Below are 72,089 nucleotides of genomic sequence, written 5' to 3'. Positions count from 1 at the left end.
CTGAACTTGTTTATGGCTAGACACTTAGAATACCTGGTGAATTAATTATTTCAAATAGTAATAAAGATAATGATTTGTCTAATGACGCTCTTCATAAATTAAGAGAATATTTTTCGCTTGTTCGTTCTAAAGTTTTTCATCATAACAAAGAAAATTTTTTCGTTCCTAAACAATTAGAAAATTGTGAGTATGTTTTTGTTAAAGTTCTTTGTAAATCTAATTTAGAATCACCTTATGAAGGACCTTTTAAAGTTATCTCTAAGAAACATAAAACTTTTACAATTCAATGCAAAAATACTATTAAAAATATTTCAATTGATTTACTTAAACCAGCAAACATACTTATTAACACTAATTTAAATACAAATACATTAAACAACAAAAAACAAAAAAGGTTACATTTAATATTAATTAATAATTCGTTTGTTTCAAATTTTTTTGGAGGGGGAGTAAATATAGTGTTAACTACTTTGTACTCTTTACTTTAATTTTTAAAATAATTTTTATTGAGTTTTCGTGTTAACTTAAAATTTTTGAATAACTTCAAAAAAAGAAAATTCTAATTAGTTGGAAAATACGTAAACTCAAAAGTAAATAAAATAATATTTCTAAAAAATAAATATTTAAATATTTGGTTAACCACCAAAGCCGCCAAAAGGTTCCAAAATATTATTCTTTAATTGTTGTAAAACTCCTCCAGTTGCAACATTTGAAGCATCAACAGATAAAGATAATTTTGAATGCCCATCAAAATGATTTAAGTAATAACGTATTTTGAGCGAAAAGATTTTTCATCTTCTTAGAAAAATAAGCCAAAGGCTCCAAAATATTATTCTTTAATTGTTGTAAAACTCCTCCAGTTGCAACATTTGAAGCATCAACAGATAAAGATAATTTTGAATGTCCATCAAAATGATTTATTAACGTATTTTGAGCGAAAAGATTTTTCACATTATTAAATGCTTTAATTGACTCATTAGTCCAGTTAAGAGTTTTACTTTTATTTTTATTTGCTATAGTTAAAACAGACCTGTTAAATAATGATTACTAATGGTAATGTTTAGCCGTTCCATTCATTATTTTCTTTAAACGACATTTAAAGATTACCTGCCATTATTTTCTATTTTTAATGATTACTTTTCAATTAATTAAAAAATAATAATAAAAAAATCATGATTTTTTCCTATTATTGAAAAAAATCAAAAATAATCAAAAGTAATCAAAAAAGGAATAATTTCTACATACAAGTACATTTTAGGATGCAATATTAAATCGTAACCGCTTATCGAGGCAAATATATACGTGCAACATATAGGGCGAATGGTATATGAGCGTTGATCGAAACATATTATCCGGTAAGTATATATACATGTGCATTATTACACTCATTATATAAAATAATAATGGTTTCATACTTAAGTCAAGCCAATTTTGTTTTGTATCCAAAATTAAGATATCCGCTATTTATTAAGTTATGACTATGCACTGATTGTTTTGTAATCAAAGTTTATCATATTGTTCACTTTATTTTAGTAATTTTGGTTTCATATCATCGCCAGTGTGGGGCAATGTTCTCCAACAAAAGGTGGGCTGAAAAGTTTGGCACAAAATTAGCTGAATAGCTATCTGAGTGATTCATATACTAGCATGGACATTTGGAAAACACGAAGTGCGTTGCAAGAAACTGCAAAACTCTTCAATACGCCTTTAACTTCTTCTGCTTCTGTTGAGCGACTATTTTCCTTTGCAGGACTTATAAATCCTCCAAAGGCGTCAGTCTTTGTCGGACGTTTCATTCGAAAACTTAACTTTATTGAAAGCAAATGCAAATTTGTTATAATGACTAAAACAACTTTTAGATAATGAATATACATAAATACCTCTTATTTTGCTTTCTTTTAAGTTTTGATTTCTATCGAAATATCATTATTCTTGGCAATGTTAATTTAATGAAACAATTTTTAAGCTATTGCATAGATTTTATCGCGGGCTTGGCGACTAAATCAAAAAACAACTAAATCAAAACCGTAACGGATATTTGTCAAAAAAGTTCGAAAAGGCTCGAAAAGGTTCCAAAAGGTTCGGTGTTAGCAACAGGCCAAATATATAAAATTGGATCTCTATCATAAACAGCGGTGGGCACCACTACATTTACACGGTTACCAAATTGAGAATGTGTTAGTAAACACGAACGCGTAGCGAGCACGAAAGCAAAATTAATTATTTATTTAGTTTGATTTCAATGCTTGAGCGGTGAACGCGTGTCACACGCACTCTTTGGTACTCTGTTTTAAGCGCGCGTGCGACACTTCCTCACCGTACGACCATCGAAATCAAACTAAAAGAGCTGTCGTTGATTTTCACGAAGTAGGCATTGTGCTATCGCTTATCGTATACATGTATGGTCGCTTACAAGCCAGCCTAATAAAAACGCACTGCGTTTTTTTAGCGCACGCAAACAACCGGCGTTTTTTGCCCTAACCCAAATAAGCATGCGTTGCGACAATGTAAAGCATGTGTGCAAACGTCAAATCTAAATGTCACGCAGAACAAAAATTGGAAATCGAGTTAGGTTTTCACGCAGCAAATTCAATTTGAGTTGCTTTCATACAAGTTATATGTGCATGAGACATTTTTGACAGAAAATGACTTGCGTGCGTTTATATTAGGTTGGCTTGTTAGCAGGTGCTAAGCTCACGCCCACCACGGATCATAACGTTAAAGTTAAAGTTGAAGTGAATGTTAAAGTTAAAGCGAAAGTTAAAGTTAAAAATAAAGTTAAAGTTAAAGTTAAGGTTAAGGTTAAAGTTAAAGTTAACGTTAAAGTTAAAGTTAAAGTTAAAGTTAAAGTTAAAGTTAAAGTTAAAGTTAAAGCTAAAGTTAAAATTAAAATTAAAGTTAAAGTTGAATTTAAAGTTAAAGTTAAAGTTAAAGTTAAAGTTAAAGTGAATGTTAGAGTTAAAGCGAAAGTTAAAATTAAAGTTAAAAATAAAGTTAAACTTAAAGTTAAAGTTAAAATTAAAGTTAAAGTTGAAGTTAAAGTTAAAGTTAAACTTAAAGTTAAGGTTAAAGGTAAAGTTAAAGTTAAAGTCAAAGTTAAAGTTAAGGTTAAGGTTAAAGTTAAAGTCAAAGTGAATGTTAAAGTTAAAGCGAAAGTTAAAGTTAAAGTAAAAGTTAAAGTTAAAGTTAAGGTTAAAGTCAAAGTTAAAGTTAAATTTAAAGTTAAAGTAAAGTTAAAGTTGAAGTTAAAGTTAAAGTTAAAGTTAGTTAAAGTTAAAGTTAAAGTGAATGTTAGAGTTAAAGCGAAAGTTAAAATTAAAGTTAAAAATAAAGTTAAAGTTAAAGTGAAAGTTAAACATTCGATAACAAAGAAAACTTTAAAAATTAATTAAAAAGTTCCTATGGCTGACCAATTAACGAAACCTGGTGACCAGTTATGACCAATTAGTGACCAATTAATTGGCATAACTTTGTTTGGAAAATTTTTGTATACAGGGTGTCTAGACAGGAAAATTGATTTTCCTAGGAAAATTTTAAATGGTCATAAAAAATTGTCTATGGCTGACCAATTAGTGGGACCCACTGACCAATTATGATCAATTAGTGACCAATTATTTGGCATGCTTTTCGATTTCAAAATCTACCGATGGGGACATGAAAATTGATTTTCCTTGGAAAACGATTTTTACCGGGTTTACGGACTACTGTTATTCGATTGCTCCATGGGCTTTCACTCCCTTCAATAACGCCTAATGCCAACATCTTGTCGATTTCATCGTATACAATGTTTTGCATGGCTGGTGATAATGGATAATGCCGGTCTTTAATAGGAACTGTATTTTCCACTAATTTTATCGAGTGCTTTTCCAGATGAGTTCGTCCTAGCCCGTGCTGCTCGAAGGTTCTGAATTTGCTCGTAACTTCATCCAGACGTTGTCATTGCTCAGCAGCTAGGTCATGTAATACGCGTCGCTCTCTTCTGTCCTCATCCGAGACCATGTCTTTTTCCAATTTGACCAGGTCAATCTCACTCACGGATATGATTTCGGGCGCTAATTTGAATGCGCGCCAGAAGTCCACCCCTAGATACACCTCCTGCTCTAAATAAGGACAGATAAAGAAAGTTATATTTTGCTTCAAATCTCTAAATTTTACGGGCAATGAAACTTTCCCAACACATTGTGTGCGCGGCCTCTTGCTGTTCGCACAGTCGATACATAACGCTCGGTTTTAATATTGTTTTCTTCTAGGAACTCACGGCAACCTCGTCCGAGAATGCTCACTGATGCGCCCGTATCTAATAAACCACGTTTTGGAACATCATTTATTTCGACTTCAGCGAAAACTCGCGGATCCGACCGGCCCACATTCTTCACAGAAGCTGTGACCTGTTGTCTCAAGGATTTGCGCTTAAGAAATCTATCCCGAGCTTTTTGCACTTTCCGAGATATAGTTCGACGTCCCATAAGTGCACTTTCAGCGAAGATACGCCGTCGAGCTTCTAGGTACCTCCTCAAGCGTTCGTCATACGTTGGACTCTTCTCTTTCGTAACTTTATTATGTTTATTGCTCATTACTGTGTAACAATTATTAATATTCTCTATATTTTCAGGTTCATCAGTTTCTAGGGTAGTTTCACCGGCAACAGGGGTGTTTGTTCCTACGTCTACTCGTCCGGGGTTTTCGTGGAGCGCGATTCCCCCGAAAACATCGCGCCCCTCCTTGCGTTTCCCGCTGGGTTGCAAATAGGGCATCTTGGCGTTATAACGTCGGGTTTACCGCACTTGAAACAAAATATTTTTTGTTGAAGCGACATACAATCGGTGAAGAAATGTCCTTCAGCTCCACAGTTCCAACATATAACTGTTTTTTGTTTGCCTCTTCGTTGATGTATTTCCTCCACGGTAACTTGACCATCATCACCGGGAGGCAATACTTCATCATCGTCGATCGCGACCACTTCGTTCACATGATGGCCCTTTGTCGCAAAGCCACTAGCCATTGTGCGCTCTCGTCGCGGAAAGCACCGTTCAACCTCATTGCATTCCAGCCTCAGTTGCTCTAATGAGTACGTTATGATACTATTTTAGCTACCGACTCACGCAGATTTCCTTTTACCAAGCGCATTATTTCGTACTCCGGAATGGGGTTCCTAAGACGGGAGCGCAATGTACCCACTAAGTGAAAATATTCATCTATAGTTTCGCCCGGTCTTTGTTTTCTTTCGGTTAACTCTCTTAAAATTTCAAAATCGGTACGATGAGATTCAAATTGGCGACGAAGTGCAAATTGCAAAGTCGGCCAATCGACATTGCCATTGGTACGGATATATAACCAGTACCATTCACGCGCTTCGCCACTTAGCAATCGATGGAAATCACGTAGTATGTCGGCCCACGAACAACGGTACTGACCCTGTAAATACTCCAACCGGAATAAAAAGTCCTCGATTGCCATGGAGTCGCGATGACCTTGGAAGTTTATCCGTCACTTTTCAATATTTAAGTCCGATCTAATATTATCATTATAAGGCCTTGCAATTTCTGGATGTGAATTCCCTATCCCAGCAGAGGGTCTCTGAAAACTAGCAGTTGGGTTGTGTCGAGTAGCCGGCGGCTCGTGATATGCTAAAGTATAGGAGGTAGCTTGAGCCGTTGGCAATGGGTTGTTAGTAACGGTGGTTCGGTTAATATTACCTACGAGCTGACCTCTTTCATTAGCCCTAGCTTCTATAGAATCTGTACTCGAATCATGCTTTCGTTTTTTATTATTTCTATCTCGCGCCCCATACCCGGGTCCTGAAGCTCCCTGTTCCATAGCTAAATACTGTGTTGCATTCCTAATTTCTGTCAACCCTTCGCGCATCTCTGCCAACAGGGTCTGCTGTGTTTCAGCTACCATCTCCTTTAATATTGGCATAACTTCATTTCGTAGTTGCCATGAATTGACCTGATCAAGCCTTGCGTTCCAATTAGGGTTATTGTTATTGTTAGGTGGTGGGTGTGGAAAGCTCAGTGTAGGTGGCTGTACTAGTACCGACTGTGTGATTTGGGCTCCATTCGTTTGTTTGGGCATCGTACCCGTGTTCTTTGCCGTGTTTTCCGATGTGGCGCTAGCAACATTTTGGTTTGGTTTCCCATGCGACTCCCTATTGGGGTTGTTATTGTTGCCATTGGTTTTAATCCTATCAGATAGGTCGATGAATGTTGTATCCTTGGCACTTTGGTCATCTTGGTTCGGGATGTTAGCGTTCTGCATATTCGCACATTTTAATTGGTAACGCGTGTTGTAATATACTACAGGTAACTCCTTCATGTAGGATTTTCAAAAACAAAATTAAAGATTTCGGATTTCACACAAAAATTTCTTTACGATATCGTGATGTTGGGGGGGTTCAGATGATTTGAGTTGGGACCAGGTAAAACAAATGATCGGAGCACAGCATATCGCTCCTGTGAGAAAACTCATGCAACTTTGTCTTCAAAAATAAAAAGGTTTGTGGTTTTATAGATCATGTTTCATGCTTCGCAGTTCAAACAAAGAATATTTCCTATCGGTCATGATTGATCCTTACGATCGAAGCTACTTAATTAAATTTCAAAAATAAGGTCTTCGAATTCTAAAACAGAAACTACTTAAAAAAAAATTATTCAAAAGCACATAGTTTGTTGGGTTTACGGCGATGCATATAGCCAACTTAAAAAAATATCGTGCTATGCCATCGATGGGTTATTGTAGCCGTCAGGTGATACGGTTACTCTGCTGTACTGGTGCAATTAGATCTTGTGAAGATCACCTCTCCAAGCCACCTAGCCAGCGAGGGGATCGCATCCTCCATGACTTCTTAGGAACGAACCAAAAAAAACATATTTTTAAGACTGAAATTTATTTTTAGTTTCAAAATAAGAGGAGCTGTTATAAAATGAAGTAATTTTCACCGTCATGGTATGAGTCATGGAAACTTCTCATTCGCGGGCGCCATTTTCAATCTTCGGCGCAACACAAAAAGAATTTTGATCAATCGCCATTTTCAAACATGGCGCTTATTTCGTTTTTATAAAACTTAAAATTTCGCGCCATTTTGTCATAAGGCACTATTATCTTGTCGATATATCTATTTGTATATGTAAAGAATAAAAAAAAATTTTTTTTTTTTTTGGTTTCAGTTTGGGCGCCATTTAAATATGTCACGTACACATACGCGAATGCATATGTGTACCCACCCTTGGTTGGTTCTCAAGACGGTTACCCTGGCTAGGTCAGAACTTCGGGTCGCGATTCTTAACCCTGCCGCCTTGAGAAGGGTGCATATTCTGGGTCGTTCTTAACGGTTGTTGGCATGAGTTTCTCCCACAGGATGCCCCGTCTTCCTTGAACCGCTCCTTTTCCGGTTATACTTACATGCAGTTCCCTTCAGCTTCTGCTCCAACTATCCGAATACCTACGTCCCTTTGATCATCTTCCCCTCCCCCGTATTAAAAACTTAGTTCATAATGTGCATTTCGGATTTTCATATTATAAAATAATATAAAAGTTTATTTAGAAACATAAGTTTTGGGTTACACTCATACAAACATATATGTCGTTAAAACGATTTCAATTGCGATGTACCACCGCTAAAAGGGGTAAATAATGGGGTTTTTCTGAGGAAATTCGCCCGAAAAGAATCTGACTCCCTACCTAAAAGAGCTCTCTTAAGAAGGCCTACAGTTTCTGTAAGCTGATAATGTATATATGTATTTTTCAGCTCACCTGTCTTTACTAACCCTCGCTACTAACAAATTTTGGAGGAGTTACACCTCTGTGCAATAATACAAAATGTTTACAATTTCAAAAATTAACTAAAAATTGACACCAGAAATGCTACATTACATGGAATCCAAAACGTTCAATATTTTAAATAATTCGGTCTATATCAGCGCCTGACTGCCAATTATTCCCAATGCGGCCCTTATAAATTTTCCTTTACACATTCGGAGTGTGATAGCCGTGATTGTCGGCATTATAGTGTTCGACTAGGCTGTGGTGAATTGGAAACTCCTAATACGGTGAGCTTTTATAGACGGTACAGGTATACCCCGTTCTCGTGGACGCAAAAAAAAACTGGTATATCACTGACATTAGACGAACATACTTACTTACTTACTTAATTGGCGCTTAACCGTCTAAACGGTTATGGCCGTCCAACAAGGCGCGCCAGTCGCTCCTTCGCTCCGCCAACCGGCGCCAATTGGTCACACCAAGGGAGTTTAAATCGTTTTCCACCTGGTCCTTCCAACGGAGTGGGGGCCGCCCTCTACCTCTGCTTCCATAGGCGGGTTCCGACAGAAACACTTTCTTGGCCGGAGCATCATCTTTCATTCGCATAACATGGCCTAGCCAGCGCAGCCGCTGCGTTTTAATTCGCTGGACTATGTTGATGTCTGCGTATAGCTCGTACAGCTCATCATTAAATCTTCTTCGGTACTCGCCATCGCCAACGCGTAGAGGTCCATAAATCTTTCGAAGAACTTTTCTCTCGAACACTCCCAAAGCCGCTTCATCTGCTGTTGTCATGGTCCATGCTTCTGCCCCATATAGCAGGACGGGTACGATAAGTGACTTGTAGAGTATGATTTTCGTTCGCCGAGAGAGGACTTTACTTTTCAATTGCCTATCTAGTCCAAAGTAGCATTTATTGGCAAGATTGATTCTTCGCTGGATTTCAGTGCTGATGTTGTTGCTAGTGTTGATGCTGGTTCCCAAATAAACGAAGTCTTTTACTATTTCGAAATTATGGCTGCCAACAGTAGCGTGGTTGCCAAGGCGCATATGCGCTGACTCTTTGCTCGATGACAGCAGGTACTTCGTTTTGTCCTCATTCACCATCAAACCCATCTTTACCGCTTCTTTTTCCAGCTTGGAGTAAGCCGAACTAACAGCGCGGGTGTTTAGGCCGATGATATCAATGTCATCAGCATATGCCAGTAATTGCACGCTTTTATAGTATATTGTTCCAGTGCGGTTAAGTTCTGCAGCTAGTATAATTTTCTCCAGCATCAAATTAAAGAAATCGCACGATAGGGGGTCACCCTGTCTGAAACCTCGTTTAGTTTCGAACGGCTCGGAGAGGTCCTTCCCAATTCTGACTGAGCTGATCGTGTTGCTCAACGTCATTTTGCACAGCCGTATAAGTCTTGCGGGGAAACCAAATTCAGACATAGCGGCATATAGGCAGCTCCTTTTCGTGCTTTCGAAGGCGGCTTTAAAGTCGACGAAGAGGTGATGTGTGTCGATTCTCTTTTCACGGGTTTTTTCCAAGATTTGGCGCATTGTGAAAATCTGGTCGATGGTAGATTTACCAGGTCTGAAGTCGCACTGATAAGGTCCAATCAGCCGGTTCACGGTGGGCTTCAATCTTTCGCACAATACACTTGAAAGGACCTTATATGCGATATTAAGAAGGCTGATTCCACGATAGTTGGTGCATTTTGCAGTATCCCCCTTCTTGTGGACTGGGCAAAGAACACTTAGATTCCAACCGTCGGGCATGCTTTCGTCCGCCCATATTTTGCTAAGAAGCTGCTGCATGCGCCTTACCAACTCCTCGCCGCCGAACTTGAATAGCTCCGCAGGCAATCCATCAGCGCCCACGGCCTTGTTGTTATTCAATCTGGTTATTGCTATTCTAACTTCGTCATAATCGGGCGGGGGGGCATATATTCCATCATCATCGATTGAGGGATCGGGTTCTTCATCTCTGCGCGGTGAATTGCTGCCTCCATTTAGGAGAGCAGAGAAGTGTTCCCTCCATAATCTAAGCACTCTCTGGACATCATTGCCCCGGTCTTAAAACCTTCCGTCTGTCGCCGTATTTTTTGGTAGAATTTTCGGGCGTTATTCCTGGTGGCTAGCAGCTCAAGCTCCTCGCACTCACGCCTTTCTGCTTCTGCTTTTTTCTTCCTGAAAAGGCGTCTCGCTTCCCTTTTAAACTCACGATAGCGTTCACACACTCCTCTTGTCGCGCTCGCTTTTAACGTAGCCCTGTAGGCAGCGTCGGCATTCTTCATCATACCAGTTGTTTTTTCGTGGCCGCCGGTAACCAATTTTTTCCTCGGCGGCAGTATGAAGTGCTTTGGAGATATGCTCCCACTGCTCCTGTATTCCTTCAGGATGAGATGTGCCCTCAGAGAGCAGGTGTGAGAGTCGAGTTGCGAAATCATTGGCAGTCTGTTGTGATTGAAGCTTTTCGACGTCTAGCTTTCCTTGTGTTTTTTATTCCTTGTTTTTAGCCGCGTTGAGGCGGGTGCGTATTTTGGCTGCAACGAGATAATGGTCCGAATCGATGTTAGGTCCTCGGATCGTTCGCACATCTAAAACACTGGAGGCATACCGTCCGTCTATCACAACGTGATCGATCTTATTGCGAGTATTTCGATCAGGAGACAGCCATGTAGCTTGATGTATCTTTTTATGCATGAACCTCGTGCTGGATATGACCATGTTTCGAGCACCGGCAAAGTCAATCAGCCTCAGTCCGTTAGGAGAAGTTTCATTGTGTAGGCTGAACTTTCCGACTGTAGGGCCAAAAACACCTTCTTTGCCCAACCTGGCGTTAAAGTCGCCAAGCACGACTTTTATATCATGACGGGGGCAGCGCTCGTATGTGCGTTCTAATTGTTCATAAAAAGTGTCTTTCACCTCATCGTCTTTCTCCTCTGTCGGCGCATGGGCGCAGATGAATGATATATTAAAAAATTTTGCTTTTATTCGAATAGCGGCGAGACGCTCGTCCACACGCGTGAACGCCAGCACTTGGCGACAAAGTCTATCTCCCACCACGAATCCGACGCCGAAACTGCGCTTATTCGCATGGCCACTCTAATATATGTCACAATTTTTGATCTTCTTTCTTCCTTGCTTCGTCCAACGCATTTCTTGGATGGCGGTGATGTCAGATTTTGCTTTGACGAGGACATCAACCAGCCGGGCATCTGCACCAATCCCATTCAGGGAGACGAACTTACGTATACGATTTTTAGGGTGTCCGTGCGGATCCGCTTATGCCAAATACTTTTGGTTGTACTTGCCAGCAATCCTTTGAAATAAACTTTGTTACCGTATATTTTGCACCTTCAGGGTATTCCACTTCCCTTACGCTCGCCTCCTCACTTGTTTGTTGCTGCACCTTTGTTAATACCAGATTCTTACCGGATGATTTAGGATATTCCACTTCCATTACGCGCGCCTCCTCACTTGTTTATTGTTGCTCCTCCGACAGGAGTGATTGCTGATCATTAAGTTACTGTCTTCCACTTTTTTTTTATGGTGGTCGTTTAGCGTGATCGCGTTTCTTTATTACGCGTATTCTTGGTGTTTGAGCATATTTTAATTACATTGATCACTTAAGCGGAAGTTGCAAAATAAAATGATTTTTGTCCGCTTAAGATATAATTAGCGCGCGCACTTTTGGCTATTTCTTAGCCACACACCGTTCGGACTTTCGTCACCATTCACGTCCACCTCTACTGAATCTTAATTCCAATCTCCCGCTATTTTTCTTGTCTGCTCCTTTTGTAGATTTTTTTTTGTCATAGCCGAACGTTTCACCTAACGTTTCCTATTATATTCCTTCCGACCACTCAAATAAGCGCGCATAGCGTGATACATCTGTCACCTTTCTCCCATCGAACTCTCCAAACCCAACCTTTCCATATGGTAACACCCTTTTGGATCGAAAGCTCTATTTGTCATTTTGTTTTATTTGACATTTTAACAAACTGCGTGAAGTTGGCTGCGTTCGGGTAAGTAGAATTTGTTTTGATTTTGCTCTTCAAAACATAATTTAATACATTTCTTTTTCTTTTAGATTCCAGAGCGGGACAAGGAGTCCTGTTTAACAGGAATCTACAAAATTTTGTAGCGCTGCTCAACGTGGGGAACACCCACCCTGACAACCCGTTTACAAATCTTGAAGATGTTGATGAAGTCCTAGTTGATGTAGGTATCGATGGTTTAAGCCTTTTTAAAAGTTCTGACCGAGTTTTATGACCAATCATTGGCAAACTTTCTAATTTTCCCGATGTTGATCATTTTTAATTGCGTGCTTTTCTGGTTTAAAAAACCCCGAAAGTCTTAATGATTTCATGGAAGACTTCTGTTTGGAAGTTCAGTGGTTATGAGAAGCGAGAGTTAAAGTTGGTCCTACTGAAATCCTAAAAAAATTCAATGTGCGATTATTTTGCTGTGACTCCCCTGCAAGGGCATTCGTTACGAGTACTTTGTCTCATAGTGGCAAAAGCGGTTGTCCCAAATGTAGCCAAAGAGGCTGTACAGATATAGGGTGTGTTATTCAAAAGAAGTTGGCCTTCCAAGATTTTGGTTTGCGTTGTGATCCTACCCATCATGTTGGCGAATTCAAAGAAAAGAAGAGTATTTTGGCCCTCCAAGATTTTGGTTTGCGTTGTGATCCTCCCCATCATGTTGGCAAATTCAAAGAAAAGAAGAGTATTTGGAAGAAACAGGATTTGGCATGGTTTCTCAATTTCCTCTTGATTGTATGCATCTGGTTGACCTGGGTGTTACTAATAGATGGTTTAAACTACTTTTAAAATATATAGATGTGCAAACTGTGAATGAACAAATTTACTATGTCGCTCAATTTGTTCCCTCTGATTAATTAGCGTAAAAATTTGAAATCCACTGAGTTTAGGCAATTTTTGTTGTACACGGGGATTTTCCTGCTAAAAGATTGTGTAGAAAGCCACTTATACTAGCATTTCCTATTATTGCATCGTGCTATAAGGCTTTTATCCAGTGAATGGACGTGTAAAATAACGTCGCCCAAAACTTTTTAAATTACTTTGTTAGTTATTATGGTGATTTATTCGGAGATGAGTATGCTTGCTTTAATATCCGGTAAGTGTAAAATAATGTAAACAAGTTTCTGTAGTTTGAATATAATTGCAGGCTTATCTGATCATTTCCTCTTTTCAGCACCACTGCCCATTAAGAAACGAAGATTTCTTGAAAAGAAATCACCACAGGCAGAGCAACAATAAGCGTAACAAGTTGTGCATACTTCATACATTCAACATATGCAATTTGATCAACCACAGCCACAGCACTTAATTCAACCACAAACACATCAACCATTTATACCATGCTATCAACCGCAGCTATGCAAGGGCAACCGTATCCAATAACAGGCACAGCATTCAACTCCGACACCAACAACCAGAATTTAATGAAAATTGCTTGCTGGCAGCACTTAGGATTCAAAAAAATTTTATGCATGTATGCACACCCTAATTAACTTATTACGTGCCAGCTAAAACCTGTAATCACGTATACTTGTTTTTATTTCAGACTTTTACGCACACTAAGAGAAATTGCTGGAAATCAAATTGAACTAAAAACCAAATGCAGGTGTTACAGACCACAGTAAGTTTAAAGTATTTATAATTTAATAGTATGTTATAAGTTTAAAAGTATATTCAATTCGTAAATTAATGTATCGTTTTTTATTGTTTTATGCAGGCATGCTTAACCAACGAACCGATATCATTTCGTTACGATAGTTAACGTTAATAAACGAAACAAAGTCATTTATTAACGTTAATAAACGAAACGAAATGACTTTGTTTCGTTTATTAACGTTGATTATCGTAACGAAATGATATTGGTTCGTTGGTTAAGCATGCCTGGTTTTATGACTGTTGGTTTTATGGTAACCGGCTCGAGGTCAATATATTTATTAATAAAAACACCTGTTTTTATTTTTCATCCCGATATATTTCGGTTACACGTCGGTAACCGTCTTCAAGGGACTATAAAAAACAATGTCAAAACAAATTTTCATACTTGTAATATACCATATTTTATAAACATACATACATTTTGAACTAAACGTCCGTTCCATAGTACAGGTTTACAAGTATTATAAGTATGAGAAGGAAACAATTCCTTTCTCTTTCTAACACACTGCCGTTTGACACTTCGGTCAGCAACCCAGCGGGTCAGGGGGTTAGAATATACCCGCGGTAGGTATGCCTGTCGTAAGAGGCGACTAAAATACCGGATTGGCCTGAAGGTTTAATGTGGCCATATAAATCGTTCCCGAGATGGTCGGGCCAGCACCTTAATGATGCTGTGTTACCGGAGCGTACCGGATCTGTAAACGGCAAAGGACCATCACATCGATCACTCCCTAAACCTTCGGGGAGCAACCGTATCGCTACAACAACAACAACACTTCGGTCAGAGTCAAACTATTGTGGAAGTCAGTGGAACATGCGTGGAACATGCGTTTGACACTGAATGAACCCTGCAAAAACGCTCCACGTCATTTGACCGTCATTGTGCGGTCACGCCCCTTATTAAATTTTGGTCACGTTTGTTCAGGCGTCGGTAACTTTTTTACACTTTTTTCCCATTTCGTACCCATTTATGTGATTGTGCATTCCGCTTCCCCTTATAGGATGTGAGCATAGCACTGCTCTGCTCACACACGTCACAATGCGCGTCAAAAGGCGGTCAAATTTTCGGTTTTTTCCTCTACATTTTCGAGTCATTTGACAATCAATTTTACTGCGGTTTTACCGTTTATATAACCGCCATATAACTTGAATTTTACCTGCCGATTTACTTTACCTGTAGCAGCCACGAGAATAAAATATGAACAAAAAAAATTTAATTTTCAATATTTATTTTTAATTATAATAACCAAACATAACATATAATATAAACATTTATTTAAAACATATCATTAGATTTAGTCAATTTTTGCCAAATAAAGAATATATGAGGCGCCTAGATGCAAAACCAGATATTTAAAAATTTTAAAATAATATTTAAATTGCGACAATATTGCATCGCCTAGCAACATTCTAAAAACCCGTATTGAAAATTCATAACAATTTACAAAATTTCAGCTTTTTTGTGCTTTTCTAACGTTTACATATCATGGATTCATCTGGTTTTACATCTTGGAGCCTCATATATTCATGAAATTGCAACTTAAATTAATACATTTAATATAAAAAGGAAGTAAGTACTTTAATAATAACATAAAAATATATTAATTGCTTTGAGCTATATTGCTGCTGCAGCTAACTTTCCATTTGGACAATTCATAAGTGTGTTATATTCATGTATAATTTGAGTTGTTTACATGGTTTCGAATACAAAATTTGATTATTTGAATCAATTTAAGTCTACAACTTAAAGCTAAGTAGAAATTCAGATTAGATTTACTCTTGTTTTCAAATCAAGAATAATATTCAAAGGTGTCGTGGAATCGGATTGCTGTCGTAATTGAATTTGAAAGTAATAAAGTAAAATATGAATTAAAAAATGTAGGACTAGTAATCGAGTCAGACTTATTATTGTTCTAAATCTAATCATTCAAGCAATAATTCTGAAACCCTAGCAGGAGAGTTGATTGGTTTCAAATGTAATTCCAACAGCAATCGTATCACGACATACCTTATTATATATGTACATGAAATTATAATTTAAATTAATACAGTTGATAAAAAAGAAAAGTAAGAATTTTAATAATAAATAAACTCGCCTTATTGGTTTTTATTTTCCAATTGACATCTTTTCCAAGCGAACAGAAAATAATTTTAAGCTTCAGAAAAAACTCCAATTATTTAAATAATCTACAACTTAAAGCTTAGTAGAAATTCCGATTAGGTTTACTCTTTTTTCAGATCAAGAATATTCAAAGGTGTCGTGGAATCCGATTGCTGTCGTAATTGATGAACTTAAAAATGTACGAATTGTAATTGAGTCAGACTTATTATTGTTCTAAATCTAATCATTCAAGCAATAATTCTGCAACCCTTAGCAGGAGTATTGATTGGTTTTAAATCTAATTCCGATAGCAATCGTATCACATCCCTTATTATATATGTACGTATATTGCAACTTAAATTAATACAATTGATATAAAGAAAAGTAAATACTTTAATAATAAATAAACTCTCTTAATTGGTTTTTGTTTTCCAATTGAAATCTTTTCCTGTGCAAGCACATCGCTAACCTGCGTTGGCAAAAGATATGATTATACTGTCTTCGATAGATAGTCGGACGAGCCGCTACTCGGCGAAGTAGAGATGACCGTTGTGTTGGTGGCAGCTGTTACAACAGCAGTTTCTAACTTTACACCATCCGTACAGTGTGATGAATGCTTCACTGCCTTTTCCAATTGCTTGGCGCCAGCAATTTTTGCTGTTTGTAAAGCTTTAGCTGTAATGCAAATATATAGATGGGTTAAAGTGGTTTTCGTATGTTATTCAACAACTCACCCTATACCATCATCACAGCCTCCTCATCGATTTTGAATATGTGTACTGTTTCAGTATTCAGATCCAGTTCGTTTGGTGCAATATTTTCGATTTGATGAATATGTATACTATCCGTTAGGCAGACAATTAGGTGCAATCGATTCATTCATATACTGTGGGTATTTGAGCCGTAGACGCAATGGCAGATATTTTGATTCTTTTTGAAGTGTAACATTTGTAAACAGTTGGGTTTCTCTGCTGTCACCATCACCACTAGAGAGCTATTGAAGAAACGCTCGACCAAGATAATATGTGAGATTTACACGCATAGATTTCTTCCACCTTTTCACAGTTATTGATTGAGAAAATGCGAAAGCCATATTTACCATCCAATACCGAAATAGAACTGTAGAGGAAGAACCATTTTATAAAATTTAAAAAAACCAAAAATGATAGTTGTGCTAAAATGGGGTAACGTATTGTATGTTAAAGTATAGTGAAGTCTCAGCGGCTTTGTCCTGGTGAAAATTGAGTTTGAATAGGTTTTATTCTTCATTCTTAGAAACATGTACGAAGGTACCTGGTAAGATATTAAAAATCCTCAACGCTTTTTTTTGCTATAACTTAAAAAAACTCATATTCAAACTTCGACCGCGCCAAATGTCGACCATATGGCATTACCCTACCGACTGTCTTACACCCTAAAATTTTGGGTGTGACTTTCGATCACGATCTACATCTTGGAGAGCATGCACTAGCAATTGTAACGAAAACCGTCGTTGGTGTGCGGGATTAGCCGATCTCCATAGCGCCCGACTATGAGGAGGAGCTGTTTAGGACTGGCATCTACCTCATAGGAGGGCGGTGACCATGAACTGCCAACCCCCTAATCCAGGGTGTTATGCGGACCGTGCCTATTGGACGATTTGTAGCCAGGGGATAAATTCGGCGGTATTCGAACGGAGCCTTCCCGATACCGGACCACCTCGGGAAGTATTAATGGCCTTACCACAGTAAGGGGCGCTGCTGTGGCTGACGGTTCTTTCCCCGTATATAATACTGGACCGCTGAGCCCGCCTTGTTGGGCTGGTGGTCGTACGACCAAGATGAACGACTCATTACCTAATTTTCATAAGGACGATGATAAGAAGAGGACTGAGCCACAAGCCAAGGACGACAAATACGCATTAAGCGATGCGTCGGACTCGGGGAGCGAGAGTAGTGCTGATTCAATGAACTCCGTGTTGGAGAAGCACACAAATGAAAAAGGAGTAGAAGAGTGGAGAAGGGTGTGGATCAAAGAGCTCTCTCGAAGTACCGTGCAGTACTAAGAATTGTACAATGCTTGGGAGCATTGGTGGACCCAACAGAAGAGGAGATCGAGCGCTTGGCATGGGCTCATGAGGCGGTAGAAGTAGTTCGAAGGCAGTTCAAAAGGTTTACTGCGAGAAACCCTCGGTTCTGCAACCGGTATGAGGAGGAAGAAGCGTCGAATGGCAGAATGAAAAGGCACGTTCGGCGGAAGGCGACAAGCCTGCTTTCAAGAGGCAGAAAGGGCCCAGTCCCAGAGCCGCGACGCAGGGCAGTCCCATAGACAAGACAAGTAGGCCCAAAGCTGTAAGACAGATGGGCCCCAATAGCGAGGTAGCAACTACCTCGAAGGCTGCGAGTCAGAGGGAAGTTCCAACTATGGAAGTAGGAAATAAGCCAAAGGGAGATAACGCTAAGACTCCGACTTTCCCAGAGGTGCTAAAGGGAGCTAAGACTCCGGCTTTCTCGGAGGTGCCAAAGGGAAATAACACTAAGACGCCGGCTTTTCCCGAGAAGATGAGTGATGTGGCAAAGCAGTCACTGACTGTGGCGCTGGTTGATCGTAGCAGTCCTTTCGAACAGATGACTAGTGAAAGGTGGAGATCTGTAGAAAAGGAGCTTATTAGCTTAATATATTTATATGCTTAATGCCATCGGGGGATGGTATAATGGTATGAAGATGATAGCGTGCGACAACATCGCGAGCTTGCGGTGGCTGGAGGAAGTGGTTCCAAACCTCCAAAGGCAGGGCACGAACGCGCGTTTTGAGATGGTGGATAAAGTGCAAATCCCCAAGGTACCAAAAGTTAAGGTATGGATACCATGCGTGATGAAGTCGGAGGATACACTGCGACTTTTGCAGAATCAGAATCCGAACATACCGACACAGGATTGGAAGGTACTTACTGTATCTCGGCCTACGGAGGAAGGTCAGTTATACATCTTCCAAATAAACAAGCAGGCGGAGGATATATTGTACGCGCAGCTTGGAAAAATGTCCTTTGGTACAGGCAAAATTTATATGCGACTAAGGAAAAGAAGTCACGGGTATTAAAGTCCTAACACGCTGGACGTGGGCGAAGTCGAAAAGGACCTGAAAAGCCTAAGGGAAAAAAGACAGGGGGAGGTAGCCCACGTCACCCCGAATGTGTTAGAAGGGGACCAACAGCCAGATGGTGCTGTGAGTCGCACAGAGGAACACCCGGCACAACAGGTACAAGAGGCTGAAGGGGGCTTCGAACACTCTAAACCAAAAGGGCTAGGGGAGGACGACGACGTCACGATGAAGGTGCTGGAGGGGGACAAGCAGCCCATTGGTGCTGCGAGTCCTACATATAAACCTCCAACACAGAAAAGTGGCGTCGAGCGAACTCCTCCTCCTAACGCGCTGATCCAGGAGCCGTGGCTTCCATCGGGAGGAAAGGTTTCTGGACTTAGCGCGCGCAGATTTTGTGTTTACTATGCGCAAACGGAAGGACGGGTGCGAGCTGTATTAATGGTAAGGAAACAGCTGCATTCATATATGCTGCCTAATTACACTACTGAGGACCTCGTAGTGGTGGTGAAATCGCCGGGCTCAGATGGTACATGTCCAGCCATGCTACAAGTTTCAAATAGGGCGGTCGTGGGATGGCTTAAAATAATATTCGATGGGTGCATAAACTGAATAATGTACCGCACTCTTGGAGAACTGCTCGTTTAGCTTTCCTACCAAAGGCGGGGAAGATCGGTCACGTGTATCCCAAAGATCATAGACCCAATAGCTTAACATCATTTCTGCTGAAAACCTTTGAGAGGCTGATAGATGTGTACATAAAGTCCAACGTGGATGAAAAGCTGCTCTCCACAACACAACAGGCGTACACCAAAGGCAAGTCAGTACACACCGCATTGCATAGGGTGGTAATAAGCATAGAAAAAGCCCTGGAATATAAGGAATATGCTCTAGAAGTCTTCTTAAGCATTACCGGGGCTTTCTAAATGGGCGATTATTGATGGTCTTAATTACGTTAAAGTACATCTAGCCTTACCCAGATGGATCGACTGTATGTTAAACTGCAGTAAGATTACATCGCAATGGGGATTGTACGCGGCCACGAAATTAGTGGACAGGGGCACTCCGCAGGGAGGGGCGCTATCACCTCTGCTGTGGACGCTGGCCATTAACCAACTGCTTAGGGGATTCTACGAGGGACCAGAAAAACTTACGGTTTACGCAGATGACGTTGCATATGGTCTTGTTTACAAAGAGGTACAAGGTCCCTAATTGGACCAGGCCTAAGTTAAGAGGGGCGACCCTACGGGAGAAACCTTGCACAAAATATCTAGGAATGATCCTAGACAGTAAGCTGTCATGGAAGCTCAACGTGGATGAGAGGGTGAGGAAGGCTTCAACGGCACTTTATGCATGTAAAAGAATGCAAAAGAACCGGCATATACGATCAGAAAGAACTCGATGACGATGCCCCAAAACTAACAACCAAAAGCAATAATTATCATTTCACTGACACAAATTTTATAGTTTTTTTCGGGATTTGGACACCATGTTGTTGTTGTTTTTGTAGCGATAAGGTTGCTCCCCGAAGGCTTTGGGGAGTGTTATCGATGTGATGGTCCTTTAGCCGGATACAGATCCGGTACGCTCCGGTAACACAGCACCATTAAAGTGCTAGCCCGACCATCTCGGGAACGATTTATGTGGCCACATTAAACCTTCAGGCCATCCCTCCCTACCCACCCACCCCCGCGATGCGCCGCGGATATGTGAGGTTGACAATTGGGTTTGGAGAAGCTATATATTGCGCTGGCAACCTGAAGGGTTGCGCTACACAGCCCCTTGAATCTGGTATTTTAGTCGCGTCTTACGACAGGCATACCTACCGCGGGTAAATTCTGACCCCCTAACCCGCTGGGGGGTATTTGGACACAATCATCTCATTATATTACTTAACAATCTAAAGGCTTCATTCTGTATTGCGAACGATAGCTCAGACGAACGATTCGCCTCCAAACGATTTCGTCTAGCAATGGTATTCTCTATCATTTTCGTTCGGTCTTTACCTTTCTAACTAACAGGAAGGCAAAAGTAATTGTCAAGTGATAAGTTGCCATTGTTTAACATAGTGCAAATACACTAGCGATTTGTCTCTGATCCGCATCGAAAGTTCGTTTCGTAATAGAGAATGAGGCCCTAAGATTAGACATTTTTTTCAATTTGTATTTTGACTTACCAACAACAACAGAATCATGTTTAATTGTACGCCGCACAAGCATTATAGCATCATGTTTACCAAGCTCAGTTTCTACCAAAAATTGTTCAACACTGCCACGTAAAATCAATGTACTTGTTCTACCATTAACGCAACCTTTAAATAATTATAAACTATAACAAGTAAGGAAGGTTAAGTTCGGGTGTAACCGAACATTACATACTCAGTTGAGAGCTATGGTGACAACATAAGGGAAAATAACCATGTAGGAAAATGAACTGAGGGAAACCCTGGAATGTGTTTGTATGACATGTGTATCAAATGAAGGGCATTAAAGAGTATTTTATGAGGGAGTGGGCCATAGTTCTATAGGTGGACGCCATTTAGGGATATAGCCATAAAGGTGGATCAGGGTTGACTCTAGAATGCGTTTGTACGATATGGGTATCAAATGAAAGGTATTAATGAGTATTTTAAAAGGGCGTGGACCTAAGTTCTATAGATGGACGCCTTTTCGAGATATCGCCGTAAAGATGGACCAGGGGTGACTCTAGAATGCGTTTGTACGATATGGGTATCAAATGAAAGGTGTTAATGAGCATTTTAAAAGGGAGTAATCCTTAGTTCCATAGGTGGACGCCGTTTCGAGATATCGCCATAAAGGTGGACCAGGGGTGACCCTAGAATTTGTTTGCACAATATGGGCATCAAACGAAAGGTGTTAATGAGTATTTTAAAAGGGAGTGGGCCTTAGTTCTATAGGTGGACGCCGTTTCGAGATATCGCCATAAAGGTGGGCCAGGGGTGACTCTAGAATTCGTTTGTGCAATATGGGTATCAAACGAAAGGAGTTAATGAGTATTTTAAGAGGGAGTGGGCCTTAGTTCTATAGGTGGACGCCTTTTCGAGATATCGCCATAAAGATGGACCAGGTGTGACTCTAGAATGCGTTTGTACGATATGGGTATCAAATGAAAGGTGTTAATGAGTATTTTAAAAGGGAGTAATCCTTAGTTCCATAGGTGGACGCAGTTTCGAGATATCGCCATAAAGGTGGAACAGGGGTGACCCTAGAATTCGTTTGTGCAATATGGGTATCAAACGAAAGGAGTTAATGAGTATTTTAAAAGGGAGTGGGCCTTTCTCGACCAGGGGTGACTCTAGACTTTGTTTGTACGATATGGGTATCAAATGAAAGGTGTTAATGAGTATTTTTAAAAGGGAGTGGGCCTTCGTTCTATAGGTGTTCGCCTTTTCGAAATATCGCCATAAAGGTGGACCAGGGGTGACTCTAGAATGAGTTTGTACGATATGGGTATCAAATTAAAGGTATTAATGAGAGTTTTAAAAGGGAGTGGTGGTAGTTGTATATGTGAAGGCGTTTTCCAGATATCGACCAAAATGTGGACCAGGGTGACCCAGAACATCATCTGTTGGATACCGCTAACTTATTTATATATGTAATACCTGCCAAGATTTTAAGGGTATTTTATTTCGCCCAGCAGAACTTTTTCATTTTCTTCTACTTAATATGGTAGGTGTCACAACCATTTTATAAAGTTTTTTCTAAAGTTATATTTCGCGTCAATAAAACAATCCAATTACCTTACCATATTTCATCCCTTTTTTCGTATTTGGTATAGAATTATGGCATTTTTTCATTTTTCGTAATTTTCGATATGGAAAAAGTGGGCGTGGTCATAATCGGATTTCGTTCATTTTCCATACCAAGATAAAGTGAGTTCAGATAAGTACGTGAACTGAGTTTAGTAAAGATATATCGATTTTTGCTCAAGTTATCGTGTTAACGGCCATGCGGAAGGACAGACGGACGACTGTGTATAAAAACTGGGTGTGGCATCAACTGATTTCGCCCATTTTCACAGAAAACAGTTAACGACATAAAATCTATGCCCCTACCAAATTTCAAAAGGATTGGTTAATTTTTGTTCGACTTATGGCGTTAAAAGTATCCTAGACAAATTAAATTAAAAAGGGCGGAGCCACGCCCATTTTTAAATTTTCTTTTATTTTTGTATTTTGTTGCACCATATCATTACTGGAGTTGAATCTTGACATAATTTACTTATATACTGTAAAGATATTAAATTTGTTGTTAAAATTTTACTTTTAAAAAAATTTTTTTTTAAAAGTGGGCGTGGTCCTTCTCCGATTTTGCTAATTTTTATTAAGCGTACATATAGTAATAAGAGTAACTTTCCTGCCAAATTTCATCATGATATCTTCAACGACTGCCAAATTACAGCTTGTAAAAGTTTTAAATTACCTTCTTTTAAAAGTGGGCGGTGCCACGCCCATTGTTCAAAATTTTACCAATTTTCTATTTTGCGTCATAAGTTCAACTCATCTACCAAGCTTCGTCGCTTTATCGGTCTTTTGTAATGAATTATCGCACTTTTTCGGTTTTTCGAAATTTTCGATATCGAAAAAGTGGGCGTGGTTATAGTCCGATATCGTTCATTTTGAATAGCGATCTGAGATGAGTGCTCAGGAACCTACATACCAAATTTTTTTCAAGATACCTCAAAATTTACTCAAGTTATCGTGTTAACGGACGGACGGACGGACGGACATGGCTCAATCAAATTTTTTTTCGATCCTGATTATTTTGATATATGGAAGTCTATATCTATCTCGATTCCTTTATATATGTACAACCAACCGTTATCCAATCAAACTTAATATACTCTGTGAGCTCTGCTCAACTGAGTATAAAAATGAAATTAATGTCAAACCTTGGAAAATGTTGAAACGTTCACCACCAACCTGACGTTCTTCAAAGTAATCACATTGACCCAAAACACTTGAATTAATATCATTAGCTGTAGTCATAACAGCACCACCACAAGCTTTCATTCTACGTTTCCAATCTTCTTCTGGTACATGAACAGCACAGAACATATCACGATCTGAAAAATACTGTGTAGCAACATCACCAATTGATAATTTAGAAAACACAACATTGGCGCCTTACTTAGCTAGTTTATTCTACAGAATACGCCATTCAGCATAAACAATTGTCTGATACTCTTGGACATTGGAGGACATTGCTGTGGCAGATCATTTTTCCAATAATGCACTTTGTTGCTCCTTTGATTGGCGCTTCGACATGTACAGCCATGTCATATTTTAGCATGCATAATTGTAATGCTTTACGTATAGCTTTAATGATGATACGTGCATGCACGCCTTCCTCAACATCTGGCTTACCTTGTTTTAAGATTTCACATGCTTAAAATACTACTGAAGTGGTGCCATCGTCGACCTGATAAGAGAAACATTTTTATTCTACACATTCTAATATAACAAAAAACTTACCTCAGCATTTTGAAATTTGGCGATGTCTACTAGAGTTTTACGGCTGGATTCACAATATCCAATAGTTTCATAATGGTTGCCCCATAATTTGAAATTGTGGCCTTACCACTGGAATCAACATAATGCTTGTCCATACTACGTGAACTCAATGTAGTGCGTACAGGGCCACAATTGAATGCGAGGCATTGATGTTGGATATGAGTTGAGGTTTACCATGAGAGCTATCGGTACCCAAGCATTTTTTACATAAATACTCATGTACCCAATTCAAGTTCAGGACGTTCATATTTATCGACACGCTGCCCGGTATAGCCCAAATGTTGGAAATATGCAGTTGGCACTGTTGAGAAAAAATATGGATCAATGAACACAAGTAAAAGTGAAAGATTTTTTTTACCATCTCTTGTTACTTTACACATTAGACATTGGAAACGACGACCAGCATCTACAAGTTGCTATTGGGCCTTGCAACGATTACATCTAATTGGACCCAATTCACCAAAATTTACAATGGGTGGCTCATATTCAACGTTCGTGCCATTGGTTAGACGGTAAGTGTAATGGACAAAGCTGTTGTTTTTAATAAATCAGCTGTTGCAGGTATGCAATACATAGAGGATCTGCAAAGAAGAAAGATCAATGTAATTGCCAAAACAAAACATTAATTTCGAATAGCGATACCTAACGTAACGTGGCGAGGAGTTACCCTGATCTTCTACCACATATTTTGTGGTCACCAACGGTGGTAATAAACCCTGTTTATTAGTAATAAAAGCACCAACAGCGCTATTTAATTACCGGATTTGGCATCTGATCGGGATCTTAACGGCCTTGGGCTTGATCATACTGTTGCGGCTGTTGATATTTACCAGTAACAGGTGCAGGTGGTTGCTAAAGAAAATAACACAAAAATAATCATCAGCAAATTTGTAAATTATTAGTTGTATTAGCATACATTATAACCAGGACGTCCGGACGTGTCCGGGTATTGAGGGTTGACCCGGCTTGTGTGGTTGACTGAGCATTGGCGTCTGTCCAGGTTGTGTTGGTGGCATCATTTGACCCATCTAACCACGTGGTACACCTGGTTGTTGTAAAGGATAACCTGGATGTTGAGGTTGTGGTGGATAGCCCGGATTTTGTGGCATTGGCAGATAGCCAGCCTGGGAACGTTGTTGCTGCTGCTATCGTGGCATTGCAAAACCCGGTTGCTGTTGTGGTATATACCTTGGTATAACTGGATGTGGTGTCATTGGCTCACCTGGTCCAGTTGATACGGGCGGCATACCTGGAGGACCATGTTTCTCATGGCCACCAAATGGCTGGTGCATAGGGTGTTGAGGTGGCATTTGACCGGGTTGTGGCTGCATTAGACTAGACTGTCGTGGCATTGGACGCGATTGCGGTGGCATTTGCTATTCACCTGTGTGCTGGTATGGAGCTGCAACACCGCCTGCACTTGATGTTGGTGGTGTAGCTGAAACTGGTGGTTGACTGCTTCGATTTCAAACTTGAATTGATTCGATTTCAACCTCACCTAGCCGCGGCGAATCCTGTTTCACTAACAGACGAGGTTCTGGCGACCTCAAGCTCCTCATGGAACTTGAGGTGGCGAGGGAGGGATAGCCTGAAGGTTTAATGTGGCCATATAAATCGTTCCCGAAATGGTCGGGGTAGCACCTTAATGGTGCTGTGTTAACGGAGCTTACTGGATCTGTATCCGGCAAAGGACCATCTCATCGACAACACTCCCCAACGCTTTCGGGGAGTAACCTTATCGCTACAACAACACCAACAACAACAACAAAAACATAATCCAAGTTAGATAATCTAAACTCTACCACTATATGCCTAGGTTTCATTGCTTAGAGAATTTATGTAGTAATTGCATTTACTTACATGCTTGAATTCAGAAGAAATATATGCATTCTTTGGCAAGCTGGATGTTTTTGTTATCGTATTGCCTGTCAAATTTTGGCTGATAAGTTTGCGATTTTGTTCTAGTTCACGAAAAACAGTTGCATTGCGGACATCTGGACTCTCTGAGCGTTGCTTAAGATTTGACATGAGCGGCGTAGTTGCTGTATTTTTCATGTATACACCAACCGGACTTACGATATGCGAAAATTGTTTAGGTCCGGTATTTTCTTTAAGACGTGATGGCATAGCAGTTTGGGGTTTCTTAAATAACTCCAATTTTGGCACTGGTTTCATAGAAATTTCTGTGCACTTCTTAGTGGTGTACGCTTTGGTTATGAGAATGGAGTTTTAGCTACAAAAAAATGAAGAAAAAAAAATAAAATTTTATAAGTGTTATTACATTAAGTAAAAAACTTCTAAATCAACTAATAGTAATTAGTTACAACCCAGATCTAAGCGAGTTAACCAGCTTAAAAGCCACCAATAACAAGTGCCAGAAATATATCCTGCCTACCAAAATGATTCAAGGGGTTGTGATTGCCAACCTCACCTACCCGTGGCGAATCCTGTACCTAACAATTTGGTGTGAACAATTGGTGCCAGTTAACCCTCTGAAATAATCGGCGCAATTGTACGCCATTGTGTTGGCATTAACTTGGCAAAATGCAAAAGCTTTTCATCCTCCTCCCGTGACCATTCTGTCTTCTTTATGCTAGGATCAAGCCATTGTACAGGTCTACAAGTAGGATATGTAGCAGCACGCACATACACAGCCACGTTCACCTGATAAAATGCTTGTTCTTGTTCGTTTTTTTTGTGGATGCTATTTGGCACTATTGTACTTCTTAGGACCAAACAAAGTTTAGTAGCTGCTATCGAAAACTGCTTAAAATTTTTTTTTTTCTTATATTACAAAGAAATATACTTATTTACTTTCAAACGAGCACTTAATTACATCTCTCTTTAATAACCATATATTTTGGACAATTTTAATTAACAAATTGTGATACTTTTTTACGGGGACGATTGCTAAAACACGACCAAAACCGTCGGGGGAGGTATTAATAGACGCGTTTTTGCCTCGCTTCCAATAATTCGAATACTTTTTCTCTTCGGACTATTGACAACAGGACAAAACGCGTCTATTCATTTTTCTTTCCGCTTTTTTGGACGGGTTATTGCAGTCGACCTCGGTTTCAAACTGTTTTTCGCGGAGAACTTTTGAACGGGTAGAAAAACTTAACTCCCGTGTTTGTATTCTTAATACTGAAATAACTACGCGTCCTCAGATACCCCAATTGAAGACTTTTTTATAATTTTCTGAAGGACCCACATGGGTGCACTTAAAATTTCCTACTAAATTCGTTAAAAGAAATTTACCATCACAGCAACCCATATCTGATATTCCGATCCCTTTTTTGCTTCCCTGTGTCGCTTTCGACGAAGCAACCCCGGTAATTTTGACACTTCGTTCAGTGTCAAAACTCATGTTCCACGCAGGTTCCACTGGGTTCCACGCTAGTTTGACACTGACCGAAGTGTCAAACTGCCGTGTGTTAGAAAGGGAAAGAAATTGTTTCCCTCTCATACATATCATACTTGTAAACCTGTACAATGGGATCAAGCCTTTCGTACCAGCGTGCCTTACATTGCTTGGCAGATTTGCGGTGCAGCATTGATGCAATCATAATTCGCGGCATGGTGCTATATAATTGTGAATTCTTTCGATGAGCACAAAAATCAAATCAAAAATGTTTGTCGAAATAAACAGCAAAAATCACTGTATATTAAAGACTTTGGGAAAATTTTAGAATAGCACCCCCCGAGTTCGGGGTAAAACTTGGTATCAAATGAAAGAGGGAGTTCTCCCGATCACAAATATATATATTTTTAAGTGCGCAAACTTATAATTTAAAAGTTATTTGTTGTTAAAATTTGCAAATTTAGAAAATTTCTATTGCACTTTAAATTACAATTTAAACATCTTTCAAAACCTTAATCCACATACATATCTATATAAATTGGCAACGATAAACTTAAATTGCATTTTTGTATATTTCACATTTCAATTTTGCATTGTTTTTACTTATTATAAATGTTTTTATTAAATCAATCGCGCTTTTGTAGCAACATGCACATATATATATATATTTTATTGATGACATTACAAAGCTGTGCTGCCACACATATAAAATTTGTATAGAAATTTGCAAATTTTAACACCAAATAACTTTTAAGTTATAAGTTTGCGCACTTTAAAATATATATATTTATGATCTGGAGAACTCCCTCTTAATTTTAAATCTTTCCGGAGATATTCCATTTAAAACTCAAAATTGAAAAAATTGTCCACCACGAATTGTTTTGCTGTCTCTGCTGAATTAGAAATGGCGGATTTTTTTGCACGCAAAAATGACGTATTTTGCTATCCCTATAAAAATAATAGGTGCGAGAGAGCACGATACATTGTGGGAAAGCAAAATTTGTCAGCATGCTATTTCATTTGCAAAATTTTTCATTCCAAATCGTCACCCCTGTCAAAAATTCATGTGGCTGTGTGCGTTTTTGGTCACGCGATTTTTGCAGGGAAGTGTCCAAATTAGCGGGGTTGCTGTCGTGGAAAGTAACGCAGTGAAACAAAAAAAGGAGCGGAATATCAGATATGAGTTGCTGTGATGGTACAATTTTTTGAACGAATTTAATATGAAAATGTAGTGCACCTATATGGGTCCTAAAGAAAATTATACAAAAGTCTTGAATTGGGATATCTGAAGACGCGTAGTTATTCCAGAATTAAGAATACAAACAAGGGTGCTAAGTTTTTCTACCCTTTCAAAAGTTCTCCGCGAAAAACCGTTTGAAAACGAGGTCGACTGCAATAACCCGTCCAAAAATGTGGAAAGAGAAATAAAAATACGCGTTTTGTCCTGTTATCAATAGTCTAAAGTCGAAAAAGTATTCGAATTATTGGAAGCGAGGCAAAAACGCGTCTATTAATACCTCCCCCGACGGATTTGGTCGTGTTTTAGCAATCGTCCCCGGTAATAAAGTATCACAATTTGTTACTTAAAACTGTCCAAAACATATGGATTTTAAAGGGAGATGTAATTAAGTGCTCGTTTGAAAGTAAATAAGGATATTTCTTTGTATTTGATGATAAAAATTTTCGTTAGCAGCTACTTCCCTTTTCTTGGACTTAAGAAGTACAACAGTGCCAAATGCATCCACAAAAAAACCAACAAGCACAAGCATTTTATCAGGTGAGCGTGACTGTGTGTGCGTGCTGCTACATATCCTACTTGTAGACCTGTATTATGGTCCGTTCGCGTTGGCGTGGAGTTTTGTACTGTCGATTTTGTTGTGAGTAAGTGTCTGTACAAGTGAGCGACGTTGGTCGTGTCTGTTTTGAAGTTTAGTCGTATTTCTGGTGGTGTAGGTATTATGTGTATCATTTCCAGTGTTAATCTCTTTATATAGTGATTTTGTTGTTGTAATACCGAAGCTTTCTCAAAGTTCGGACAGTGGCCACTAGATGCACAGTGGGCCATGAGTGCCGTATTTGAATATTTAAATTATTATAATGTTTCATGTCCGATTTGTGCTGTGTTATTCTCGTTTTTAACTTCGATTTGGTGGTGCCTACGTAAATACTTCTGCATGCTTCGTACTTGTTGCCATTGCACGGAATTTTGTAAATGACGTTGCTTTTTTCCGTTGGAGGTATTATGGACTTGGTTTTATTGAACATGCTTTTGAGTGTGTTGCAGGGTTTATGGGCTATTTTAAATTGTTTATTATTGTAACAGTTGGACTTGTTTAGACGCTCTGATAGTTGAGGTACATAAATTACCGATTTACACGTTTTTGGTTTTGCGGATTTTTCTTGATTACCTGCACACATCGATCTTCTTATTAATGTCCTTATGATATTTTGATGAAAATCATTTAGTTTTAGGAGCGAAAAAATTTCCTGTCTAATTTCTTTATGATAGACATCGTCTGATATCTGTAGCATGCATATATATATATATTTCACAAACGCAACATCTTGGTTGATTGTGGCGATCTTATTGGAATGCAAAAGCTTGTGCTAAACGCATCTATATGAAAAATGTCATTGTGTTGCCACCTTTACTCATAACAAAATCGACAGTACAAAACTCCACGCCAATGCGAACGGACGTTTAGCTCAAAATGTATGTATGTTTATAAAATATGGTATATTACAAGTATGAAAATTTGTTTTTACATTGTTTTGTATAGTCCCTTGAAGACGGTTACCGACGTGTAACCGAAATATATCGGAATTAAAAATAAAAACAGGTGGTTTTATTAATAAATATATTGACCTCGAGCCGGTACACATAAAACCAACAGTCATAAAACAAAAAAAAACGACACATTAATTTACGAATTGAAAATACTTTTAAATTTATAACATACTATTAAATTATAAATTCTTTAAACTTACTGTGGTATGTAACACCCGCATTTGGTTTTTTAGTTCAATTTGATTTCCAGCAATTTCACTTAGTGTGCGTAAAAACTATATGCACAACTTGTTGTACTTGTTGTTGCCCTGCCGGTGGTGATTTCTTTTCAAGAAATCTTCGTTTCTTAATGGGCGGTGGTACTGAAAATAGGAAATGATCAGATAAGCCTGCAATTATATTCAAACTACAGAAACTTATTTACATGATTTTACACTTACCATTTTCAGGTTGGCTGTCTTCCACAATCCAATCATCAAAATTAAAAGAATTTTCTGCACTCATGTAAAATAATATTTTAATTATTTTTAAAGTTTTTTTTGTATTGTTATTTATTATTATTGTTTATATTTGTTTTTTTTTCATATTTTTATTTTTTATTTTTTTATGCAGAATTTGTGGGTTTATACGAAAAATCGTGAAATAAGTGATGCAAAAGTGGAATAAGGAGAAACTTCTGATCAAGGGGAATACAAAAGTATTTGTAATCAATATCCTCATAAGATAATTCGACCTTTTCTGTCATTAAATCACTAGGAACTACTATTCCAAGATTATGAGCAGACTCAATGGGCTCTTCAAAATAGTTTTCAGTCCTTTTAAATACGTTGCAAATAACTTTTTTCGAATTCAATTGTATTAAGAACTTTAGTGGGGCCCACCTTTCGGCTAAAACAACAGCAATCCTTTCTCTTCAGAGGGTTTACAACAAATACTCCCATTTTCGAAAACTTTCCCGCAGTTGCATTAAATCCTTGCCTTTCATCAAGTCTGAGGAATATCTGTTGTAGAATACAGTTAGGCTTCTTTACAAGATGTCTTAAATAATGCATAAAGTTTTCGAATCTATATGCTGAGAATGAGGGGGATCACAACGCAAATCAAAATCTTGGAGGGCCAACTTCTTTTGAATAACACACCCTATCGATGTACGAGCCTTTTTGGCTACATTTGGGACAACCGCTTTTGCCACTATGAGACAAAGTATTCGCAACGAATTGCATGGGAGTCACAGCAAAATAATCGCATATTGAATTTTTTTAGGATTTCAGTAGGACCAACTTTAACTCCCGCTTCTCATAACGACTAAACTTCGAAACAGAAATCTTGCATGAAATCATTAAGCCTTTCGGTTTTTTTTTAAACCAGAAAAGCACGCAATTAAAAAGGGATCAACATCGGGAAAATTAGAAAGTGTGCGAATGATTGGTCATAAAACTCGGTCGGAACTTTTAAAAAGGCTTAAACCATCAATACCTACATCAACTAGGACTTCATCAACATCTTCAAGATTTGTAAAAGGGTAAAAATTAAAATAACTTTGAATACCAATGTATAGATATTCACCATTAGGAATAGTTCGAATATTCAACGTTTCCCTACTGGTTTTCATAAGGGTTTTAGCAGGAAATGGTAAACCTTTTACTTTCATTCTATTCATAGTTTTAAGCAAATCATCAACAGATTTTGGGACTCATTATTCCTAATGGCCCATGCCCTTATTTCCTTGGCATTGTTAACTTCACTTTCTAATGTAATTGCACCATAATTTGAACTACTTGCAATAGTAAGAAGTCACTTTCAGTTGCAGTTGTATCACAAGCTAAAAACGGACTTTCGGATGCAATATGATCATAATTCAGAGACCTTGCACATGGAACGCTTAACTCTGATGAAAGCGCACTTGCAGGTAGATTGCAAGAACTGGCTTCCCCGAATATGGAGGTACTTTCTGGTACAATTGCACCAATGGAGTTTGCGAGAAGAGCGTTTTCCTCATGCGGAAACACATTTAAAAATGGATCACCACTAACCACTATTATTTTTTACGTATCAATTTTTTGAGTGCGCCCCACACATTCCGACAGCTTTTAGTATTTCTTAATATTATCTTCGATTTTTTTTTTCTTTTAGCATGGAGCTTTGAAATGCTCTCTTTTTCATTTTTTAAATCTATTTTTTATATGGTTTTCGTCGGTTGAAAATGGCGGAATTTAAAAAATAACAAAATAACCGTGATAATCATTTGATTGTCATATGACAGTCAGTGACAATATGATTAAATCGGATAAACTGTTCTCGCATACATAAAATTCCGTTGAGAATCATGTATCTGTCTCACATGCATAATGGTATCTGCTGTATGTTCTTTTGTTCTGTACCAGGTGTCCTAAGCTTTCGCAGTTTGAGTCCTTTTTCATGATTATAGGCTGTGGTTGGGTACATGCGGACATGCGTGTGCGAACAAAGGAACATACATAAATTTGAGTATCAATATCTTTCGGTGCAAAATCCTGAGCCAGATAAATAATTTTGCATGTAAATGCACCAACAACGATTTGAGCCAGATAAATCAAGATAGAAGTCTGGTTCAATTTGTGAGCCAGATAATTTGTTAACTACTTATTTTTAGGTTGGCAACGCGGGCTTTAATATACCTACTTTTTCAAAAATAGATGTCGCTGCTATGCCTTTCGCCGTATGAGTTAAATGAAAAACAGCAGCGACATCTGCCTATCACATTTCACGTGTGCGAAAATTTCCAAAAAATCTGCTTCTCAAGTCTCTCAATGATCCAGAGCATTCCCGTGAGAATTGAGCGTGAGCCGGAGCTATAAAACTCACTGAAAGACGGCAAATGCTTACGTTATCGCAGGATCAGCATCCCAGCAAAAATTTACCCGTAGATTGACCAGTAAAATGACTATTAGCTGTTCGATGGAACACGTAAATCGTTAAGTAGCATTTGTACGGGGCGTCGGACCCTTTTGTGACCAGTCCATTCCGTTGTTGTTGTTGTTGTAGCGATAAGCCTTCGGGGAGGGCTTTGGGGAGTGTTATCGATGTGATGGTCCTTTGCCGGATACAGCTCCGGTACGCTGCGGTACCATAGCACCATTAAGGTGCTAGCCCGACCATCTCAGGAACGATTTATGTGGCCACATTAAACCTTCATGCCATTCCCTCCCTCCCCACCCCCAAGTTCCATGAGGAGCTTGGGGTCGCCAGAGCCTCGTGTGTTAGTGAAACAGGATTCGGCGCGGATAGGTGAGGTTGCGAATTTGGTTTGGAGAAACTATATATTGCGCTGGCAACCTGAAGGGCTGCGCTACACAGCCCCTTCAATCTGGTATTTTAGTCGCCTCTTACTACAGGCATACCTACCGCGGGTATATTCTGATCCCCTAACCCGCTGGGGGGAGTCTAAATTGCTTCTAATGAAAGTCCATTCCGTCGTACCTATTTATGTGATTGCCCATACTGCTCACACATATGCGGTATTAGGTTATCGAAATGTAAACATACTATAGTGCTATACTGTTCTTATATTCGCGTTATGGCAGTCATTTTTTAAGTTATATACCGGTAACTTTACGAGTATTTTTACGTTAATATGACCGCCTTTTCACTAGTATTATGACCGTTTTTTTACTGGGATTATACTGCTATATAAATAAAACATTTATTTAATTCAAATCCATTAACATGTCTTTTATTCAACATTTTTATAATATATTAGTTGTAAATTATTAACTATAAGTCTTAAGGAAGGAATAGTTTTTCAGTCTTGTTGGTGAGCCATTAATACAAATTTTATTGTATGCGATTGTATGAATACAAAGTTAAGGGAAACTTAAATAAATTAATTAATGATATAGAAAACAAAAGAGAAGAACTAACAAAACTATTCGTTGCAGTAAACCATCAAATCGCTAGTAGGCAATTCACAATTGAGTAAGTTGACTTGTAATTCGCCAAATTTAATACTATACCTTTTTTATTTTAGTTCAGAAAGCTGTAATTGAAGTTCGAAAGTTACAATTGAAGTTCAGAAAATTTAAATTCAAGCTCAGAATTTCTGTTTGTAGTTCAGAAATTTATAATTGAACTTAAATTGTAATTTTCTGAACTTCAGTTGTAATTTGCTGAATTGCAGTTGAAATTCCTGATTTCAATTATAATTTACTGAACTTCTATTGAAAATTGTGAACTTCAATTGTAATTTTTTTAACTTAAATTGAAATTCCCGAACTCTCAGAACTTCAATTGCAACTTTCAAAATTTGTTTACATAAAATGAACAATTTAACATTTTTTCTGACAGTTAAGGTGGTGAATTGCCTACCAGAGGTTTGAAACCACTTGCATTCGTGTTGGCGCTTCTCTATATCATTAATATAACAATATCTTTTTAATAATTTATTTAATAGACAAATATAAATTTTTTTCCTTTACATTTTAGAACGGTGTAATTTTACATATCGCAACCTAAACCAAAAAGTATTGCAACTCATAATCAGAGAAGGTTTGTGTTGAATGTTGATTTATACCACAAAAATAACAAAATTCTTAACAAAACCAGGCTAAACGATAACGTTAACTACCAAAAAACATAAGTTATTTTACGATGCTTTCATGGATCGATTTACACTTAAATACCGATTTAATTTCTTTTAAGTTTTCACATTTTCTAGTTTAAAATGCGATATATACATTCAGTGGAATAATTTTAGATTGATGGTACTTCATGCAATTTTCTTTCTTCGTGATTTTGCAATAATAAACGTAGGTACTCATAGTAATTTTTTGTTTTGATTTATGTGATTATAATATTTATAAGGACCATTTAGTTGATGGTATTGGTACCGGCAGTTAAATTCATCAGCAATTACTTATATTCAAAATATTTTTTTGTTATACATCTCTTCTATAAATTTTGGTTAAAAATTATTGAGAAATTCGTTGCAATTAAATTGCTTTAAAAATCTTTGCAAACTTTACGAGATTGTTGAATATAATTTTAATTAGAGCATAAAAAGCTTAGAATAGTAACGTAGGAAAACACTTAGAATTATTAGATTCTTAGATACTTTTTAACCAAGATTATTTCAGTGTGTGTTGTTCGTTTGTTGTACAAATTCGTTGCATATTAATTTTCAGATCAAGAATACTCAAAGAGGTGTCGTGGCATCGTCTTGTTGGTCAATCGCGCACCGCTATATCCAGTGATGGGAATTGACATTCATTATAAAGTAGCGAAGGCACGGTCCTGCGCAAACACATCGCCAACCTGTGTTGGCAAAAGATATGCTGAACTGTAGAGGAAGAAACATTTTTAAAATTTAATAAAATCAAAAATGATAGTTGTGCTAAAAAGGGGTAAAGTATTGTATGTTAAAGTATAGCAAAGTCTCAGCGGCATTGTCCTGGTGAAATTGAGTTTGAATAGGTCTCATTCTTCATTCTCAGAAACATTTACAAAGGTACCTCGTAAGATATTAAAAAACCTCAACGCTTTTTGCAATAACTTCAAAAAAACTCACATTCAAATCGGTGTCATATCCCTAATTCTGTTTAAATTGTACATATCAATAGCTATCTTCACCACCAGAAGGAATCACTATTGTTTCCTACGCCATATGGTCGCCAAGCTTAAGGATAACCCACTGGAAGAAGCTACAGGCCTGCCAAAATACTGCCCTCAGAACCGCCACGGGTTGTCTCCTTATGTCCCCAGAACACCACCTACATAATGAGGCGAGAATACTCCCAATAAGTGAAAGAAATGAAATGCTAACCGAACAGTTTCTGTTGAATACCAAGGAACCTGGGCATCCCAACAGACATCTGATTGATGAGCCAACACCGCCCAGGGTCTTAAGGAGTCAACCCCGTAAGCACAATGAGGAAATACGGCACCTGAGAACACAGCCGTATGAAGCCAAAAAACATAAGCAGGTCCTTGGTGAACTCCATAAACAGGCGTCGGACCTCTATGTCAGGAATTGCCCGGTGAATTCAGTACTCAAAGAACAATACCCTAAAATTGTAGAACAGGAACCCACGCTACCTAGGGAAACGCGAGTCACTCTAGTCCAACTTCGATCTGGATACTGTAACAGGTTAAACTCTTACCTATCCAGAATCAACCCCGACATACAAAATGTCCCTGCTTGCAATGTGTCCCCATATGACACCAACCATCTCTTCAATTGTAATGTGGAACCAACTCCTCTAACACCCCTCGCTTTATGGTCCTCCCCTGTTGAAACAGCGAGTTTCCTCGGACTCCCGTTGAAGAACATTGATGACAATTTGTGATTGGTCAGACCTATTGGATGGGGCGAAGCACTGCTACAACAACAACATCAGAAGGCACTCGAAGACGATGCCTCAAAACTAACAACCAAAATCAAAAAATCTTCAACGTAATCACATTGACCCAAAACACTTGAATTAATATCATTAGCTGTAGTCATAACAGCACCACCACAAGCTTTCATCGTACGTTTCAAATATTCTTCTGGTACATAAAAGAACATTTCACGATCTGCAAAATACTGTGTACCAACATCACCAATTGGTAGTTTGTATAACACAAAATTGGCGTCGTACTTGGCTAGTTTATTGTACAGAATACGCCATTCATCAACAATTGATCTGATACTCTTGAACATTATCAATACGTACTTCTGCTTTGTCACGCTCAGCCTGTAATTCCAATTCTATATTTAAAATTGCGATTTTATATTTTTTGTATGACGTTGGATCCACCAAAGAAAAGTACAGCGTCCACAACCATTTTAGAAAAGAAATCTTTTTGTTGATGAATAAGTTTGGAGGACATTGCTGTGGCAGCGCATTTTTCCAATAAAGCACGTTGTTGTTCCTTTGATTGGCGCTTCGATATGTTCAGCCATGTCATATTTTGGTCATGCATAATTGTAATGATTTGCGTATAGCTTTAATGATGATAGGTGCATGCACGCCTTACTCAACATATGGCTTAACTTGTTTTAAGATTTCACATGCTTAAAGTACTACTGAAGTGGTGCCATCGCCGACCTGATAAGAGAAACATTTTTATTCTACACATTCTAATATAACAAAAAACTTACCTCAGCATTTTGAGATTTGGCGATACCGACTAGAGTTTTACGGCTGGATGCACAATATCCAATAGTTTCATAATGGTTGCCTCATCATATGAAATTGTGGCCCTACCACTGGAATCAACAATATGTTTGTCCATACTGTGTGAACCCAATGTAGTGCGTACAGCTTCCACAATTGAATGCGAGGCATTGATGTTGGATATGAGTTGAGGTTCTACCTTGAGAGCTATCGGTACCCAAATATTTTTACACAAAAACTCATGTACCCAGTATAAGTTCAGGACGTTCATATTTATCGACACGCTGTCCGGTGTGGCCCAAATGTTGGAAATATTCAGTTGGCACTGTTGAGAAAAAATATGGATCAATGAACACAAGTAAAAGTGAAAGTTTTTTTTACCATCTGTTGTTACTTTACACATTAGACGTTGGAAATTACGACCAGCATCTACAAGTTGCATATTAGCCTTGCAACGATTACATCTAATTGGACCCATTTCACCAAAATTTACAATGGGTGGCTCATATTCAACCTCAACCGTGCGTGCCATTGTGAGATGATAAGTGTAAAGGACAAAGCTGTTGTTTTTAATAAATCAGCTGTTGCAGGTATGCAATAAAAAAGGCCTGCAAACGAGAAAGATCAATGTAATTGCCAAACAAAAAATTAATTTCGAATATCAATACCTAACGTAACGTGGCGAGGAGTTACCCTGATCTTGTACCACATATTTTGTGGTCAACAATGATGGTAATAAACCCTGTTCATTAGTAATAAAAGCACCACCAGCGCTATTTTGATTTTCAACGATAACGCTTATCGGATTAGGCATCTGATCGGGATCTAAACGGCGTTAGGCTACTGTTGCGGCTGTTGATATATACCAGTACCAGGTGCAGGTGGTTGCTAAAGAAAATAATACAAAACTAATCATTAGTAATATTTAAAATCAGGGATGCATCTTAACGTTAAGCTAATCGTTTATCAAAAAATGTCCACCGTTTCTGTTGAAACACTTCGAAATATTATCGATAAAGAAATTATCAAGATAAATTGCAACTCGTTTTTAACCGAAGCGAAAAGCTTTCGTTAACGTTAAAAACGTTAACAAAAACGTGATACTTTATGTTTGAATTGTGCTGGTAATGCTATAGCCATGGTGAAGCCGTAAGTTGGTAACAGCGAGCGGGCATACACACACAAACTCAACGTAATTTGTTTGTGTAATTCGTTGGTGGTAATGTCAAAAATACTCTGAGAAATGTTCGTAATGTCAAAATTCATGAGAAAAGTTGCAATCAGCATGGCTAATGCTTTCACCCTTAATGACTCCGCCATCAATCAGCTTTTCCAGCATAATTTGAAATTAATAATCAACATAAATTATTTGATTTCGTTTTGATAGGGCAGAAAACGAAACAAAATCATTTCGTTAATTTGACGTTCTTAACGTTAATAAACGAAACGAAATGACTTTGTTTCGTTTACTAACGTTAATAATTGTAACGAAATGATATCGGTTCGTTGGTTATGCATGCCTGCTTGAAATATATTAGTTGTATTAGCATACATTATAACCATGACGTCCGGGTATTGGGGGTTGACCCGGCATGGGTGGCTGACTGGGCATTGGCGCCTGTCCAGGTTGTGTTGGTGGCATCATTTTACCCATGTAACCACCTGGTGCACTTGGTTGTTGTAGAGGATAACCTGGATGTTGAGGTTGTGGAGGGCAACCAGGTGGACCAGGTTGTGGTGGATAGCCCGACTGTTGTGGCATTGGCAGATAGGTTGTTGCTGCTGCTGTCGTGGCATTGCATAAAAAATGGCTTTTCGTTTGACCTCCGGAAATAGCTTTCACATCAGTGGCCTTACCGTGTCCAATCCTGCCAACATTGATTGTTGCCTGACGCGAAATTACCTCTGGCGATTATGGGGAAAAATTTTCGATATCCTGTAAATAATAGTTGTTAATTAATTCAAATTATATATAAGCAAATCCTACAATATAACAGATTCAACGATGCAGATTTTGTAGCACCAGTAATAAAAATAAATGAATCGATGTGTATCGATATGGGAAAATGATGTTAGATTTCCCAGAAAATGGCTTTTCCCTTATCGCATTAAAACTTACTTGATTTTGGTTCCTTTGTTGAAAATATAAATTTATTATTAATATAAAATGCAAATACCGTAGCGCACAAAACACTTAATTTAAATTTAATTTTTATTATATCCGAAATTATTTGTAAATCAATTTTTATTACTCTGCTGTTGCTGCACTTGTGGTTTCAAGCTGAAAACAACAAATGGTGGATTCGCAGAAAATTTTTGTGACGTATTTGAGAGTACATTGCATGTAAGAAAAGGCAAGCATTTATGGATCGGACATTTCAATTAGGCCAACTCATTCTGTCATGCTAACAATTGTGGAACAATGTGGGATATTTTTTTTGTTGGTCGCCATTTTCAGTCATTAGAATTTTGCTGGGAATGTCAATTATAAGTGCGAGTGTTTAGTAAAACTATCAGCGTATTTTGTAGGGTATATACACGTGCATAATTTCCTACACTCATTATATAAAATAATAACGATCCTTTATGGTTCATCCTTAAGTGAAGCTAATTTTGTTTTGTATACAAAATTAATATATCCACTATTTTGGATAACGTTCCCTGGTAGTACCCTACAAAAAACGCTGATAGTTTTACTAAACACTCGCACTTATAATTGACAATCCCAGCAAAAATCTAGTGACTGAAAATGGCGACCAACAAAAAAAATATCCCACATTGTTCCACAATTGTTAGTATGACAGAATGAGATGGCCTAATTGAAATGTCCGATCCATATATGCTTGCATTTTCTTACATGCTATGTACCCTCAAATACGTCACAACAATTTTCTGCGAATCCGCCATTTGTTGTTTTCAGCTTGAAACCACAAGTGCAGCAACAGCAGAGTAATAAAAATTGATTTACAAATAATTTCGGATATAAAAAAATTAAATTTAAATTAAGTGTGTTGTGCGCTACGGTATTTGCATTTTATATTAATAATAAATTTATATTTTCCACAAAGGAACCAAAATCAAGTAAGTTTTAATGCGATATGGGAAACGCCATTTTCTGGGAAATCTAACATTATTTTCCCATATCGCTACACATCCATTCATTTATTTTTATTACTGGTGCTACAAAATCTGCATCGTTCAATCTGTTATATTGTAGGATTTGCTTATATATAATTTGAATTAATTAACAACTATTATTTACAGGATATCGAAAATTTGTCCCCATTATCGCCAGAGGTAATTTCGCGTCAGGCAACAATCAATATTGGCAGGATTGGACACGGTAAGTCCACTGATGTGAAAGCTATTTCCGGAGGTCAAACGAAAAGCCATTTTTTATGCAATGCCACGACAGCAGCACCAAAAACCTATCTGCCAATGCCACAACAGTCGGGCTATCCACCACAATCTGGTCCACCTGGTTGCCCTCCACAACCTCAACATCCAGGCTATCCTCTACAACAACCAAGTGCACCAGGTGGTTACATGGGTAAAATGATGCCACCAACACAACCTGGACAGGCGCCAATGCCCAGTCAGCCACCCATGCCGGGTCAACCCCCAATACCCGGACGTCATGGTTATAATGTATGCTAATACAACTAATATATTTCAAGCAGGCATGCATAACCAACGAACCGATATCATTTCGTTACGATAATTAACGTCAATAAACGAAACAAAGTCATTTCGTTTCGTTTATTAACGTTAAGAACGTCAAATTAACGAAATATTTTGTTTCGTTTTCTGCCCTATAAAAATGAAATCAAATCGTTTATGTTTATTATTAATTTCAAACTATGCTGGCAAAGCTGATTGATGGCGGAGTCATTAAGGGTGAAAGCATTAGCCAAGCTGATTGCAACTTTTCTCATGAATTTTGACATTACGAACATTTCTCAGAGTATTTTTGACATTACCACCAACGAATTACACAAAAAAATTACGTGGAGTTTGTGTGTGCATGCCCGCTCGCTGTTACCAACTTGCGGCTTCACCATGGCTATAGCATTACCGGCACAATTCAAACATAAAGTATCACGTTTTTGTTAACGTTTTTAACGTTAACGAAAGCTTTTCGCTTCGGTTAAAAACGAGATGCAATTTACCTTGATAATTTCTTTATCGATAATATTTCGAAGTGTTTCAACAGAAACGGTGGACATTTTTTGATAAACGATTAGCTTAACGTTAAGATGCATCCCTGATTTCAAATATTACTGATGATTAGTTTTGTATTATTTTCTTTAGCAACCACCTGCACCTGGTACTGGTATATATCAGCAGCCGCAACAGATCCCGATCAGATGCCTAATCCGATAAGCGTTATCGTTGAATATCAAAATAGCGCTGGTGGTGCTTTTATTACTAATCAACAGGGTTTATTACCATCATTGGTGACCACAAAATATGTGGTACAAGATCAGGGTAACTCCTCGCCACGTTACGTTAGGTATTGATATTCGAAATTAATTTTTTGTTTGGCAATTACATTGATCTTTCTCGTTTGCAGGCCTTTTTTATTGCATACCTGTAACAGCTGATTTATTAAAAACAACAGCTTTGTCCTTTACACTTACTGTTGCGCCGCGTGCAGTTGGCAGATATTCCTAGCGTTAAAATCCAAATAAAACACCAACTGATGATAGCGCTGAAATCTTTATTAATATTCTTTAAAGATTGCATATTAGATATTCAATTGTTTAGAACTTACATTTGTGCCTTCTATGTGCTATATAAATTTATGCACACGCTCACTCTTCAAATTCTCAAGACTGAATAATTATGATGAAAGGGTAAAAAATCAATTTAGCTTTCAGTAAAGGAATTTTACCTAGCGGTCAACTAACGGCTGTATATGCCGGTGAATATATTCGTATTGCAGTCTATGTACATGCATTCGTACATTTGTATAGTCATATGTTGGTACATAAGTATGCACGTACAAATGGGAACACAAGTATACAGATACATATGAACATATGTATAAATTCTGTGCACCGAAATTGAGGCGATGGAGAGCGGATAGTAACTAAAAGTGAGAAATATCGAAGGCTGCTGGAAGTACACTATGCGCCACTTAACATTCCCCACCCCGTAATTCACTAGCATCACTGCGCTGTGCATTACCATCTTCCTTTATGTCTAATTTTGCAAGCTTCACTGCTGGGCGGGTAACGAGACCATCAGCTGTACGAACGATAGCACTGCGAACTTGTCCATCTTTCGAGTGGTAAATGTCTACTACTATACCTTTTGGCCACGAGCACCGCTTGCTGTTCTCGTCTCCAATAATAACTATGTCGTTTACGGCAATGGGTGCGAGTGGCGGCTGAAACCACTTCGTGCGCCTTGTTAAAGTTGGTAAATACTCCAGCAGCCACCTTTTCCAAAACACGTCGGATATCTGACCAGCAATGCGAAAATCTTTGGCTAACGAGGCACCTGTTTGGTGCGGTTCACCTCGCTCGCGTAACCCGTTAGAATTGCCAATCAAAAAGTGGTTGGGTGTTAGCGCCTCAGCATCCATCGAATCTAGGGGTACATACGTCAGTGGTCGTGAGTTCAGCATAAACTCGACGTCGGCTAATGTAGCACGCAGAACTTCTTCACGTAATTTTGCTTTTGGTAGAATCTCAGTCAATATTGATTTGGTAGAGCGTACCATTCTTTCCCACGCCCCACCCATATGAGGCGCGCCCGGCGGTTTAAAGCTGAATGACATCTCTGGGTACTGCTTTTCTATATCGTTCGGTGATATGCACTCGATGCTTTCTTTCAACACCCTGCTGGCGCCACGAAAGTTAGTGCCGTTGTCAGAGAGAATTCGTTTAGGCACGCCTCGTGGAGCAGTAAAACTTTTCAAAGCCATCAGAAACGAATCGGTGGATAGCGATGGCACGATGTCTAAATAAACTGTCCGTGTCGTGAGGCAGGTGAACAAAACGCCCCAGCGTTTTTCGCGACGAGGCCCAACTGCTATTTCTATGGGGCCAAAGTAGTCCACGCCAGTGAACGTAAAGGGCCGAGTATGTGGTGATAACCGTGCCATAGGAAGTTCACCCATCTCCGGTGGAGAAGGTTGAGCTTTTCGTATATAACAAGCTGGGCATTGCTTCGAAACTTCTCTTACCAGCGCTCTTAACCCCGAAATCCAATAGCGTTGGCGTGGCTCGTTAACGACAATCTCGTTATGTAGATGGTGGTACTTTCTGTGGTAAAACTCTGCAATCAAGTATGTTATACGGTGACGCCGCGGTAGAATTATAGGGCGTTTTACGTCGATTTCCACTGCTTCTATGGCATCTACGCGACCTCTTATGCGAAGAATTCCATGGTCGTCTAAGTACGGTGAGCATTTAAACAGATGGCTCTTTCTATCACTTATTTGTTTGTTTGATTTGAGACAGCTGATCTCCTCTGAAAATGATTCTTCTTGGCAAATGCGAATAAGCACGATACCCATTTCGACGTCTCGTTTCAGCTCTATGATTTTCTTTAATACTGCTTCGAACGGCTTCTTTGATATGATTCGTAGAAAGTGTAGTACGGATCTCTGTGCTGCTCGAAGGCGCTCCAATTTACTAAAGCGGCTGGGATCGGGTGAAATACAAGCTTATACACATGCACGGGTGTGTATCACTTCGTTATGGCAAACTACGTTCGCCTCAGTGGTCCTACTTGTGGCGTCTATTTGTGGCCACTGCGAGTCATCCATATACACAAAGTTTGGTCCAATAAACCAACGTGTTGACCCATTTATTTCCGGGGTCTTAACCCACTTAGTTCCATCGTCAGCCACATTATGGTGGGATGGAACCCAGTTCCAGCTGGTTACGTCGGACCCTTCCAAAATTTCGCCAATTCGAACAGCCACAAATTGTTGAAATTTACGCGCATCGGACCGTATCCAGCAAAGTACGTCTCTTGAATCTGTCCAGAAGAAACGGCGGTCGATTCGTATTGATGCTTCTGACTCAATACAATTTGATAGTCGCAGCCCTAATATTGCTGCCATTAATTCCATACGAGGAACATACATGGGCTTCAATGGTGCGACTATAGTTTTTGAAGCAACTATGAGACAGCGAACGTCGTCATCCATATTTGCGCGTAGATATGTCACCGCAGCATATGCATCAATGCTAGCATCTACGAACGTATGCAACTGAATTGACTTTGCACAACTACCAAAGGGCATACATCGAGGTATACGTACATCGTTCAGCTTTGACACTAACTTAAGCCATTGCTGCCAGTCTGATTCTTCGTCGTCTTTTGAGATTGTCGTCCCATCCAACTCCTGATCGCATTTGTTCTGAAGAATAATTTTGGCTCGAATGTTGAAGAAGCCGAGGAGTCCGAGTGGATCAAAAATCGACATAACTACGCTTAATACTTGTCGTTTCGATGATGTGGCAAGCGATGCTTTAGCAATTAGCTCGGGCTTTACGAGGAATGTCAGAGAATCTTCAGATGGTAACAACCACATGCCGAGCACCTTCTCTCGAGGCTCGTCAGACAATACAATATTTTTTGCTGATGTCTCCATTTCGTCATCTAAGGCTCGTACAACACGCCTTGAGTTTGATAGCCAATGCCTCATTTCAAATCCACCGTCTGCATGGATGCGTTTCACTATTTCTCCTAACTCAAACATTTGCTCTTCAGAGTCCACGGACTGCAACCAGTCATCCACGAAAGTGTTTTTATGTATCGCCTTGACTGCTTCTGGGTGTTTACTAATGAATCTATCCGCGTTCTTATTTTTAATGAAATTAGTAAGAGCGGGGGAACATGACGCGCCAAATGTCATTACCTGCATAACATATACATCGGGAGAGCGAGTTTTTTCACCGTCTCGCCATAAAAATTGTTGAGCAGCTAAGTCCTCTTGTCGTACCTTTATTGGTGAAACATTTGTCGTATATCACCGGTAATAGCTACTCTCCGCTCTCGGAAGCGCATCAGCACTCCAATTAACGAAGCCATTAAATCGGGCCCTTTCAACAGGACATCATTCAAAGCAACGCCGCATACCTTTGCGGCTGCATCCCAAACCAACCGCGTTTTCATTTTGTTAGGATTGGTTACTGTGAAAATCGGCAAGAACCATGAACGAGAATTTCTCAATATCTCCCCATTTGACAATTTGCGTACGTAGCCATTTTTAATGTAGCTTTCGATAGTACTCATCATAAAAGAATTTAGCTGTGAATCTTTGGCCATCTTCGCCTCGAGGCAGTTAAGTCGTTTGAGAGCCATCTGGTATGAGTCAGGCAAATCGATGTTGTCGAACCTCCATAGAAGACTAGTCTCCCAGCGTTTTTCATTTGCTAGATATTTGCTCGTGTTCTCCATAATTTGCAGTGAACGTTCATCTTCCTTCGATCTCAGGGGTTTGGTTGTGATGCTCACTCCCAATGAATCAAGTGAAAAATACGTTTTCACCGCTTCATCTAGCTTGCGGGCAATACCAGCATCACTGCATTCGCATATGTGCAAAATACGAGGTGTAGTATGGTTTTTGTTGTTGTGTCGCCCGTACACTGGCCAACCCAGTCTGCAGCGGACGGCAATAACGTCATCGTGTTCTGCTTCGCGTATTTCTATGGGAACGCTTACCTTAATATTGTCAAGGCCGATGATAATCTGAGGTTTTACATTCGTGTACGCTTGAATAGGAACTGATTTAAGGTGGCATCGTTGGCGTAACAACTGTTCATCGACGCTTTGCGTGGGCAAATCAAAGGACGTTACCGTACGGACGCCTTTCAACAAGTAACGTTGTTCCTCTTTGCCAATTGCTGATACATTCAAGTACAGTGATTTGGAGTTCTGTTCAGTCTGCGTCTGATCACCGGTCCACTTTAAACACAACTGCTCTGTTGGACCCTCCAACTCAAGTTCATCTGCTAATTTGCTTTCGATTAATGTGCATGCAGAGCCTTCATCTATTAAAGCGTATGTATGTACTTTCTGCACCTTACCATAAAGCGTTACGGGCACATATCGGAACAGAGCCTTGGTAGCGGATCGGCTATGAAATAAAACAGTAGATTCCTTTTGATCCGCTTTCGGTGTAGCTTTGGTATCGATTTGTTGTTGTGGTTGGACGTCGCCCCCCACGGTAGTAGCCGAATGTAGCAAAGTGCTGTGGGTGGAAGTGCACCCGTCCACGCCGCATCGTTTCTTCGCTTTGCAGTATCGTACAAGATGTCGCATGAAGCAAGAGAAGCAGAGCCTTTCACTTTTAACGAACTCCCAGCGACCTTTTACATCAAGCGCTCTAAACGTATCACAATCCGGCAAACGATGCTGTCCCTTACACTTGGGACACGAAACGCCCTCTAATGATTTTGAGTTCTTGCTACCTTTACCTTTATCACGATCCTCTACCACGTGTACCAATACACGCTCTTTGACTTGCTTTCCACCTCCGCTCTTCATGTTGTCAGCAGCTTGACGCTCGTACGAGGTCACCATAGTCGCGCACATGGCTACATTAAACAACCACTGATCAAACGTGGCCAAGTTGATGCCACCAGCAGATAATCTGTGCCTACCCCAGTCGAGTTTCAAGTCGCCAGGCAACTTGCCGACTAATTCATTCAGCAATAGAGGGTCGTTTAGATACTCGCTGAGGCCGACGGCCAACATTGTAGCGCAGTAGTTCTGAACGGCCAGCGCCAATCGTATTACTGAGTCCAAATTGTTGTGTTTCACAGCAGGCTCTTCCCTGAGTTTGCGTTGTAAAGCCGCATGCACTATTTCAGGGCGCCCGAACAGCATTTTTAGAGTTCCTATTGCGTACGGAACAGTGGCGGGAATCACCAACTTACCTCGCACAGCTTCCAAAACTGGACCTTTCAGGCATTTCTCTAGGCGAATAAGGTTCTCTTCATTACTAAATCCGCATCTCTCAGTCGATTGTTCATAATTGCTTATGAACAGGAGCCATTCCTCAGGTTTGCCGGAGAATGGAGGTAACTCTCTAGTGATAACATGACGTGCTGCTATTTGTGACGATGATAAGATACCCTTTGACGTAGTTGCATTTGTGGGTAGCGTACCGTTAAACTCTATATTTGGCAAATGGCTGCCGAATCCCGCTGCTGGCCGAGCAGTAGACGAAGGCGCTACTATGTCGGCGTAACTGTTACCGTATGGCAGAGAATAATTGCAGTTCGCTGCGCTTGGCCGAAAAGATAAACTTGGCCGTGAACCTATTGGGCGGCTTTTCCAGGAATCTCCCATGCGTTACTTTCTTCGATAGTAGTCGCTCGCTGCGTATCGCGACAGACACCTGTGCTTGTGAAAAGCGATCCCTTTAGAACCTGATTCACGAGATCGTCAAACTGTTTATTTTTAGGATCAACGTTTGTGTTCTGCGTTGGCGTGGATGAGTGGGTAGACGATGCGGGCAAACTACCTGTTATGTCCACCCCTATATTGCTTTGTTCCCCTTTGTCAGTTGTAGCGTTGATATTGCCATCACCATTTTCTGGCACCTTTGAATGCGCTTCAGCGCCGGCAGAAGATGTTTCGTTACGCTGGTTGGCACCTGTTGCCCCTCCATCGCTATTAAGAACGTCTTTGTCAGCCATGTCATATAGCAGTTGAATTAATTTTGATCTCAAGTCTATGTCGATTGCAAAAATATTTCAGGATGTTGAGCCGCGTGCAGTTGGCAGATATTCCTAGCGTTAAAATCCCAATAAAACACCAATTGATGATAGCGCTGAAATCTTTATTAATTTTCTTTAAAGATTGCATATTAGATATTCAATTGTTTAGAACTTACATTTGTGCCTTCTATGTGCTATATATATTTATGCACACGCTCACTCTTCAAATTCTCAAGACTGAATAATTATGATGAAAGGGCAAAAAATCAATTTTGCCTTCAGTAAATGAATTTTACCTAGCGGTCAACTAACGGCTGTATATGCCGGTGAATATATTCGTATTGCAGCGTATGTACATGCATTCGTACATTTGTATAGTCATATGTTGGTACATAAGTATGCACGTACATATGGGAATACAAGTATACAGGTACATCTGAACATATGTATAAATTCTGTGCACCGAAATTGAGGCGATGGAGAGCGGATAGTAACTAAAAGTGAGAAATATCAAAGGCTGCTGGAAGTACACTGTGCGCCACTTAACACTTACCATCTCACCAATGGCACGCACGGTTGAGGGTGAATATGAGCCACCCATTGTAAATTTTGGTGAAATGGTCCAATTAGATGTAATCGTTGCAAGGCTAATATGCAACTTGTAGATGCTGGTCGTCGTTTCCAATGTCTAATGTGTAAAGTAACAACAGATGGTAAAAAAAACTCTTTCACTTTTACTTGTGTTCATTGATCCATATTTTTTCTCAACAGTGCCAACTGAATATTTCCAACATTTGGGCCACACCGGACAGCGTGTCGATAAATATGAACGTCCTGAACTTGTACTGGGTACATGAGTTTTTGTGTAAAAATATTTGGGTACCGATAGCTCTCAAGGTAGAACCTCAACTCATATCCAACATCAATGCCTCGCATTCATTTGTGGAAGCTGTACGAACTACACACTACGACGTGTGCCGTACGTACGGACGTTTGTCGTACGAAACACCTTTGATCGAACCCTAAAGCCCCTAGGAATCAATATGTGTCTGTGTACATGTACATAACATATTTGTGTGTGTTTTGTTTACAGATAAGCACTGTTGCCATTGACCAGTTTGCATGCATGCTTATGGAAACATCAACTTTTTCCAATTAAATTTTTGATGTTGTAAAAGGCTGGAATTAATATTAAATAAATATAAATAGATTACATATTTATAATCTGCACTTTTACATAATTATTTCGAATAATTTTCACAATTTTTCAAACTTTAATTAGGTGTTTTTGCATAAAACTGCAAACGGTCAAAAATTAGCGCACAAAAGTTTACTAAAAAAAATTGTTTGATTAAATTAACATTGCCAAAAATAACGATATTTCGATGGAAATGAAAACTTGAAAGAAAGTAAAATAAGAGGTATTTATGCACATTCATTATCTAAAAGTTGTTTTAGTCATTACCTATAACAAATTTGCATTTGCTTTCAATAAAGTTAAGGTTTCGAATAAAACGTCCGACAAAGACTGACGCCTTGGAGGATTTATAATTCCTGCAAAGGAAAATAGTCGCTCAACAGGAGCAGAAGAAGTTAAAGGCGAGTTGAAGAGTTTTGCAGATTCTTTCAACGCACTACGTGTTTTCCAAATGTCCATGCTAGTATATGAATCACCCAGATAGCTATACTTGATTAGACGCTCTGATAGTTGAGGTACATAAATTACCGATTTACACTTTTTTTGGGTTTTTCGGATTTTTCTTGATTACCTGCACACATCGATCTTCTTATTAATGTCCTTATGATATTTTTATGAAGATAATTTAGTTTTAGGAGCGAAAAAATTTCCTGTCTAATTTCTTTATGATATACATCCCTGTAGCATGCCTGAAATACAGAATACCCTGAACGCGCTGAACACTTTTCATAAAAACATAAAGTTCACCATATAACAGGAAGAAGAAGGAAAACTACCTTATTTAGATTCTATGGTTATAAAAAGAGACAGCCAGTTAAAGCTTATATGGTATAAGAAACCAACTACGTCAGGGCGACTAATACATTTTTACTCTAAACACCCGAAGAGTATGATTATGAATACAGCAATGACCTGTATACGACGCATGCTACAGATATCAAACGATGTATATCATAAAGAAATTATACAAGATATTTTTTCGCTCCTAAAACTAAATGATTTTCCTGAAAATATTATAAGGACATTAATAAGAAGATCGATGTGTGCAGGTAATCAAGAAAAATCCGCAACACCAAAAACGTTTAAATCGGTAAGCTATGAGCGTCTAATCAAGTCCAACTGTTACAATAATAAACAATTTAAAATAGCCCATAAACCCTGCAACACACTGAAAAGCATGTTCAATAAAACCAAATCCATAATACCTCCAACGGAAAAAAGCAACGTCATTTACAAAATTCCGTGCAATGGCAACAACTACGAAGCATGTAGAAGTATTTACGTAGGTACCACAGTCGAAGTTAAAAACGAGAATAGCACAGCACAAATCAGACATGAAACATTATAATTTAAATAATCAAAAAACGGCACTCATGGCCCACTGTGCATTTAGTGGCCACTGTCCAAACTTTGAGAAAGCGTCGGTATTACAACAACAAAATCACTATAGAAAGAGATTAACACTGGAAATGTTACACATAATACATACACCACCAGACATATGACTAAACTTCAAAACAGACACGACCAACGTCGCTCACTTGTACAGACACTTACAGGTCCGACACATAAGCAGTTTTTCATATAGATGAGTTTAACACATGTAGCCAACTTCCCAATTTTGTTCCAAGCAAATCATAAGAAGAAGAATTTGACATTTCCTTTGGCACACTTTGCAGGTGAAATTATTTTTCCCACCCTTTGGTAACTTTTCTAACATATTTCACAATTAAAAACTGCAATATAACAATCGAACACGACACAAAATATGTTAGCAAGTATTTTTGTTGTATAGGGAGAATGTTTACAACAGTGTTTCGCGAAATTTTGTATGTGAATGGGCAAGGCGTAATAAACTTCAATTGCCAATTCTGAAGTTCCTTCATATTTACAAACGCAACATCTTGATTGATTGTGGCGATGTTATTGGAATGCATAAGCTTGTGTTAAACGCATATATATGAAAAATGTCATTCTATCACCGCCTTTACTCACAACAAAATCGACAGTACAAAACTCCACGCCAACGCGAACGGACGTTTAGCTTAAAATGTATGTATGTTTATAAAATATGGTATATTATAAGTATGAAAATTTGTTTTTACATTATTTTGTATAGTCCCTTGAAGAAGGTTACCGACGTGTAACCGAAATATATCGGAATGAAAAATAAAAACAGATGTTTTTATTAATAAATATATTGACCTCGAGCCGGTACACATAAAACCAACAGTCATAAAACAAAAAAAAACGACATCCCAATTTACGAATTGAAAATACTTTTAAATTTAAACATACTATTAAATTATAAATACTTTAAACTTACTGTGGTCTGTAACACCTGCATTTGGTTTTTTGGTTCAATTTGATTTCCAGCAATTTCCTTAGTGTGCGTAAAAATTCTGAAATAAAAACAAATATACGTAATTACAGGTTTTAGTTGGCACTTAATAAGTTAATACAGGTTTGCATACATGCATACAATTTTTTTGAATCTTAAGTGCTGCCAGCAAGCAACTTGAAATTACCATCATTGAATTCTGGTTGTTGGTGTGTCGGAGTTGAATGCTGTGCCTGTGGTTGGATACGGTTGCCCTCGGATAGCTGCGGTTGATAGCATGGTATAAATGGTTGATGTGTTTGATCAAATTGCACATGTTAAATGTATGAAGTATGCACAATTTGTTGTGCTTGTTGTTGCTCTGTCTGTGGTGATTCCTTTCCAAGAAATCTTCGTTTCTTAATGGGCGGTGGTGCTGAAAATAGGAAATGATCAGATAAGCCTGCAATTATATTCAAACTACAGAAACTTGTTTACATGATTTTACACTTACCATTTTCAGGTTCGCTGTTTTCCACAATCCAATCATCAAAATTAAAAGAATTTTCCGCACTCATGTAAAATAATATTTTAATTATTTTTAAAGTTTTTTTTTGTATTTTTATTTATTATTATTGTTTATATTTGTTTTTATTTTTTTTATTACTTATTATTATTGTTTATATTTGTTTTTATTATTTTTTCTTTATTTTTTTCATATTTTTTTATTTTTATTATTTTTTTATGCAGAATGTGTGGGTTTATGAGAAAAATCGTGGAATAGGTGATGCAAAAGTGGAATAAGAAGAAACTTTTGATCAAGGGGAATACAAAAGTATTTGTAATCAATATCCTCATAAGATAATTCGACCTTTTCTGTCATTACATCACTAGCAAACTACTATTACAGACAACCTCTTTGCTGCCCTCCCTCTCGCGACTGATGCCCGCCAAGGGGAGCGTGTCTTCCATAAGGTCATTCAATCCGCCTCGGCGTGTTTCATTCCCGCCGGGAGAATTCCCGAAATCCGGCCTCACTTCCAGGCGGAGGCCGCAAACATAGCGAGAGAACGTGACGTTATAAGACAGCTTGATCCAGGCAACCCCCAAAAAAGGAATATAAACCAACGCATCAGATTGCTTGTGGACGAACACAAGCGGGCGAAATGGGAGGAGCACCTAAGGGGCTGTAACCTCTCTACCGGTGTGGGTAAACTTTGGTCCACCGTAAAGTCCCTATCGAATCCGACTAAGCACAAAGACAAAGTTTCCATCGCCTTTGGCGACAAAGTGCTGCTGGATGCGAAAAAATGCGCGAGCGCTTTCTGCCGACAATATATAATGTATTCTACGGTCGACAAAGATAGACGGGGGCCAATAGACACGCACATAAACACAAATCCAGCGCGTCACAAATCACCATCACCGCTAAAGAGGTTGAGGACGCCATAGGTCGCGCTAAACCATCCAAAGCAGTGGGTCCAGACGGCATAGCCATGCCGATGCTTAAAAGCCTAGGGAAAGAGGGTTTCAAATATTTAGCGCATGTCTTCAACCTGTCTCTTTCCACCTTTGTCATACCTGAGAAATGGAAAATGGCCAAGGTGGTCCCGCTACTAAAGCCTGGGAAACCAGCTAACATAGGAGAGTCGTATCATCCGATATCTCTCCTATCGCTAGTAGCAAAGACGCTTGAAGCCATTTTGCTCCCTTATTTCCAAGCAAATTTGCAGCTAGCCTCTCATCAGCATGGCTTCAGAAAACTCCATAGCACTACCACCGCGCTAAATGCCATTAGCACCCAGATAAATTGCGGTTTAAATCAATACCCCCACCATAGAACAGTACTCGTAGCGCTAGACCTATCAAAAGCTTTTGTAACGGTCAACCATGGCTCGTTACTGCAAGACCTGGAAGGGTCTACCCTTCCCCCATGTCTTAAAAGGTGGGCCGCAAATTATCTGGGTGGTCGGCAGGCATCGGTGCAATTTAGAAACGAAACATCAAAACCAAGGAGAATTAAACAAGGGGTGCCACAGGTTGGTGTCCTATCCTCACGTTTGTTTAATTTCTACATATCTAAGCTACCTTCACCACCGGAAGGAGTCACAATCGTTTCCTACGCCGATGACTGCACAATAATGGCCACAGGCCCAGGCCCAAAGATCGATGAGCTTTGCAATAAAATAAACGGCTTATTCCCTGATCTCTCCAGTTTTTTCGCCTCGCGGAACCTGGCATTATCACCGACTAAATCTTCCGCGACCTTATTTACAACATGGACGTCCCAAATGTCGACTATTTTGAACATCCACGTCGATGGCAATACGCTACCGACTGTCCTACACCCCAAAATCTTGGGTGTGACGTTTGATCAGGATCTACATTTTGGTGAGCACGCAGCCGCAATTGTTCCGAGAATTCAGAGCCGTAACAAAATCCTCAAATCCCTCGCTGACAGTACCTGGGGAAAAGATAAAGAAACGCTCATGACTACATACAAAGCAATTAGCCAGCCGATTACGTGCTACGCGTCACCCATATGGTCGCCAAGCCTAAAAATTACCCACTGGAAGAAGCTACAGGCCTGCCAAAATACTGCTCTCAGAATTGCCACGGGCTGTCTTCTTATGTCCCCAGAACACCATCTGCATAATGAGGCGAGAATACTCCCCATCAGGGAGAGAAATGAGATGCTGACCAAACAGTTTCTGTTGAATACCCAGAAACCTGAGCATCCCAACAGACATCTGATTGAAGAACCAGCACCGCCTAGGGGCTTAAGGAGTCATCTCCGTAAGCATTTGGAGGAAATACGGCACCTGAGAACCCAGCCGTATGAAGCGAAAAAATACAAGCAGGTCCTTGGTGAACTCCATAAACAGGCGTCGGACCTTTATGCCGGGAATTGCCCGGTGAATCCAGTACTCAAAGAAAAGTATCCAAAACTCGCGGAAGAGGAACGCATACTCCCCAGGGAAACGCGTGTCACTCTTGCTCAACTTCGTTCTGGATACTGTAACAGGTTAAACTCTTACCTATCCAGAATCAACCCCGACATACAAAATGTATGCCCCGCTTGCAATGTGTCCCCACATGACACCAACCATCTCTTTAATTGTAATGTGGAACCAACGCCTCTAACACCCCTTTCCTTATGGTCCACCCCTGTTGAAACAGCAAGTTTCCTTGGACTCCCGTTAGAGGATATTGATGACAATGTGTGATCGGTCGCGGCTGTTAGGTGGGGCGAAGCATTGCTACAAAAACAACAACAACAACTATTCCAAGATTATGAGCAGACTCAATGGGCTCTTCAAAATAGTTTTCAGTCCTTTTAAATACGTTGCAAATAACTTTTTTCGAATTAGAAGATTCAATTATGTTAAGAACTTTAGTGGGCCCACCTTTCGGCTAAAACAAAAGGAATCCTTTCTCTTCAGAGGGTTTACAACAAATGCTCCCATTTTCGAAGACTTTCCCGTAGTTGCATTAAATCCTTGCTTTTCATCAAGTCTGAGGAATATCTGTTGTAGAATACAGCTAGGCTTGTTTACAAGATGTTTTAAATACTGCATAAAGTTTTCGAATCTATATGCTGAGAATGAATCAAGATGGCCAAACTGCTTGACGCAATCTGGCAAATGAAGAAGACCATGGATGTTAAAGCAAACATACTCATCTCCGAATAAATCACCATAATAACTAACAAAGTAATTTAAAAGGTTTTGGGCGACGTCATGTTTTGTTTTACACGTCCAATTACTCGATAAAAGCCTTATAACACAATGCAATAGGAAATGATAGTATAAGTGGATTTCTACACAATCTTTTAGCAGGTGTACAACAAAAATTGCCTAAACTCAGTGGATTTCCAATTTTTACGCTCGCTTAATTTTCTGGATATGCGTCCAAACTCAGAGGGAACAAACTGAGCGACATAGTAAATTTTTTCATTCACAGTTTGCACATCTATATATTTTATGCCCCTATTACCGTTTACAACTCAACTCTGGTTGGGTTGAAATTTCGCAATTTGGTATTACAGATTACAACTCAACCTGTCAAAAAAATTTCGGTTGAGTTCTCTAGTCTTACAACTTTTTGTGGCATTGCCGTTTACAACCTTGTGGTGGTGTAGTTGTCAAAGATGTCAAAATCTTACAACTGCTTACTAGCAGTTGTCTCATAAAATTTTGCAGTTGTTTTAAAAAAATGTTATGGTTTAGGAGACGGTTCATCACCTAATTTTTAACAAAAGATTTGCAAGGTATAATCGAAACAGCTGTCGCCTTGTCCGTCCTGATGTCACGTTGTTTAAATTTTTCCCAAATTATTAAATAAATTATAAAATTAAAAATTGCTTGAAATAAATGTTTTCATACATTTAAAGCGATACGGACAATCCCCGGTTAACTCATATAAAAAGTTTTCAAAATTGGTATCAAAAGACACGTTTCGACCTCCGATTTAAGAATCCGTAAACAAAAATGGTAATTGTATGATTTAATCGGGGATGGCCCGTATTGCTTTTTTTTTTTTTAATGTATGAAAACATTTATTTGAAGCAGTTTTTAATTTTATAATTTTATTTAATAATTTGAGAAAATTTGTTTAAATTTTTCCCAAATTACTACATAAAAATGGTAATTCTTTACGGCGGCATGACACTGCTAATACGCGTCCGAATCGGGAGAGGTGTCAAAACACGCGTATTAATCTCGAGAACAATAACCCGAAGGCGGAAAAGAAACATTTTATCTCTGTCCGGAGATATTTGCAGTTGAAGTTGGCGACTTTCATGTGGTTGTTGTATTGTTGTTGTCTTTTTTCGGTTTTTGTTTAATATCTTTTGAACGAGTTAAAATTAAAATTATTATTTTCCGCCTTCGGATTATTTTTACTGATGTCAAGACGCGTCGTTTAATACCTCTCCCGATGTTTTTGGACACGTATTAGCAGTGTCATGCTGTCGTAAAAAATTACCACAAACATTAAAAATTGTATTTCTAATAAAATCTAATTTCATGTGGTTGTTGTATTTTGCCAGATTTTTTGTACACAGCAATACAGAAAGGTGTTGGACCCAACTAGGGCTATTTTTACGAACCGCGCCAAAGGCCGCCAACGCAGACAGATGTTCCGTGCAAAAAAAATATGGAACGGGCTTCATATTGCAGACCCTCTCGGGCCATTTTGTGGGTTTTTGGAAATATCTTTCGAAAGAAATAAAATTTTTGATTACCGCTTTCGAATCCTAAAAACGGAGATGGAAACCCGTCTTTTGATAGAGTTAGATGGTGCACGGGCTCATAAAACGTTACCAAAAAGAAAACAAAAAACTTAAAGCAGGTAGCTAAACTTTTTTAATCAAACAATAATCAACAAATTTGTACACATTTATAGAAAAACCAATGTTAAAACGAATTACATTGAATAACTTTTTGACTTTATGCAGCGACATTCCAATGTTGGACGAGCCTGGCCGCAGTTCGGATGCAGCCAAAATAGGTGAAATTATGCGAGTCCCATTGATACTAATCACTATTTCTGGGAATCCTGTTTGAGTAAAATACAGTTTTTTCTGTTTGGGTTTTAATCCACTTCGCACAAATATGCTCCTCAATAATATCTAAAACCAGTCCAACACCAAAATCATTTCCACAGCATATTTGATAGCAGAACTGCCAACTAAGCTGAGTTAAAAACGGTAATAGGGGCATTAAAAGTTGTTTCAACCATCTATTAGTAACACCCAGGTCAACCAGATGCATACAATCCAGAGGTAATTAAGAAACCATGCCAAATCCTGTTTCTTCCAAAATACTCTTCTTTTCTTTGAATTCGCCAACATGATGGGGAGGATCACAACGCAAATCAAAATCTTGGAGGGCCAACTTCTTTTGAATAATACACCCTATCGATGTACGAGCCTCTTTGGCTACATTTGGGACAACCGCTTTTGCTCATTAAGACTTTCGGTTTTTTTAAACCAGAAAAGCACGCAATTAAAAAGGGATCAACATCGGGAAAATTAGAAAGTGCGCCAAGGATTGGCCATAAAATTCAGTCGGAACTTTTAAAAAGGCTTAAACCATCAATACCTACATCAACTAGGACTTCATCAACATCTTCAAGATTTGTAAAAGGGTAAAAACTAAAATAACTTTGAATACCGATGTATAGATATTCACCATTAGGAATAGTTCGAATATTCAACGTTTCCCTACTGGTTTTCATAAGGGTTTTAGCAGAAAATGGTAAACCTTTTACTTTCATTCTGTTCAAAGTTTCAAGCAAATCATCAACAGAATTTGGAACGCATTATTCCTAATGGCCCATGCCCTTATTTCCTTGGCATTGTTAACTTCACTTTCTAATGTAATTGCACCATAATTTAAAGTATTTGCAATAGTAACGCCTGCCTCAATCAAGAAGCCACTTTCTGTTGCAGTTGTATCACAAGCCTAAAACGGACTGTCGGATGCAATATGATCATAATTCACATGGAACGCTTAACTCTGATGAAAGCGCACTTGCAGATGGATTGCAAGAACTGGTTTCCCCGAATATGGAAGTACTCTCTGGTACAATTGCACCAATGGCATTTGCGAGAAGAGCGCTTTCCTCATGCGGAAACACATTTAAAAATGAATCACCACTAACCACTATTATTTTTTACGTATCAATTTTTTGAGTGCGCCCCACACATTCCGACAGCTTTTGGTATTTTTTAATATTATTTTCGAATTTTTTTTTTCTTTTAGCATGGAGCTTTGAAATGCTCTCTTTTTCATTTTTTAAATTAATTTTTTATATGGTTTTCGTCGGTTGAAAATGGCGGAATTTAAAAAATAATAAAATAACCGTGATAATCATTTGATTGTCACATGACAGTCAGTGACAACATGATTAAATCGGATAAACTGTTCTCGCATACATAAAATTCCGTTGAGAATTATTTATCTGTCTCACATGCATAATGGTATTTGCTTTATGTTCTTTTGTTCTTTCTCAGTTTGGGTCCTTTTTCATGATTATGGGCTGTCGTTGGGTACATGCGGACATGCGTGTGCGAAGAAAGGAACATACATAAATTTGAGTATCAATGTTTACGTCATCGGAAGATCAGCATTGTCAATTATAAGCAAGGGTGGGCATGAGCTTAGCACCTGCTAAGCGGCCATATACGTATACAACGAGCGAACGAAAAATGACTACTTCGTCAAAATCAGCGACTAAACACATTTACGGCTGAATTCTGTAATTCAGTCTCATCTCAAGTCTCTAAATTTGAGATTTTCCTTTAGAGACAATTTTTGTGACTTGAGATGATTTCGGTATTCAGTAAACGAAAGTCACAAAAACAATTCACCATATCAACGAAATTCACCAAAATGACAATTTTCTCATACATTGAACAAATAATATAGCATTGCATTTTGTCAACTTAACGTTGGATGGAATTGTGGCTGAGCTTGCTAAGACGCTGTTCAAAATTTTTATAGAAAATCCCAAAGTGTGTAGGTTCGAATCTCAGCGGCGCCATAGGTTCGATGTTTTATTTTAAGTATTTTCTGTTTTTTAATTTTTTCTATGCTTATTTTAATTTGAGGAATAAAAAAATATATTTAAAGCGTTTTTCGCAAATAATTTTCATACTTTTTCTGAAATTTTAACGTTTGTGATCTTCCCCGGCCCAGCTCACAAATTAGTGATTGCTTTTGTGAGGCTGGAGACGCGAGACAGCTTACAGAATGGCAAATTGTCTCAAAAGTGATTTTCACCCCAAACAGTCTCTAATAGAGACTAAAGACGGCTTACTGAATTCAGCTGTAAGTTTCCTTTCGACCATAGATGAATGGATTTGCAACTCTTTGTTTCGAGAGAGCGCTGTCAAAATGCACATTTTTTATAACATTTATCAATGATGCCACTCCAAACAAAAAATAAATAGATCTGAAAATGGGGATTTTTGACATACATTTCGGCGATTATAGTTTCAATCATTTAATAAAATGATAGTCTTAAAATATTTATTTCCTTTAAGTTATTTTACAATAATACGACTAGTTAGAGTTAAATATAAACAAATCTAAGTAAAATTTACATTTCGATTAAATTAATTAGTCAAATATTGTTACGAATTTAACTCGCAGTGAAAACCATATATTCTTTTGAAATTTCAGTAAATCGGACCTATGATATAATATTTAACATTATTTAATGGATAGGGCTTATCCTACATGTCTGGCGTTCCAGGTTCTGTGATCAAAATGGACTGGTTGCATCGGGAGTTCATATTTACAAAACATATTTTTAGTGATAACTTTTGAATGGGAAATAATATTTACCCTCCGCCTTCGAACTAATAATACTTACACTAAAACAAGTATTTTTATCCTTTTTCCCATAATTTTAGAACGTTATTCTACAGTTGTAGGCCAAACTAAAGTTTACCAAAATTTTTGGCACGTTTTTCGTTTTGGCTGGCACATTTTTTGTTCTGGCACCCGCTTCAGCTGGCGTGTGGGATTTATCTGTGATTGTTGCCAGCAACAACTAGAAGATAAATCCCTCGTGAGAGCGAAAATATGAGAGCGTAAGCAAAAGATTCTTATCAATCTAATCTATGCTTTCGACGTCCGTACAATAAAGAGGTGTCGCACGCAATATTACCACAGAGAACGGTCGAAAAATACGTACATATGAATGAAAATTTTTCAATGTTGTCCCCGAAAAAGTGTTTGTAATTTTTTTGCATTTTTCAGAAGTAAAATATGGTAGTTTTAGTATTTTTAAACTGTTTTATTTAGCTTGACTTGACAGGCCGTTGTGAACGAATTTTGTACTTAAATTTTAGTAACTTTCCGATAAGGTACAAGCTTGAAACTTGGAATATAATATATTTCAAAAAATCGTATTTGTGGTCCGATTAGGCTCATATTTCATATAGCCGCTAGGTGGCGCAAGGATCGAAATATTATTTCATCTTCACATTAACCAGTAGGTGAATATCGATGGAATCTTACTGCTCATAACAGTTTAAGTTTGTTATTCATATGGTGATTCCACCATGTAAGTTGTTTTTGTTAAAAATAGCAAACATAGGGAGACAATGCTTTATAAAAAATAATGAATAACAAAAACATAAGAAAGTAAATTAAAGCTCAACTCCATTAAACCATAAAATAGAAAAACTACGAAAAAATATATTTAATTAAATCATCGTAATTTAAAACGAAATTTGAAACTTTAATTCTTAGCAGATCTTCCAAGTGCTCATCAGTGAGCTTGCTTCTGTACGAGTTTTTATTAAAAGCCATAGATGAAAACATTGATTCGCACATATAAGTTGTTCCAAACATCGAGTACATCTTAAAAATTTCAGCTTTCAATAAAGGGTATTTCTGCTCATCTATGACCTTCCAAAATTGAATTCCCCCTCCTAAAGGCAAGACGAAATCATTGTCAAGTAATTTTATCTCTTCTTGCAGCCGAAGTTCCATATCTTCTACTGCACACAGCAGAGGGTTTTCGTATAAATGTATCAAAAGTTTAATTTTATTAAAATCATGAAATCTTTGTTGGTAACATTTTTTGAGATCTTCAAATGACGGCAAATATTGAGAGATCTTGTCTTGCATTTGAAATCGGCCACAGACATCCCTAGTATTTTTAAAATTATCTAAAATTCCTTCACGAAGCTGGTATACTAGAATATCAAGTCGCTTTTCGAATATTTCTAGAGCTGCAATATAGTCAAAAATAAATTTGTTATTTCCTTGAGTACTTATATTGAATGTCATGCTGAATATACATCCAGTAGATATTGCGGGAAAGGCAGCCGCGGCCCGGTCGTTGGTCAGGCTTCGTGATATGGGTTATATGCTTTCTGATTTCGGACACTCTAGCCTTCTTACTAGTTTCGACTTTATCCCGGACAGGACGGACTATTGCATGCCGGTGGCCGCTCCCTATACAACCTTCACCCCAGTCATTCCCCCGAGGGAGGAGTGGAGAAGAGGAATTATCTGGGGCATGGGACCGGTTAACTTGTTCACGGATGGGTCGAAGTTGGACGGAAAGGTTGGCGGGGGGGTCTTTTGTCAAGAGCTAAATGTAAGCCGCAAGTTTAAGTTGGCTGATCACTGCAGTGTATTCCAAGCGGAAGTTGCTGCGATTAAGGATGCGGTGGATGAAATGCTATCCAGCGCTACTACGGTTAGGGAATTTAACATCTACTCTGATAGCCAAGCGGCTATAAAGGCCTTGAGCTCAACTACAGTGCGATCGAGGGTGGTCTGGGAGTGCCTGACCACACTTGCGATTGCATCGAATTATTTTACAATTAAGATTATCTGGGTCCCGGGCCATAGTGATATTCCGGGTAACTGTCAAGCGGATCTCTTAGCCCGAATCGGTACAACTGAACCGGATGAAGATGGCTGTAGGGATTTCGGGATTCCGCTAGCCACCTGTGGATTGCTCTTCCATAGCTGGGCCTCGAGTCAGCTCAGCAAACGTTGGGCGGACACTACGTCTTGTAGGATATCAAGATCTTTCTGGCCGAAAGTGGATGGCAGGAGGTCTGCTGAAATAATTGGGTTCACTAAGGCTCACCTATCAATGGTCATTGGGGTTTTGACAGGGCACTGTCCCATGGGTATCCATGCGGTACGTCTCAATATATTGGAAACTCCATCCTGCTGCAGCTGTATGGAGGATGATGAGGTGGAATCACCAAATCACTTTATGCTTGACTGCCCAGCTTTTGCCAGAACTAGGCGAAAGTATTTTGGTCGTGACTCACTTGGATCTCCCGAGGAGCTATCCAAGGTTGAGATCGGGATCATTCGGAACTTTATCGTTGCTACCCAACGATTCTCTAAGTAGTTATATCTACGTCACCGTTAGTTTAGTTTATTATATGTGGTATCACAACGGACCGTCATGTTGTCCAAGTGAGCTTCCTCTCATCAGGGAAGCTACCACCCAACCTGACCTGACCTATATTTAATTGCGAAAATAAAATTGACACATCACACAAAATGGCAAGGCTTAGCAAAAAATTAGGATCTTTTAATTTGCCTATCAATTCTTGAGTTTCAGTAGACGGATCCTCAGCGAAGAAACATATAACTTCTTCCCTCAAATTTAAAAGGCGCTCTAAACATTTCGCTCGGCTTAGCCATCTTACTTCAGTGTGAAGTAAGACATCACCGTATTCTGCCTCAATTTCTTCCAGAAATGCGCGGAATTTTCGGTGCATAAGTGCATTATGTCCACCACGTATTTTTTTTTATAATTTTGACGGTGATTTCCATAGCCTGCTCCACCTTGAAACTTTTAGCAATTAATTGCTGTTGATGCAAAATGCAATGAAATGTGGGCACGTTTAGGCCATTGCGAATGAACTGTCCTACTAGTCCGTTTTTTGCACCAATCATTACGGGAGCACCATCAGTGCAAACTGACGATAGTTTGCTTTTATCTGCAAATCCAAACAATTCGCGTTCAATACACGCATAAATTGTGCTTCCCGTCACATTCAATTCGAGTCCTCGCAAACAAAACATATTCTCCGAAATGTTAAAGTTACCGTCAACAGTCCTCACACATACCAAAAGTTGACAGGTGTCACTAATGTCGGTACTTTCATCCAATGCAATGGAATAAGACCTGGCGGTTAAAAATTTTGTTTCAATTGTAAATATAAAAATTTTGAAATATCAGTTATCCGTCGCGTGATTGTACGTCGTGATAAGGGAATATCACCAACATGTTTGGCTAACTCCAACCCTTTTTCTCCAAAGCACTCCAGGATGGCTACAGCCAAATCTTTAAAAAAAAGTACCATCTTCTAATGGCTTACCTTTTTTGCTAAAGCAAAACTAACTACGAAAGAAGCTTTCAATTTTGCTTCAGACAAATTTTCTTCCATTTCATTTATTTTTGAACGTTCCAAAAAAGCAAGCTTACATTCGAAGAACTTTATCATTTTTTCCTCAGGGGTAAGAGTATTTACGCTCCTGTGGAGTAAAACCAAATGCCGACTTAAGCTTTGCTTGCAAATGAAGTTTATAATTTTCCCGCAAACTAAGCATTGTGGCTTATTCGCGCTATTTAAAACAATTTTACGCTCCTGTGGAGTAAAACGAAATGCCGACTTAAGCTTTGCTTGCAAATGAAGTTTATAATTTTCCCGCAAACTAAGCATTGTGGCTTATTGGCGCTATTTAAAACAAAAAAAAAACTCTAATTCCCATTCAATCTGAAACATTTTGCATTCATAAGTACGTACAATGCTTTCGTATTGTACGACCAAACAGTGTACCAAGACTGCGTGTGATACGTGCTTATAGTACAAGCGCTGGAATCAAACTAAATAAATATTTGACTTTGCATTCGTGCTAGCCACGCGTTCGTGTATACTAACACATTCTCAATTTGGTAATCCTGTATATGTAGTGGTGCCCACCTATGATTATAAGTGTGAGCAAAGAGGATAAATACAATAAGAGCCGTCACTCGTTATTTTGTGGCGAGTATCTCGCTGGAAATTGAAAAAATTTATGCCGAATATTTTCTGAGAGGGACATTTTTAATTGCCTTGCATTTATCCATGCCGTGTAGGCCCCTTGTGCAACTGAGATTTTTGGAAAGAGAATTAAGTAAACTAATTAAATACAGTCGAAAAATAAACACAAATACCCCACGAAAATGTATAGAAGACATTTATAAACATTCGCCCAAAAAAAAGTAGCGACTACCTCTCAGTATACATCGAGTAAATGCCAAAAAAATAACGAGTGACGGCTCTTATTGTATTTATCCTCTTTGGTGTGAGTGTTTAGTAAAACTATCAGCATTTCTTTTAGGGTATATACACGTGCATAATTTCCTACACTCATTATATAAAATAATAACGATCCTTTATGGTTCATCCTTAAGTCAAGCTAATTTTGTTTTGTATACAAAATTAATATATCCACTATTTAGGATTACGTTATGGCAAAGAGGATAAACACAATAAGAGCCGTCACTCGTTATTTTGTGGCGAGTATCTCGCTGTAAATTGAAAAAATTGATGCCTAATGTTTTCTGAGAGGGACACTTTTAATTGCCTCGCATTTATCCATGCCGTGTAGGCCTCTTGTGCAACTGTGATTTTTGGGAAGAGAATTAAATTAATTAATTAAATACAGTCGAAAAATAAACACAAATACTCCACGAAAATGTATAGAAGACATTTATAAACATCTCGCCCAAAAAAAAAAGTAGCGACTACCTCTCAGTATACATCGAGTAAATGCCAAAAAAATAACGAATGACGCCTCTTATTGTATTTATCCTCTTTGGTTATGGCTATGCACTGATTGTTTTGTACATACAAGTATATTAAGGGCGAATTAATGGTGACTTATAACCATAAAGCCATAACCAGATAAAACAGCTGATCACACCTACCTTATAGAAATCAATGAAATCGAGTTAGCGTTACGGTATGGCACCATTAATCGATTACATTAATTTCCATAAGGTAGGTTCGATCAGCTGTTTTATCTGGTTATGGCTTTATGGTTATAAGTCACCATTAATTCGCCCTTTAGAAGTTGTACCGGTATATCGTGAGCGCTTATGGGTACATATGAGCCGTTTATTTTGAAAGTGGCATAAGTCATTTCATGTCGTTTAGGTTCAGTGATAATTTGTTTGTATCTCTCCTCGTCTCCAGTTTGTTAGAGTCTAATATACAAAAGATGCAATTCTTATTATTATTTTATAATTGTAGAACCATCTATATATGCATTCGTTCAAAAATAACAATGCATTTAAGACCATGAGTTGGAAATGACTTATGCCACTTTCAAAATAAACAGCTCATATGTATGTACATACCCACCTACAAATTATCGTGTCTATATCCAACAAACATTTAGGTTAGAAAACGATTAGAAGACGAATCGAATTCTAATGTATTTCTCTAAGGTAGAAGGTTAGAGGACGATTTGCGAAACTGTCGCGAATTATAGCATTCTCGACAAAAAGGGGACTTCGTTCTCGATATCGAGGAAATGGTTAGAATTCTAACGTCAATTTCTAATGGGTTTCTAATGAGAATTTTGAAGTGATGCGGAATTAAGTTCAGTTATTTAAAATCAGCGAAATTTTCATTGTTTCATTATATCAAATACTTTTATTTGGTTATAAGCTTATGTATTAAGAAGGAACATATTTCAAAGGCTTTTTCTATTATAATAAATTAAAACCGTACTTAAATATTGAGCTCAGTATTTCTAGTGTTATTCGAATCGTTTTACAGTCGAATTCTAACCTAGTTTTCGATTCGAAATGCATTAGAGAACTACATTAGAATTCTAATGTAAAATTACATAATTTCTCTAACGTTAGAAACTGTGTTTGCTGGGTAAGTGTTTCCGATGAATACCTGGTAGTGCGTATTGTTTTATGACAAAGGAATATGCGCCAACAATATGTATGAGTAATACTACTTAGGTTGATGGTTGATAGCTTCACTTCGAAGTGGAGCGATGCTCTAAGTTGTCATTCATCATCATGATTAGTTGTCTAACCAAAGGTTGTTATATCCCATATAGATTTATTAACATATTAACATATGTCCATGTACATTAGATTAAAACTTCTTTTTATTTCCTTATGATTACGTCTAGGATATTTTCTATAAAATCTTAAGTTTTGCATAGTGAGCCATATTTTTAGTATTAACAACGGAAATTACAGAAAAGTGAGGTTTCACGCCAATAATATACATGCTCAATGGTACAGTTAGAAAATGTAAGCCTTAGTAATTTCATGTTATTTTTTATTAATTTTATATATATGTGTTTTTGTAAACATAAAAATTGCACAAGTTAATGTTTTACAAGGAAGTAATGATGTTATGAAATGTGTATCTAATTAATAATTATTTGCATCAATAAAACATTGTTTCATTAAATTAACATTGCCAAAAATAACGATATTTCGATGGAAATCAAAATTTAAAAGAATATAAAATAAGAGGTATTTATGTACATTCATTATCTAAAAGTTGTTTTAGTCATTATAACAAATTTGCATTTGCTTTCAATAAAGTTAAGGTTTCGAATGAAACGTTCGACAAAGACTGACGCATTGGAGGATTTATAATTCCTGCAAAGGAAAATAGTCGCTCAACAGGAGCAGAAGAAGTTAAAGGCGAGTTGAAGAGTTTTGCAGTTTCTTTCAACGCACTTCGTGTTTTCCAAATGTCCATGGTAGTATATAAATCACCAAAATAGCTTGACTTGATTAGACGCTCTGATAGTTAAGGTACATAAATTACCGATTTAAACGTTTTTGGTGTTGCGGATTTTTCTTGATTACCTGCACACATCGATCTTCTTATTAATGCCCTTATAATATTTTCAGGAAAATCATTTAGTTTTAGGGGCGCAAAAATTTCCTGTCTAATTTCTTTATGATAGTCATCGTCTGATACCTGTAGCATGCGTGAAATACAGAATACCCTGAACGCGCTGAACACTTTTCATAAAAACATAAAGTTCACCATATAACAGGAATAAGAAGGAAAACTACCTTATTTAGATTCTATGGTTATAAAAAGAGACAGCCAGTTAAAGCTTATATGGTATAAGAAACCAACTACGTCAGGGCGACTAATACATTTTTACTCTAAACACCCGAAGAGTATGATTATGAATACAGCAATGACCTGTATACGACGCATGCTACAGATATCAGACGATGTCTATCATAAAGAAATTAGACAAGATATTTTTTCGCTCCTAAAACTAAATGATTTTCCTTAAAATATTATAAGGACATTAATCAGAAGATCGATGTGTGCAGGTAATCAAGAAAAATCCGCAACACCAAAAACGTTTAAATCGGTGATTTATGTACCTTAACTATCAGAGCGTCTAATCAAGTCAAGCTATTTTGGTGATTTATATACTAGCATGCATAAGTTATGAGCATCTAATCAAGTCCAACTGTTACACCCTACAAGACAGGTACCCGTTCCCTAATCGATTACTTAATCGTCACCAATAACTTGTTCACCAATTATCGTCTTAATGACTTTTACATTGCTGTCGTGAAAAAGGTAACGCATGCGCTCTCTCAAAATAGTGTACGTGTGACTCGCTTTCTCGCTCTTACCTATTGTGTTTTCGACATTCCTTCTCGCTCGATGTTATTTACATTTTTAAGTTACTTCATCAGTTATGTTTTCGCTATCGCTAACCAAAACATATGCAACAACCACTACACGGGTAACTGGCCTATCGGTTACCCGTATCGGTTACCTTCTGTCAAATCGCTTTTTCTATGAATGAAACGCGTCCTTTATGTTCAGATAATATTTAATTATAAATTATTCACATATACAATGTTTTTTTACAATTTAAATTATTGCCTTATTACTCTAGCGAACTTTACATATGTGAATTTTTATATTTATAAACTATATAAATACATTAACGTCTATTCATAGTCGTGCCCTTTCCGAAACCTTGTTTTGAAGTTCTTATTTTTCCTGCGCTGGTAGTGTTGCTCATCAGTTTGCAGTCATATTAGTTTGGTAGGTATAGTAACATCAGACGTAGGGAAATTAGGAAGCATGTCAGTAGTATCACCAGAATCCAAAGAAGCATGGTGATTCATTTCGTCACCTCCGTTTTCTTCCATATCCGGATTCATTCCACACTAGTCATTATAAATAGCTTGTAGATGCCACATAGGTGTAACCATACCCTCAAGGTATTTCCGTTCAAATCTTGTGGTGTACACGTAAACTTGTATTTGTTCTAAATTATTCACCACATTCTAAACATAGAAAAGATGTATTAAGTGTTTGCGTAAATACCATTGGATTACAATATGGACAAACATTCAATTCTAAACTTTTCGTTGTTACATCAATTGTTTCAGCGTGTTGTACACGTAAATGAAAATTCATACTTGAATGTATTTTCGTCTTCCAATCGCATAATTTACATTTTAAATAATGACTATTAGGCATATGAGAAATCTCATGGTTCAATAATTTGTTGAAGCTTGGTGTAGCTGCTTGAATATCACAAAATTTACATTTTGCACCACGTTCGTTATATTTAAATTGTAAATGTTCTGGTTTCTCTACACGATGCATAAAGTTTAGATGCTTTTTCCCACAATGTGCTGAATTTAATTGAAATACATACATTGGGCATTGTCTCATGATAAATTTTCCATAAATATACTGAGCCTCTTTATGTAGGCTCTTTTCTTAACATCTAATTCTGGTCGTACCGGATATGACAGTTTTGCTTCAGATTATAATCCACACTCATACTATTTTCAGATTCTGTTTCATAATTTTCATCATTTTCAACATTGGACTTTGCATCAACATCATTATCATCATCGTCATTTTTTGATAACTCTGTTTTAAGCTTCATATTTATCAAAGGTTCATCTTCCTTTGTATTAGAATTAGAAACATTGTCATCTTCGGTTAAGTTTTTATCAAGTTTAGCTTTTTTCCTAGGTTTAAATTCTTTACTATCCGTACTAGAATTAATACCATCATCAACATTTTTCGTGGTCTGTTTGAGTTTTTAAATTTGCCAATGGTTCGCCTTTATCAGTATTAGAATCAGAATGGCCTTGGCCATCTTCACCGTGTTGCAAAGTAGGCGACACATGTTGGTGTTGATGTTTGCGCATATTGCGGATATGTTGGTGGTTCACTAGTCATTAATTGTTTAGAAGTTTGAACTTGTTGCGTTTGTTGTTGTTGTTGCTGGATGATGATGTGGTGTTAACGTTTGTTGTACAATTTATTCGGGTGATTGCACAAATTGTTGGTGTGTTATAGTGCTGGAAAACCTTCCGATATTGAAAGTCCTTGATTAGTGTAATCCCCACGTAGTGAACTACTCCTGTGACCGCGTCCGCGGTAACTATTACATCTGAAGGCGCTTAAGTTACAGGCATAGCTGACATCGCTTATATAACAGGTTGACTCTAAAGTAAAAACCAAAACAAAATATTAGAATCAGTGTTTATGAATAACATATTTAAAATAAGCTCTTTCAACAACGTGATCGGTGGCTACATCCCCGTGAAAGTAGTGTGGTGTTCCTCCTTGTATAAACGTAGGTACTGGATGTGCTCAACCGTGCAGTTTTCTTCTAATTTGAGCAAATGTATGTTCTTACAGCCACAGCTGGAATATTTGGGATATTTCTATCCTCACATCGTCAAAATCAAATAACCTAGAATGAAAAAGAAACACATATCAGTAAGAATAGATTAAAAGTTTTTAATATAAGCCGAAAAGTGTTCCATAAATAGGGCTCCACACATAGCTCTTTTCCAAAGGCACAAGAGAAATTTCAGATAACTAGAATCAGGACCTGGTAAAGTAACTTCAAAGGCGATTTAGTCGCCACTACTTCGTATGCGCATTTCTCTACGCTCCCTTTCGGCATGCATCATCAATTTCGTCATTACTATAAAGGCCATCTTGCTCACAGCAATCCAACAATCTATTTGTCCGCAAATTCGTGGAACTAAATTCCTAATGGAAGGTTCCTCTCCAAAAACTCTGTTTACAGACAGTCTTTCGCCGTGAAAAGAGGGCAGTGAAATATTACATGTTCTGCGCTTTCCAATTCGGACGGACAGCTTGGACAGAAAGGATCCTCCTCTATCCCACGCTTATGTAGATATTCCTTCAAGCCACCGTGCCCGCTCAATATCTGTGTGAGATGGTAATTTAGTTTGCCGTGTTTTCGCTCGTACCATTCCGCTATATTCCGGACTAGCATGAAGGTTCAGCGCTCTTTTCTCGAATCTTCCCGCCGTTCTTGCCACCTAACTATTGTTCGTGACCTTGCGCTTTTCTTAGCATCTTCAGATGGTCGGCTGAATCCAATGCCATACAGATCGGCCATTTCACCTGAGAGTAGATCTACTGGGATTTTCCTGGATAAAACATGGATCGCGTCGTCGGAACAGCACATGCTATTCGTATAGCAGTAATGCGGTAGGCTGCTAGTATATCTTTTTGGTGGACCATTTTAGATCTGTGCCATACTGGTGCTGCATATAATATTATAGAGCTGGTTACGTTGGATAATCGCTGACGGGTAGCTTCGCTTGGGCCGCCGATGTTGGGCATTATTCGCGTTAGGGTTCCACTAACTCTAGAAACTTTGTCCCCCACCGCCCTGAAGTGCTCCCTAAAAGATAGTTTTGAGTCAATGATTATTCCTAGATATTTCAAGGAGGGCTTTGAATTTTTGTAGCACCCCGCCATACACCGCATTCCAAAGAGTTGGACCTAGAACAGATCCCTATCTAATCTATCTATCTATCAAATTATTCGGAGCAGGTACGGAACTTGTCTTGGGACACCCAAAGTGCACCCATATATATAAGGGTCTGAAATATTTCAATGAACTTCCTAATCACATAAAAAGTAGTAATAACTTCAATACTTTTAAAAAAAGTTTATTGGAGCATTGTAAAACCCTTCCAATAAGATAACGTTTTTCTCCTCTTATTTTTTACATGATATATCCGATACTGGAGCGCGAAAAGGGAATGGTAATATTGGAAGCAGCAAAATACAATGCATCCGGCCCTAAGGAAAAGAAAATCGGTCGCCACCTGTAACTCCAGACATTTCCAACAACTAATTTCGCTGGAATTCGGTATTTCCAGCTGGTATTTACTGTTGCTGATCGGAATCACTCGCATTCCGACAGCATTAATATAACAATAAAATTATATAATGTGTAACAAAAATAACGAAAATAAGGCCAAATAAAAGTTGGAGCAGGGGGGATTGGAAACATGTCCTTTTCAACCTCCCATTATATGTTGAGCTGTGCTAATCGGAATCTTCATGCATTCCGACAGCATATTTACTAAACAAAGTTGAGGGGTGATTGGATACACGTTATTATCAATTTCCAACATCCAAAGACATGTTTAGCTGTGTTGATCGGAGACTAATACATTCCGACAGCTTAAAATACACATATAATTGAAAAATATAAGTTCCAAATTTTGTTGCCTTAAGCTGGGAGCACTGGAGGATTGGAAACGCGTCCTTTCCAACCTTCCTAAAATGAGTGGCTCCCAGACTCGTCCCTTTGTCACGCTAGTAAATATGCTGATCGGAATCACATGGCATTCCAACAGCATATTCAATAGAAATAAGTGATTATAACAATGAAATGTAGTTAGTAGTTTATGTTTTAGGCCTAAACAACCGTAATAATAAATAAATTAAATTAAGAAAATAAATACTCTTGTCAGTGTTTCACGTGCAAGGGATGGTTGCATCGGACAGGTTGCTCTGGGCTAGATTCCAAAATCCAGCGTCCTCGTAACTTTTATAAATCTTT

The 72,089-nt window shown here is 38.4% G+C and overlaps 1 protein-coding gene, 1 long non-coding RNA gene and 1 pseudogene across 3 annotated transcripts in view; all 3 read right to left on the bottom strand.

Moving 5' to 3' along the window:
• Positions 1 to 14,669: 14,669 nt before the first annotated feature.
• On the bottom strand, positions 14,670 to 37,986 carry LOC137237962 (T-complex protein 1 subunit eta-like; annotated as a pseudogene).
• Positions 37,987 to 38,139: 153 nt separating this feature from the next.
• LOC137236853 (calcium-binding protein P-like) lies at positions 38,140 to 39,230 on the bottom strand. Its single transcript, XM_067759886.1, has 2 exons — positions 39,007 to 39,230; positions 38,140 to 38,342 (listed from the first exon to the last, which is right to left on the bottom strand). Exons 1-2 carry the CDS (start codon positions 39,214 to 39,216, stop codon positions 38,295 to 38,297), a joined length of 258 nt encoding a protein of 85 aa, XP_067615987.1. The 5' UTR covers positions 39,217 to 39,230; the 3' UTR covers positions 38,140 to 38,294.
• A 30,523-nt stretch (positions 39,231 to 69,753) lies between these two features.
• Positions 69,754 to 72,089, bottom strand: part of LOC137236855 (uncharacterized) — a 5,074-nt gene continuing 2,738 nt past the window's right edge. The window contains exon 4 of one of the 2 annotated variants that reach the window (XR_010948671.1): positions 69,754 to 69,947. This is a non-coding gene — a long non-coding RNA (uncharacterized lncRNA). The remainder of the gene's footprint in view (positions 69,948 to 72,089) is intronic. The other variant, XR_010948672.1, reaches the window with a different exon arrangement.

The sequence above is a fragment of the Eurosta solidaginis genome, chromosome 1 (genome assembly GCF_040869045.1).
Source record: "Eurosta solidaginis isolate ZX-2024a chromosome 1, ASM4086904v1, whole genome shotgun sequence".
Lineage (NCBI taxonomy): Eukaryota > Metazoa > Arthropoda > Insecta > Diptera > Tephritidae > Eurosta > Eurosta solidaginis.
Note: the sequence above shows the minus strand (reverse complement) of the source record. Positions and strands in the feature narration are given on the sequence as shown.

Excerpts from the sequence above, each read along its gene's own strand:
- LOC137236853 (XM_067759886.1), bottom strand. The coding sequence starts at position 39,216 with ATGCCACAACAGTCGGGCTATCCACCACAACCTGGTCCACCTGGTTGC. Across the intron at positions 38,343-39,006 it reads CCGGACGTCATGGTTATAAT|CAACCACCTGCACCTGGTAC; the intron begins GTATGCTAATAC and ends TATTTTCTTTAG.